Source organism: Eptesicus fuscus, chromosome 20 (genome assembly GCF_027574615.1).
Source record: "Eptesicus fuscus isolate TK198812 chromosome 20, DD_ASM_mEF_20220401, whole genome shotgun sequence".
NCBI lineage: Eukaryota > Metazoa > Chordata > Mammalia > Chiroptera > Vespertilionidae > Eptesicus > Eptesicus fuscus.
In genome coordinates, this window is record NC_072492.1 from 43417876 (window position 1) to 43487450 (window position 69575).

Sequence of the window (69575 nt, forward strand, 5' to 3'; positions counted from 1 at the left end):
AGATAGATTAGAACTAGTTCCAGAGAGAGAGAGGTGTAACTGAAGGTGACTGCAGTGGGGCATCAAACTGGCCTGAGAGAGAGAGAAAGCCAGCAATGTCCCTTAATGTGGTGTGAGGAATGGGGTTACCAGGACCTGTCACTTTCTCCCCAGCTCTCAAATGGGAAGAAATCCCAGATAAGCTCCTTGGGCGTTGTGATGTTGGGATTTATAATAAGAAACATATTTGGTGTTCTTCCACATTCCTGGCACAGCGCTCCTAAAACCCTTGGAATTTCCTAAGTGGTGAATGCAATGGCCACTTAGTGGTGTCTTTTGTTATGTTAATGAGGTGAGTTTTGGAAAGCCCTTAGGTAATTAAGGATGGGGGCTGGTTGCCAAGGGAACCCATCAAGAGATTAGTCGGTTGGAATTTTGGCCTTACCCATCGATTTCCGATCTCCAGGAAGGTCTGGAGATTGAGTTTAATCACCAAGAGCCAATGATTTAATCAATCATGCCTATGTACTGAAGGCCCATAAAAATGCAAAAGGACAGGTTTGGAGAGCTCCTGGGTTGGAGGTGCAGGGAGAGTGGCTCACTGGGAGAGGGCAGGGAAGCTCTGTGCCCTTTCCCCGTATCTTGTCGTATAGCACTCTTCCACCTGGCTGCTCCTGAGTTATATCCTTTTATGATAAACCAATAATCTAGTAAATAAAATGTTTCTCCGAGCCACTCTAGCAAATTAATAGAACCCAAGGAAGGGGTCATTGGAACCTCCCAATGATAGCAGGTCAGTCAGACTGGCATCTGAAGGGTGTGTGTGTGGGGGGAGGGGCAGTCTTGTAGGACTGAGCCCTAAACCTGTGGAATCTGATGGCAACTCCAGGGAGTTAGTGTCAGAACGGAGTTAAATTGTAGGACACCAGCTGGTGTTGGAGAATCACATGATAGTGTTGGGAAACCCACACATCAGAATTGGCGTCGGAATTGAAGGAAGCGTTAGGGTGGGTTCCAGAAACAAAGGAATTGGCTGGAGTGGGATGCTGTGTGCCTCTAGCTGCATCCATCTGTTTCCCTGGTGATCTCATCTCTGGGCTCTAGCCCCTCCCCTTCCTCACTCTACATTTGCTTACTTATTTGCTGGTGGAGAGAACCTGAGTGGAGGCTCAGGTGTCTGTGTGATCTGCCAGAGCCTGGGGAGAGCTCCCATTCCTTAATGAGAGTCCTGGTGGGAGTAGGGGAGGGGACTGGCGTTCCTGGTAGCTAGCTGCTTCCCCAGCTCTGACCTTGGCCTGTGAACCCAGGGGTCTGATCTGGGGAAGAGGATATCTGGAGCTGCAGAGACCCATCCTCCAATCCACTGCCTTCAGAGGGCCCTTGGATGCTGCTGGGAGCAGGCCTGGTGGGTAGATGCAGGCTCCGGGACCTGGTCCAGCTTGGCAGTTACTGCCTCATTTCTTCCTCTAACAGGGAGATTGGACGGGAGCTTTGGTTTCATGTTCCGTCTGTAAATCTCTCCTGTCTTTCCAAGTTCTTTATTTCATATCTATCCATCTTCTCTTCCTCTCCATCTCTCTGCGTGTTCCATGTTTCGTCTCTTCCACTCTTGACCTTCGCTTTGCTAGTACCCTCTCCTCTTCTTTCTTTCCTTCCACCTCAAATTATTGCAGAATTTTAGAGTCAGGAAAGGTTACAATTTGTAACCTGCTTTCTGGGCTATATGTCCTTCCACTTATATGGCTCATTGGATCCTCCTTATCAGAGTGAAGTAGATACTGGCAACCCCAATTTAGAGATGAAGAAACTGAGGTCCATCATGGTGAATATACAAGCCCACAGTGCACCATTAATCAGGGCAGAGCTTGGATTTGAATCCTTGGCTCTGAAAGTAAGAGCCCCAACCTGAGGGCAAAGCTCTTCCCAATTGAGGCTGCTGGCTCTCCCCTGGCTTGGGGCCAGCCTCTGCTGCTCTTTAGATGATCACGAGGGGGTCGGGGTGAGGAACAGACTGCACACAGATCTTGAGCATTCCTGGCTCCAAGCATCAAGCCTCTGGAAACCAAAAGGGCTGAGGGGGTGAGGATGGGAAGAATCCAGGCTTCAGGAGAGAAGAGGATGGGGGCTATGTGGATTAGGGGCTCCCGGGATGGGCCTTGTTCCTGGGCCCACTCAGCCCTGTCCCTTTGCCTTCAAATTCCCCCCAGCCCTCACCAGCTATCGTTAGGACGGCCCCTATTCCTTTAAGAGAGCAACACAAGAGGCCCCTGGCATGGAAAGCTGGGGGCACTGTGGCTTCTCTCTTTGACCTTCTCTTCCCACAACTAGAGCTGGGCAGGCAGGGAGGGTACAATAGCCTCTTGGTGCACAGAATCCTGACAAGGGCAGCTGGCGGGAGGAAGAGGCACTGTCTGCGTTTGGGCAAACCTCCCAGGATGAGACCCTTCTGGGTTGGTAGGTGTGCCAGTTGGGGCCTGGGCACAGGCTCTGTGTCTTCCCACAAATGGGTTTAAATCACAGTTGCTTGTGACCTGAAGCCAGTCTTTTTACTACCTGGAGTCCCACCTAAAATGTATTTATAGAGTTACCATGGTGATCAGTAATCATAATGACTAATGTGTCTTGAGCCTTACTCTGTGCCAGGCCCTGTGCTGAGTGCTTTACACACATTGTCTCTGTAGTTTCTCAAACAGCCCTATCAGACTGAGCTGGCATTATCCCTCTTTTATTTATTATTTATTTATTTTAAACCCTCACCAGAGGATATTTTTTCCATTGATTTTTTTCTTTTTTAAAAAAAATATTTTATTGATTTTTTACAAAGAGGAATAGAGTTAGAAACATCAATGAGAGAGAAACATCAATCAGCTGCCTCCTGCACACCTCCTACTGGGGATGTGCCTGCAACCAAGGTACATGCCCCTGACCGGAATCGAACCTGGGACCCTTCAGTCCACAGGCTGATGCTCTATCCACTGAGCCAAACTGGCTAGGACAATTTTTTTTTTCTTTTTTAGAGAGTGTGGAGAGGAGGGGGAGGGGCGGGGAGAGACACACACATTTATGTGAGAGAGACACATCAATTGGTTGCCTCCTGCACTCGCCCCAACGGGGCCAGGGATCAAGCCTGCAACTGAGGTAGATGCCCTTGACTGGGAATTGAGCCCGAGACCCTTCGGTCTGTGGGCCGACACTCTAACCACAGAGTAAACTGGCCAGGGCGGCATTACCCCTCTTTTACAACCAAGGGCATGTAAGGATAAGAGGGAGGATGTCACTTGGCTAAAGTCACAGAGCTAGTAAATGGCAAATCCAGAATTCAGTACAGGCATTTTGGCTCCAGGCTCTTAATCTCACTTTTCTGATTATGGCTAGTAACTAACACTTATTGGGCACTTAATGTAGCAGGGATCATCGTAAGCATTTTATACAGATTCATTCATTTAATCATTACAGGCATCCTATATAATAGTCACTTAAATGGAAGAGGAGGATACTCAGGCACAGGGAGTGTGCTAACCTGTCCTAAATCTACTGCCAGGAGTCCAGTCCAGGCAGGCTGACTTGAGAGCAAGCATGAGAGCCAGGACTCGTTAAAAAAAAAATAAACCAAAAAGTTTTTTCTTTAAAAAATTAAAGTATAACATACAGAAAAGTGCAGAAATAAGTAATATTTAACTTAATAAATGTTCACTTAGTGAATATGCTATGTAACTAAATACTAAACATTACCTGTACCATATAAGACCCCTTTCAGTAATGACTCCCACCCTTTTCCTCAAGAGTAACCTTTATACTGATTTCTAAAATCATAAATTAGTTTTGCCTGTTTTTAAACACACACACACACACACACACACACACACACACACACACACACACATTTCTACTGGGTGTATACCTGGGGGTGGAATTGTTGGTTGTTTCCAAGTAGTTGTACAAATTTGTTTTCTGTATCACAGTCTCCTTACTCCACATCTTGGTTTTGGGCCTGGGACCATGCAGAAGGACTCCAGAAGACCTAGCTTCCTAAACTGCCCAAGCTGGAAGGATCTTCACAAGTCAGTGAGTGCCCCTCCCCTATTTTACAGATGGTGAGATGGAAGCTCAGGAAGGGGAAGTGGCCACAAAGCTGGCAAGGAGCAGAGCTGGCGGGCCTGGAGATATGAAACTGGATCCTGGCCAACCCAACTGCAGATGGGCTCTCCTCTCCCCACCCTTCCCCGGCCTGGGTGTCCACTTCTTGAGCTCAATGTCCTAAGGCAGGGGTGGGCAAACCGCGGCTCGCGAGCCACATGCGGCTCTTCGGCCCCTTGAGTGTGGCTCTTCCACAAAATACCACGTGCGGGCGCGCACGTACAGTGCGATCGAAACTTCGTGGCCCATGCGCAGAAGTCGGTTTTCGGCCTGGGCGAGTCTATTTTGAAGAAGTGGCGTTAGAACACTCAAGGGGCCAAAGAGCCGCATGTGGCTCGCAAGCCGTGGTTTGCCGACCACTGTCCTAAGGGAAGGACTCAGGCTCTGTCCTCTGGACCAGACCTCTTCTATGGGTCTCTGTGGAAATCCTCACTCTCCTGATATGGTCTCTCCAAGAGTGGGGCCCTGCTGGCCAAGGAGGCAGCCGTACTAATGTGTCACTGTCCAGCCCACACACCTGGAGTGACTGTGGAGGATGCCATACCTGGGGCCTACACATCAGCTGACATGGAGGGAAGCTGAGGTCCCTACTCAGTGTGGGCTCAGGGGGCAGTCCAGGGAAGCCAAGGGAGGGGCTGGGAAGCCAAAGTTATGGGGAGGCCTGGAACCCAGTCCTCACGCTAATGCTACCTCGGCTCTGACCCCGAGCCAGCTTGCACTCCGTACCATAGTCTTTCATCCTTGGCATTTGTTTGGAATGCTTATGACAGCTATTTTGGAAGGCAGTAAAACACAGAGGTTAATCATACAGACTCTGCCTGGGTTCATATCTCTGCTCTTCCACTTACTTGCTGTGTGACCTTGAGTTAACTTACATACCTCTCTGTGTCTCAGTTTCTCTATCTTAAAAAGCACTTACTCCACGAGGTTGTTGTGAAATGCATATGAGTGAAGCACTCAGACCATGTCCGGCATATGCACCTTGAACCTAGGTCCTGTGACTCCAAATCCCATGGCCCTTGTATACAATATGTCCCAGACACCAGCAGGCCTGGGGGGCTGGGGCGGGGAGAGGGGGCACTAAACCAGTCCTCAAGGAGCTTTCAGTCCAGTGGGGGAGACACAAGTCCTGCTACCACGGGATCTCCAGCCTGTGGAGAAGTTGGAGTTTCCAGAAGAGAGGGGTAGGAGGGAATAAACACTCAGTACCTACTGTGTGCTGGGTACTTTGCACAGACCACTATTTCTCTCCCCTCGCCACCCTTCTTTCTTTCTTATTGCAAAGTCCCATCTTCCAGGTTAGGATGGTGATGCTCAGAGAGCTTAAGAAACTTGTTTTAGGTTCCCCAGTGAGTCCAGTGGCAAAGCTGGGATTAGAATCCAGGTCACCTTATGCTAACATGGAAGACCATGTAACCTTGGCTCCAGTTCACCTCCTCCATGAAGTCTTTCCATGTCCTGGATGTAGAACTAACCACTTGTGCCTCTGGGTCCCCATTGTGCCCCACAGAAATGCCCCCAGGGCACCTGCATACTTCTTAGACTTATTTTACTTATATACCTGTCTCCCTTCACTAGGCAGTGAGCTCCTTGAGAGCAAAGAGTGATCTCGGCCATCTCTGAATCCCCTGTACATCCTGAATATAGCACAAAGTCCGTGCACAATAGCTGTTTCATAAATATGTGTTGCATGAACGATGGGAGGTGATTGGAAGGTCTCATGTCCATTTTCCTGCCTCCTTGGAATTATCCCAGACAGTGATAGGGGGGCATCAGAGGATGGACTGAGGGGTGGTGCTGGGGTAGAGGTGTGAACATCTGTCTCACCTGAAACCTTTCCAGTTCCCCACACTCGTCTACACTCATGCTTCATCCCCAGGCATTTCTCTTGGCTCACTCCAGTCTCTCCTGCACGCCTTCCTCCATGTTCTACAACGCTATCTTTCCCAGCACCTTTGCTGTCTAGAGGACAAGTCTGGCATTGAGATCAGAACCATCCCTTCCGGTCCCATTTTATTCTCATAAGAGCTTAAGAGGTAAGATAAGTGGAAGTGGCCGATCTTCATTTTACAGGACTTTCAAACTCCATGAGGCTGCTGTCCAAGTTCATACAATAAGTTGATGGCAGAACTGGGCCCAGTATGATGTAGGAAGGGAACAGGGCTTAGGGCAGTTTTCTGAATCAGGGACCGGCTGGGCTTCCCCCCAGGACTTGGGGGACCTGGCTCTGGGACACAAGAGACCCCAGTTGGTCTGTGAAATGGCATGGAGAGAATCCTAGAACCTTTTTATAAAAAATATATTTTTATTGATTTCAGAGAGGAAGGGAGAGGGAGGGAGAGATAGAAACATCAGTGATGGGAGAGAATCATTGATTGGCTGCATCCTACACACCCCCAAGTGGGGATTCAGCCTGCAACCCAGGCATGTGCCCTTGACCGAAATTAAACCTGGGACCCTTCAATTCATAGACCGACGCTCTATCCACTGAGCCAAACCAGCCAGGGCTTTTTTTTTTTTTTAATTCTTATTTAAAATTTTTATTTTCCTGTTACAATCGAGAATCCTAGCCTCTTGTCGCTGGCCAGAAGGCGCCAGGCCTTCTGCAGTCTTGATGGTTGCCAGTAGGTGCCGTCAGTTTGCAACTTTTGGTTCTGTCCCTCCAGTTCCAGCTTCCAGTCCCTCTCTCCCTCCTATCACCGGTACAGTCTGCACTTGCACAAAGTAGGAGAGGGCGCAATCCCCGCGAGACTGAAAGACCCCTGTTCTGGGAGAGGAAGCAGGAAGAGGGTCTTTGATTTGCATTTCAGCTTGGCTGCCCTGCAGCTTTCTAGGCAAAGAAAAATAAAACCCACAGTGGGTCACCAATTATGCCTGGACAGGAGCCTTATCCTGAAGCCAGCTCCAGGAGAGCAGAAGCGTTTGCGGGGGAGGATGGGGGAAGTACTAGGGGACCTGAGAGAGAACCTAGGAGATGGGTCCCTGCTCCAAATGTTACCTTGGCGGACCTCCAATCAGGAGGATTGAGGCAAGGGTGAAGGACACAGGCATCAGCAGGATCTCACAAAGGGCCTAGCCAACCCCAAAGAGCAACACCGGAATGAGAAAAAGGCACCCCTTCCTCAAAACCCTACACACATCTACAAAGCCTACAAGAGAAATGGCGCCCTCTGGAGTTGTGCATTGCACAATTTGTATGCACACAGCGTGGCAATCTCCCAAGCCACTCCGTCCTCTACCCCCCAGGAGTGGGTCTGGGCAGTAAAAGCAAATATCCGGGAGGGAGGAAGAGGCTGGGCACCTCCCTCCCCAGTTCAGAGATTCCACTGGGGAAGGCAGAGGGGACCAGGGCCCACATGGACCTTGGGAGACTGGGAGAGGAAGGGGGCTGGAAGGGGCAAGTGTGAAGAGAGCCTTAGGGCCATGAGGCCCTCCTGGGCCCCTCGTTGTGTACCTGTACTTCTCCCCCCACCTCACCCGACTGGTTGAGACTGGCAGCACTGGGGTAGGGTGGAAAGGACTGGCCAGGGAGACTGAATCCGCGGAGCCCACCCGGAGTCGGAGTCCAAGGTTGTGCTCTCAGTGGGGGGCCTGGGGCCCCCTTTGTGGGTCGGGATGAACCCTCCAAGGTTGGGGGAGGGGGCCAAGGAGTAGCCTCTTCGCTTCTCCAACTCCCTCCCCTCCCCTCCCCTCCCGGGCTCTGGTTCTGCAGCGCTCTCGGCGGCGCCTATCAGGGCCTCCACACTGCGCTGCTTCCTTCTTGGGCAGAAAAGGACTCTCAGCTGTAGCCGAGGCGGCGGCGGGGACGCAGGAGAGCGCCCCCTCCCCCTCCCGGCGGCGTCTCCCGCTCCCCCTCTCCCTCCCTCCCTAGCCTGATCCCCCACCTCTGGGAAGGCGCTGGGGGTGTGGCCAGAGGCTGCTATAAAGTCCGGGGTAGCCGTCCCGGGCCGCCGCTCTGTCCCTTACCCCCCCGCCTTCTGGACCCGGCCGAGGATGCGGCGCAGCGCCTCGGTGGCCAGGATCGCTCCTCTCCAGCCCGCTTGCTAACTTCCCTGCCTCCTCCTCTGTCCGCTAGCGGGGCCGCCCCGTCTCCCCACGCTCTCCCGATCCGGTCCTTCAGGCGCGCCGGGCGCTGCTTCCGTGGGCCTCCTGCTGCCAGCCCGCGCTCCCCGCCCGCACCTGGCGCCAGCGCCCCGTCCTCGCCCGATCATGCTGCCCCTCTGCCTCGTGGCCGCGCTGCTGCTGGCCGCCTGGCCCGGGCCGAGCCTGGGAGACGAAGCCATCCACTGCCCGCCCTGCTCCGAGGAGAAGCTGGCTCGCTGCCGCCCCCCCGTGGGCTGCGAGGAGCTGGTGCGTGAGCCCGGCTGCGGCTGCTGTGCCACTTGCGCCCTGGGCAAGGGGATGCCCTGCGGGGTGTACACCCCCCGCTGCGGCTCGGGCCTGCGCTGCTACCCTCCCCGGGGAGTGGAGAAGCCCCTGCACACACTGATGCACGGGCAAGGCGTGTGCATGGAACTGGCGGAGATCGAGGCCATCCAGGAAAGCGTGCAGCCCACGGGTAAGGTTCCATCAGCCCTTGCACGTCCTCCCTGGTGTGCGGCCCTCCCAGAAGCCCCTTTCCCCATAGGGCTGGCCCCGGAGGCCCTTGAAAATCCCCTGTGAGTTGAGGAGAAGGCAGGTACGTGGCAGGGCCCTCCTGGCATGGGACAGGCTCAGCCGAGCCAACTGCTACCCAGTCTCTAACAGCCTGTTGCCACTGTCAAGGAGGACTCTGTCCCATCCCTCCATCTCAAACCTCCCGAGGATGCCTACTTGGGAAGAGTAGTCTTGGCTGCTGGTGCAAGAGTGGAAAATTAAGTGACCTGGGCCAGCCCACAGCCTGCAAGTGAGCCAGATGACTGGAGGATGGGGGTGGGGGAGGGAGAGGGGGGAGGGGGAGGGGAGCTTCCTGTTGCTGATCCCCTCACCACAGGTGAAAACCCCAGGGGTCTGAAAAGCCAGAGCTTGGACTTTTGACATTGGGGTGGGAGGACTGGGACATGCATCTGAGAGGGGCTTTGGTGGTGAGGGGCAGCAGAGTTGCCCTTCCCCAAAGCCCCAGGCCAGCTCACCTAGCCGTTTGGGGGGTTCTGGGAAGTCAGGGGTCTCTCTACTGGACCTGGGCACCTTCTCTTGCCCTGGTACACAGGCATCCCTCTTTTTTCTCTTGGCAGGTGCCATTTGAGGTGGCAGAAAGAAGCAAGTCTGGGCTCCCAGCCCAGAGCTGCAGAAACCTAACGGGTGTGGGCTAGAGAGTAAAGAAGAGAGAGAGAGGGAGACAGACTTAGAAGGCCCTTTGCCTTAAACTCTTTCTTATCCTTTCTCTTTTCCATTTCTCAGTGAGCCTCTCAGTTGCTCCTTCTAATCTTTCTCAGTCTCTTTCCTTCTTTCTCTTTGTTCTTTCAGCCTCTAGTTTCACAAGCAACGTTCTGGAGTCCTCCTTTCCCCAATACCTTCTGCCCACCATCAGTTTCTTTCTCTTTCTCTGTCTTATTACCTTTCTCTGTTTCTGTTGCCCTGCTTCTCTCACTCTCATCTCAGTCTCTTTCTGTGTCACTGTTTCTCTTTCTTTGTTCCTGTCTTTCTGTTACTTTTGGAATCTCTCTCTCTCTGCCTGCCTTTCCTTGTGTCTGCTTTTGTACCTTGTTCCCTCTCTCTGTTTTGCTTTCCCTGTGCCCCTCTGCCTGTCTCTTTTCCTGGTGCTTGAAGCTTCCATTGTTCCAGTCCGGATGCTGGGACTCTGGCCCCAAGCTTCCTGCCCTGGGTCCCAGACCGCCCCACTTCCTCAATCCTCTGCAGCTTGTTAGCTGGAGGAGAGCAGGATGCAGGGAAAACAGGAAGGAGGTGGACCCCAGGGGTCTGGGCTTCAGGCCTCGCTGCCCTTCCTGCCCCTGGGCAACAAGAGATGGGTCAGCAGAAAACATTCTAGGAGAAATGCCAGCCTGGCACCCAGCACATCTGGGAAGGGGGGCAGTCCTCGGGGAATAAGTCGCTGATCATGGGGGCAGAGATGCCGGTGCCAGTGGGAGAGGAGGGGTACTGGTACCAGACCAGACTGGGAGTGAGGGCTGAGCCCTTGGGCACCCTGAGTATAACAGGACCACATTCTCTTTCTACCTCCCTCCTCCACCAGCCAGCGGGTATCTGGCAACTGATTAGGATGGTTGGTAGCCTCTTCCTCTCTCACCAACTTGAACATGGGGCAGAAGAACCCTCAGAGGGTCTTGGGCACCCATTTTCCTTGGCTGGGAACGAACACCCCATCCTGTAGTGGAGAAAAATCCATTTCCCTGGGAGCTTTGGGGAGGCATGAACAGTGTAATTGTCCTGTGGGTATCATGCAAACCCGCCTCCAAGGGTGGCTTTAGGTCCCCTTTGGATTACAGGGCCTGGGTCTCTAACACCCCTCACCCCTCCTTCCTCGCCTGTCCTCCACCCATGCAGTGCATGCACTCTCTGGAGAGGGAAAGGCTACGTCAGGGGGACCCCGGGGAAACTAGGCACCTTCTTGGCAAGCTGTGTCCCTGCCCTCTTACCTCCCAGCCATCACAGAAGAACCCTCTGCCACAGCCTGGGCCGCACAGCACCACGTGAAAGGCGCCCCCTAGAGTTGTGCAGTAGCCCTGCAAGGTCTCTGGTGAGACAAAGTGTCCAGGGCTTGGCCCCTGTCGCTACTATCCTCTTTAGCTTCCCACTGACAATAGGCCACTGTCCCTCCTAGGTCCCAAGGCTTGGGGACCTAAGCCTCTTCTCTCTGCCTTTTCCTCTTGGGGCTGAGCTTCAGCAAGTGACTGAGGGAACGCAGCCACTTGGCCTGCCCCCTCCCCTGAACTGCTGTGGCCCAGTTGCCTACTATTTGCCCCAGGGGCAGGCGCGCCCCCCCCCCCATCTCCAGGGTCCCCCACCTTCCTGTCCTAGCTTTTTGAGCCACAACAGGTTGTGGACTAATACCACTCAGGCCACCAGAAGTGCGGATGGGGTGGACATGTGCGTCAGAAATCCACAATTCTGCATAAGTGCGCTGACCCTGGATTCATGGAATCTGGGGGAGTGGACAGTGGCATCGACGTTTGGACTGGGGAGTTCCTCTGGGACAGGGTTAGGGAACATGCAGGCCAGGTTAATTTTTAGTCAGCACAGCAAATACTGTCCCCCACTACTTCAGTACTGGGAATCCAGTCGTGTCATGGGAACAGGGCCTTCCCAGAATTTCTGTGCCTCTGTGGGAGGGAGGAAGGAGGGGCATAGCTGCTAAATATGATTACTTTTTTCTAGTATTGGGAAAGTGAGAATTATTGGTGCCTTGGGTACCAGGAGTCTTTCTGTTTAAAGGCATAGGAGCTGTAGAGAGAAATCTCTCCTCCTTCCCTTCCACCCAGTCTACAATAGGACCTGCCTCACAGGGTGGGATGTCTAGTGTGGAGGAAGAGCTCAATAAAGTGGAGCAGTGATGAAGATGGTGATGAAGAGGACGCTGGATGGATTTAACATGAAGCTTAAATCCCCCTCTGATGTTGGGATTTTGGGGGACAGTAGGCAACGGAATAAAGCTGGGGGACATGCAGAGGAGTCGAGAGGTGGGGCAGACTTTGATGCCTTTTCCTGCTGTAAACTCGGGAGGAACAGGCCAGCTGTCCTTGTCTCTGACTCTTGAGGCCAGCAGTGTGTCACAACAGTGAGGGAGACACCCCTTGAGCCAGAACTCCAAGAAAGGGTCTGGTACCCACCACGGTGGCCTTGACTTCTCCAGCCAGAGCCCAGGGGAAGAAGGAAAAGGCCTTCCAGGGCAGGTGGGCGGCCTTCCAGGTCATGCCTGGAACCCACCCACCTCACAGTCTCACGCTGGGTGTCTTGAGTAGGGCAGGGGCTGGCGTTGAGGAGGAATCATGGGGATGAAATCAGGCAGCAAGAAAGCGGAAATCCTCTAGCTTTGGCCACGAACTGTGCGGCCAGCAGTGCCAAAGCTGTGAAGCCTCTTCTTTCTCCGGGTGCCTTCCCTTCCGCTGTTGCTGGAGCAAAAACCAAGGTTTCCCCCGTGGCTGCGTGTCCTTGGCCTCGCTCCAAGCAGGGGCTGGAGCAGACGACGTGGTCTACCTTGGAAGCCCCATCTCCCAAACAAGCCTTTTGGGATTCAGGAGGTCAGATCTCTCAGGGGGCTAGGTCTGACTCCAGCCCCTGCTCGGAGGGGAGCCCACCAGGACTGGGGTTTTCCAGAAGGCAAACCAGGTGGCCAGTTTTTGTAGGTGGGACGGTTCGGTTCACGTTTTCTCAGAGACTCAATGCTGTGACACTCACCCTCCCAAGCCAGGTGCCTTGGGGTGGGTACTTGGTGTGCTGGACAAGGAAAAGTTACAGATTAAATGGAAAGTCAACAAGCTAGGGTATAGCCAGGGTGCCCTGCCCTAGGTCTGTGTCTGCCCAGGCTGGGTCAGAGTGCCTGAGTGCATGTAGGTGTGCACACGTGGACAAGTGTGTGTCTGGACACGTCATTGTTTGTATATGTTTGTAATTCTTGAGTCCCGGCCTCTCGGTGTCTGAGTGGGCAGATATGGACATAGTCCAGGTACCTATGTCCCCATGAGAGACACGAAGGAGCTACTCTCCCTGTCTTGGTGTGTTCTTCTCTAAGCTTACACACAAGCTAGGCACACGTGTGCTGGTGGTGGTGGGGAAACAAAAAATGGGGAGACCAGGCATGCTGCCTGCTCATCTTCCCCAGGTAACCTCTATGTGACATGGGCCCCCCCCAACACAAGAACATAAGCGCAGCCCCAGATTTCAGTGAGTAGACCCAGTTGTCCTGAATGATACCGCTCAAGTTAAGGTATACACATTTTCAAATACCCACTAATAATCCCTCAAGCATTGGTCATTTGTGGACTTAGAATCATAGAACTTCAACATTGGAAAGCCTGGTTGCAGTTGAACTTCTACTCCAGATGTCTCTAGATTCTTGAGGCCTCAACCCCTCGGACGCTCCACACCTTAGTACCGTGGGGCTCTCTACCTCCTGAGACAGCCCCATTCGTAGAAAACCCTTACTCCTTGAACCCAAGAACATTCTGCCCATTTACCAAGCAGAATAAGTGTCACTGCAAAGTAGCCCTTTCCTTTATGGCCATGAAAACACACTCAAAGGAAAGACAGTAAAACCTTTCCAGGTTTGAAGGGCACTCGAGTTGGTGTTACAAGTGAGTCCCCTCTGGGCTGTCCTTGGGATGTTAGGTATGCTGAAGGACGGGGTATATCTCTGCTCTATTTATTTCTTCCCTTCGATTCCTCTTTCTAAGCCAGCCTGCTACTCGTGACAGAGCCTTCTTTCCATCCTTGATGACTCAATTTTATAAATAACCGTTGGGGTGGAATCTTGACAAAGACTTTCTGAGGGTCTCGATTCTTCCTGGCTTGGTTTTCCTTTATCTGCATGTTTCTCCCCACACTCCCAGGTCTAGGAGAATAAAAAGAGAGCTAACCTCCCCCTTCTACCCCCAACTCACTCTGGCCAGGCAGAAAAATACCATTTGACCCAGAGGCAGCTCTGGGACCACTGCCACACTTGGAGGAACCTGCTAATTCCTCAGGAAAAAAGAAATCCTGACACAAACCAGATGTAACCTTCTGTCTGGCCGCCAACATCTGGAATGCTGGCAGTGAGCTGCTAAGCCGAGCATTTCAGAGGAGGCTCTGATCTGCAACCCCTTCCCTCCAGCTCAGGCCTGTAGTCTGGATTCAGCTGCCCGGAGGGAGAAGCAGCAGTTACAATTGGGTTTTTCTTGAGTTCAGATAGTCTTCAGGACATCCCAGGGAGGGGGTGCAGGCCCAGCCTTTCCACCCCCATCTCCAGATCCCCAGTGCCCTGACGCTGGGCAACAGACATGGACTTTGGAAGGGGTCTGAAGTCTAAGGGTAGGGGACTGAAGGGATGTGGAAGGTATTCTCTTGGTCCTAGGGCCACACAGAGCATTACACAAGTATACACACACTTACTTGCACATGCAGGCATACACACCCACTCCCACTTTTCTCCTGTCCAGCCAATGGGGAGGGCTTGTTGGGTTGGATTTCTCATCACTCATGGAAACTTTGATTCTGGCCATTTGGAAGAGGGTCAGCAGGGCTGACAGCCCTGGGGATCCTGTGGCTGGCTCAGCCAGACGCTGAAAAGAGCAGGAAAGGAGACAGGAAGAGAGAGCAGATGGAGAAGGGGGGTGGTAGGAGGAGCTGACTAGGAGAAAAGATCCGGTGGGGGGCCCCCCTGCCTGCCTCAGACCTCTCAGCAGAGCCCAGGGGAACCTCCCGTCTGGGCAGCTGCAGCTGGTGACTCATCTGAGGGCCGGACTGGGTGGGGTGAGGGGCAAGTCAAGGACTTCAAGAATAGTCTCCTGAGGAGTTCCAGGGGAGTGGGAAGGAGACGGGGGTGAGGGGGGGGGTGTGCTGTTTTGACTTTTTCCTACTCCTAGACCCCCCTCCCCATGCTTCCCGTGTCAGGCTGGAGAGCCCCCAAGAAGCAGAAAGCAGGTGGGAGGCTGGGTTGGTGTGCTGCTCTGTCTTTTGTCCATGCTGACCTCTCCCCATCTTGGCCTGATTGCAGACAAGGATGAAGGTGACCACCCCAACAACAGCTTCAGCCCCTGCAGTGCCCATGACCGCAAGTGCCTGCAGAAGCACTTCGCCAAGATTCGAGACCGGAACACCAATGGGGGCAAGATGAAGGTCATCGGGGCGCCCCGGGAAGAAGCCCGGCCTATGGTGAGGACCTCTGACCTCAAATGCACATGTTTACAGGCACACACACCACCACCATCACACCACCACCACCACCACCTATGCCTATGTTCATCCAGTAAACGTTCTTTGGATGCCTACGGTGTACAGTATACGTCGTCAGGATCCAGAGAGTCCTCATTCCTTTCCTTAAAATTCCATTCCTGCTTGGTAGTTCTCTATATTGGCACAGCCAAAGTGATTTTTAAATACTGAAATACTTCATCCTGGTTGGTAACTCATGGTTGCCCCAAGCTTCCTGATATATCTTGGCCTTTCTCTTGGATTCCCCACCCCAGACCCTCTCAATCTCTAAAGGGTTAATGCTGGCCATAGCAAGGGGTCTTGGGACCCTGTTCCGGAGTCCGGCAAATGTCCTTTCTGACGGATGGTTCTGATGGCTCCGTGCTGGATCTTACAAGTTGTTGATTGCATGTTTTCATTCATCCCTCCTGCTTAGACATCACCCCCTTCCAGTCCTTCTCCATAGGTTTCTACAGCTCCTTTCCCACAGGGTTCCTTCACCTCACACCTCTCCTTTTTAGAAGCTCTTTGGCCCAAGATCCTGTCTTCAATGTCCCTCTGCTCTTCCCACCAGTGTCTTCAGAACCCAAGCCACGCCCTTCACCTCACTGGGCCCTGACCCTGACCTCTGGGCTTTGACCCTCCTTTCAAGGCCTTCAGTCCTGAGATGACCCCCATCCCTGGTTCTCCTGCCCCTCTTCTCTTCTGCTGAGCAGTTTCATCTTCTCTCTCTCCTCCAGCCCCAGGGCGCCTGCCAGAGTGAGCTGCACCGGGCCCTGGAGCGGCTGGCCGCCTCCCAGAGCCGCACCCACGAGGACCTCTACATCATCCCCATCCCCAACTGCGACCGCAACGGCAACTTCCACCCCAAGCAGGTGGGTCACCCTCTGTCTCCTGCTGGGCCCTGGCCTCAGCTCCAGGGGCATTAGACAGGGTCATCCAGGATAGATGCCTCAGGAAGGGGGAGGCTCCCCAACCCCTAGGATCCTTCCCAAACCTTCCCCCCAGCTTTAGGACCTCAGCTCATTTTGCCCACATCACTCATTTTTGGGATGAGGAGACTGAGGCCCAAAGTCACAGAGCAAGTTAACGGCAGACGAACTATCCTGCTTCCCCATCCAGGACTATTTTCACCTCTTGATTCACAATCTGAGACGTTTACCTGGTACACCTGCCAACCTCTGCCTCCTGTCACTTTCTCACTCACCCTACTTCCTTCCTATGAGTAGTTCTCCTTCGTCATCGAATGTCTGTCTGCCCTGGAAATGGAGGGACTAAGTCACGAGGGGTTAAGGGGGAAACAGCCTGACCCTTACCCCAAGCCGAGCAGCCAAACCACTTGGGGTACAGCCAGGATGGAGGTGATGCCAGATCTGACAGCTGGAGTTAGGGGCTTCGGGTGGAAGCAGAGGAAGGAGGTAGGCAGAAGAGAAGCCGTGAGTGTAGAAACCTCTGTGCCCCTCATACCCTTGGGACATGGGTTCCTCTGACCAGCCACCAGGAAGCTGGGATGTCCAAGAAGGCTGGCCTGCTCCAGCCCCATCTCTGGGCTGTCAGAGTTGGGCCCACATGGAAGGGTGGCATAGCTGGGCAGAGCACTGGGGTGCCTCGTGTTGGGTGTTCCCTGGGGAGCCCTGGCCTGGATCTCCTTCTCCAGCTCCTTGTGGGCATAGACACACACATTCTCACACTTCACGCTCTATGATAAATCCTCAGAGTGGGTTGCCATGCAGCCAGCAGAGGCCTAGCTAGGAGAAAGGCTGCCCCTGAGTCTACACATCCCAGCATGGCCCGAGGATGTGACGAGAGGTGTGCAATGAGTTGGGAATCAATGAGGCCCCCCCTTTAGGCCAATGCCAAACCTATCTCCAACCTTTTTCCCAACACCAATTATTTTGGTCCCAATTTTTAAAACTTTTTTTGCCCTAACTAAAAAACAAAACAAAAACGGTCATAAACTCTGTTAGAGAAGGTTTAGGTTTACAGAAAATTGAGCAGCAAGTGCAGAGTTCGCATCTACTCCCCCGTACCCAGTTTCCCCGGTTACTATCTAACATTAGTGTGGTGCATTGGTTATGATTGAGGAACTAATACTGATACATTATTAGTAACTAAAGTCCATAGTTTACATTAGGTTTCATTCTTCGTGTTGACAGTTCTATGGGTTTTCCTCCCCCAACTATTTTTCCTACTGAAAGGTCTGACCCTTGACCCTTGATCCCCCAGACTAAATCTGACCCTTAAGACGACCTTCACTTCAACTTTAATCCTGACTCTTAAATATACCTTTGCTCCCTGCCTTCCCTATCCATCCCCCCTTCCTGTTCTAATTCCGACCCAAACTTGGGCCCAACTGCTTTAGTTGTTCTAACTTTGACCTCTATCTTTATCCCAACTCTATTTCTGACCTGGACTCTGAGTCTCACCCAACTCAAGTGTTAGTCATAATTCCCAATTCAACTGCAATTCTTTATCCTGACGGTACTGTAACTTCAACTTGGATCCCACTATTACCCATAATCCCATTCTTTTTTTTAAAAAAACACACACATTTTTATTGATTTCAGAAAGGAAGGAGAGGAGAGATAGAAACATCAATGATGAGAGAGATTCATTGATCGGCTGCCTCCCGCATGCCCCCACCAGGGATGGAGCCCGCAACCTGGGCTTGTGCCCTGACCGGGAATTGAACCCCGTGACCTCCGGGTTCATAGGTTGATGCTCAACCACTGAACCACGCCAGCTGGGCTATAATCCCATTCTTAAAAGTCCCAACCTAATGAGAACACTCAAAACATCTCTGACCTGTACCTTAGTCTTTCAAATCCAGCTTCATCTCTAAATCCTGTGGATACAATTCCCCCCTAGGAAGGCTAGAGAACTTCCTCAGGGCCCTGCCTTTTAAAACTCTCTGGACCTTTCCTTCTTAGCCAAGTTCTCGCTCTACTTCATCGAGCTCAGAAGATTTGTGCTCATGAGAGAGCCTCTGGCCTCAGGGGCCGTCATGGAGCGATTGTCTGATTTGGGGACTGTGCTGGGATTAGGGTTCACCCGACTGACCTCTCATGCCCTTGTCTTGACAGTGCCACCCCGCCCTGGATGGGCAGCGTGGCAAGTGCTGGTGTGTGGACCGGAAGACAGGAGTGAAGCTTCCGGGGGGCCTGGAGCCGAAGGAGGAGCTGGACTGCCACCAGTTGGCTGACAGCTTCCGCGAGTGAGCCCTACCAGCAGGCGGGGGGCTCCCTGCCCCCTGCTCCCCCTCCCCCTGGAGGCTGCAGAGCTGACCTGGAGCCTGGATCTGAGTCCTGGCTCTGCCTCTGGCCCAGAAGTTTTCCTCGGCATGTGTGGTGTGTGTGTGTGCGTTGATGAGCATGGATGTACCCTTGGGGTGAGCCGGAGCCTAGGGGTGTCCTCTTGGGGCTTAGATAGCCTAAGAGGTCAGAGTGGCAATGGGGAGCCCTGGTGTGTTTCCAAATTGACCCTGGATTCATTCATTCTTTTATTCACTCAAGTCATCTAAAAACATTTACTGGCTACATATTACATGCCAGCTCTAGTTCTCAGCCCGGGGTGGGGGGCGCTCTGATTCTGACTTCCTCTGATTTGGACATTGGGGCCACCTCCTACAAGGTGGACACAAGTCTGTGGGAGAAGAGAAGTTCCATGCCCATAATCCGAGGAGGAAAGTAGACATGTCCCTTGACCATTGTCCCTCCCTCAATCTAGTGGTAGAGTGGAGGCCACAGGGAAGGTGTGGGGTAGCAGATGGCCCAATGGTCAGGAGACCAGGCCCACTCCCAAAGCTAAGGGCTGCCAGGCTCCTCTTCTCTTCGTCCCCAGGCCCTCCAAGGGCAAGGACCTGCAGAGACAAGCCGACTTTGGGGTTGGGGGAATGGCATCTGCTTGATTGCCTGGCAGCGGAATCCCTGCTGTGGAGTAGGGGAGAGGGTCCTAGGAAGGCCTGCAAGGCAGAGGGCTGGGGCGGTGGGGCCCCTGTCGGAGCAGTCAGGGAGGGAGGGAAGAATGTGTAATTGGAATGTGTGTGCCTGATGGGGGAAAGGACCAGCGTAATGGGATTGGGCGGGAGTGAGGGACTTGCCTGGGGTCCTGCTTCCTTCCATTTGTAGTCAGAGCCACGAGATCAGCAGGGTGACTCCATCTGGCTCACAGCCAGCGCCTCTGCCTCCTGCTCCACACCTCCTTCCCTACAGCTCCCGCGGCGCGCCCGTACCCTGCCCCCTGGGCATTTTCTGGCTTCACTGGATGGAAGGAGACTTACCCGGACCTACCAGTTGGCCATGATGTCTTTTTTTTTTTTTTAACAAAACAAAAAAAAAACAATACAATTGTGTTTTGCTTATTTATTTAAATTAGAGACAGGGGTGTACCAGGGATGGGAGGCCTATCCTACATGGTAGAAGGACTCTAAGACTCAGCCAATTCACCATCCTCTCCCTGCAGCCTCTTCCGGAGGGGCCTCCCTGTCCCCCAAGTCTGTGCTGTTGGTGTTCAGACTCCTGGTGGGGAAATACTGGCTTCCAAACGGAGGGAGGGAGCCGGTCAGCCCTGCTGGGCCAGAGCTATTCCTGGGAGCAGCTGGTGTGTGAGGCTGGGGCATTTCCTAGGGCATCAGGCAGGTTGGGTTTGCATCTGAATTTGATTTATTAATTTGGGGGCGGGGGAGGCACTGCCCTGAAGCTTGGGAAAGGGGTAAACTTTCCACCACATTCCACAGCTCTGCGTGCTTGGATTCCTGGTTGGGGGTTGTGCTGAGATTTGATTCTGATGGGTCGAGGGGTCAAGAGTGGGGGCATCTTTGATCTTGCTGTCCTGGGCACACTGGGCTGTGGGCTTTTGGTGGCAGCCCCCAAATTTGTGCCCACATGGTACTATTGGATTCCTGGTCATTTCCTAATGTCCCTCTCCTCCCGGACCTCTGTGCCAGGCACTGATTTCTTGGGTGGAGGTCCCTTTCTGGGAGTTCACAGGCAGCCTGGGGACCCTGTGCACCGAGCTGCTGCACTCTGGGGGTGCCCCCTCCTGTCTGGTCTGGCCTCTGGGGGCGCACCCTCCTGTCTGGTCTGGCCTCTGGGGGAGCACCCTCCTGTCTGGTCTGGCCTCTGGGGGCGCATCCTCCTGTCTGGTCTGGCCTCTGGGGGAGCACCCTCCTGTCTGGTCTGGCCTCTGGGGGCGCACCCTCCTGTCTGACCTGGCCTCTGGGGGAGCACCCTCCTGTCTGGTCTGGCCTCTGGGGGCGCACCCTCCTGTCTGGTCTGGCCTCTGGGGGAGCACCCTCCTGTCTGACCTGGCCTCTGGGGGAGCACCCTCCTGTCTGGCCAGCTCCTGGATTCCTAGGCCCTCCCCAGTTCCAGAGGTGCTGCCAGGCTCTCGACTTCACTGGCCTCTGATGTGCGGGCACCTGTGCTGTCTGCATTTTGAGTCTGGGGCTGCAGTCCTCCCTCATCTCTAGCTCAGCCATCTAGTCTCCCTGAGGCACCATGGGCCCCTGGCAGCAGGAGATAACGAACCAAGTGACAGACGCGGAGGGTTGATCTCTCAGCCCCTGACCACTCTTCAGAGAGCCCCCTACTTGTGGGGCCAAGGCCAAGGCATGTTGGAGTAGGAGGTGGGTATAGGCTGCCGATTAAGTTTTAGGTCCCTAAACCAAATGCAGGAAAAGTTTCTCTTTTGATCCCTAACGTATCTCTTTAAATGCTCCAGCCTCGCACCCTTGGCCATGGGTGGCAGGGGGTCCTTTTCCTTTCATGGGCCTCCGGAAAAAGCAGGGTCTGCTTTTAGCTGCACACATGGCCTGGGATGTGCCTCTGTGCTACATGTATATTGATGGTGTGTGTGCGCGTGTGCGTGCGCACATGTGTGTGAATATAGCAAAGTGATACCTGACATGTGAGAGTGTGGGCTTTTACAGGGCACATATACCAGGTCTGGGTGTGTATGGATGAGTGCATTTGTGCGGTGTGTCCCTATGTGGGCTGCTCCATGAATCTGAATGAATGTGTATGAGGTGAGGAGAGAGGGAATGAGAAATTCAGACATGTACCCCCCTCCTGGCTGTGAAGGAGTGACCCTCGTTCATTAGGTGTCCCCTGCAGGGCTTGGGAGGGAGCTGTCTAGCATCAGAGAACAGAGAATGTACACCCCACCCCAACCCCGGGCGCTCGCCCCCATGATCCAGGAGCCAGGTCGTAGGTGTTAAAAAAGAAGAAAATAAGGGCAGCTCAGTGTCCATGTGGACACTCCCCTGGGCAAGGTGAGCGGTTGGGGCAGTGTCGCCGTGGGAGAACGGGCTCCAGGGAGGACTTGCCGGCCTAGTTTGCACCAGGCCCTCCCACCCTCGATTCCAAAAACCCTTGAAATGGCCACTCTAGTTGCCACAAGGGCATCAGCATCGCTGGCATAGGTAGAAAGGAGGAGATGGCAAGGACCAAACTATTACGTCCTGGTGGGCCACCATACCTGGATAAACTTAAAACCACAGCCCTCAGTGCTCTGTCCTGCTCCCCCTCCACCCTCCCCGAAATGTTGTCCCGACCCCCCCACCGTGGCTTGGAGCAGGAGTATGGGGGACATCTTGCCAGAATCTTCTAGGCCCGTGGTCGGCAAACTCATTAGTCAACAGAGCCAAATATCAACAGGACAACGATTGAAATTTCTTTGGAGAGCCAACTTTTTTAAACTTAAACTTCTTCCAACGCCACTTCTTCAAAATAGACTTGCCCAGGCCGTGGTATTTTGTGGAAGAGCCACACTCCAGGGAGCCAAAGAGCCGCATGTGGCTCTTTTTTGGTTTCCATTTCCCAGCTCATTAGTGGCGATCCAGCCCTGATGTCGGCTGGAGGTTGGGGGCTGGGTTTTCCATTGGCAAGAAGGCAGGGTGGGGGTAGAAAGAAAAAAAACGGAGCCTTGGACTGACTCTGATATTGGATTCAGGTGGGGAAATCTCTGGAGCGCTGGCCAAGCCTCCCAGCCCCTCCTCCCATCAGGGCCCCAAGGTTCCAGCCACGGCCAACGCTCCAACTCCTTCCAGGAAAAGGCTGCTCCGATCCGACCGGCCTCTCCTCTCACTCCTGGGGCCAGATTCCCCCAAGCAGCTCCAGGAATGTTCTGAAGCATGAAGGACAGGACTCGGGGCGCCTGCTTGCCCCCGCCCCGTCCTGAGGGAGTGGGGGAGACGGGGAGAGGGGGATACGGCTGTGTGGTAAAGGACCCTGGAACATTCCCAGCCAGAGAAACGCCCCCTGCATTCTAGACCCCTATGTCAATGTCACCTCTGACCTAAAGAAAGTCAAGATGATGTGGTTGGATGGAGCTGGGAGGCGGGCTGGCGGCTGGAATGTTGGGTGGTCCCAGGGAAGAGGGGAGGAGAGGGGCCCCGCTTGTGAGTCAGGGGGAAGGGTCAAGGGGGAGGGGGAGTTAATGGAAACAGTAAGTAGAGGAGAGACAATGGGGCACTTTTGGGCACACCCCCGGGGAGCAGACACCACTCCAGCCAGCCAAGGGTCTAATTAGATCTTCACTGTCAGGGTGACCTATCCCTTCTCTGTCTGAGGCCCCAGGGTTGGGGAGGGTTGGGGTCAGGGAGTAGGGGTGTGTGTGCGCCACAGATAATTAGAAACATGCTCTACTGAGCCAGCAGGCACCACCAGGACTGCCTCTGTCCTCACTGCCCCCCTGTCTCCCCCAGATCTCTAATCCCCTTCCCCACAACCTAGACAATTCCAGCCAGGCTAGGGGAGGGGCTGGAGGGGCCTGGGAGTAGAAACCCGTTGGGGTTGGCTTCCCAGGCCCTTACACACACTCTGAAGTGCAAACAACATATTTTCACCATGCAATGGTATTTAATTACACATAAAAACAGAGCCATTAAACTGAAATTAAACCCGTTTTGGAACCACTTAATTCAGGGCATGACAAATTGCTTTCAGCAGAGGCGGCAGTGAAGTCCCCTCAGGCAGAAACGGAGATCAGCCGCTTCCACAGCTGGCGGGGGGGTGGGGGGGGCAGTTAGGGGGAGCTGTTCTCTTGGCCCCCTTGCCAGCTCTAAATTCTGAAATTGGGGTCAGAACTTTCTTTGTAAAGACCACCCAGGCCAAAGGGAAGTCTCTAGGTTTGTTTAGGATAAGAATGGGGGTTGAGGCCCTAGCCGGTTTGGCTCAGTGGATAGAGCGTCGGCCTGTGGCCTTCGGACTGAAGGGTCCCAGGTTCGATTCTGCTCAAGGGCATGTACCTTGGTTGCGGGCATATCCCCAGTAGGGGGTGTGCAGGAGGCAGCTGATTGATGTTTCTCTCTCATCGATGTTTCTGACTCTATCCCTCTCCCTTCCTCTCTGTAAAAATCCAATAAAATATATTTAAAAAAAGAGAAAAGAATGGGGGTTGGGTAATCACAGATTCACTGAAAAACCCACTTTTATTTAAAAATATTTTTATTGATTTGAGAGGAAGGGAGAGGGGAGAGAGATAGAAACATCAACGATGAGAGAGAATCACGGATTGGCTGCCTCCTGCATGCCCCACACGGGACTGAGCCGGAAACCCAGGGTACATTGACCTTGGTCTTGCTGTCGCCCACTGGGTTACTTAAAAAAAAAAAAAAATGGGCTGGGGCCTTCTCTAGTTGCCTCCACTTCCCTTTGTCTAGGCTGCCTAGGGGATAGGGGAATCTTCCTAGGACATACGGACATGGTTCATAGGTTGCCGCCTAACCACCAAGCCACGCCCACACCAGCTGGGCTGTTCAACCCACTTTTAGACAACTCAGTCCATCTTATCCATGGGGAGGTTGAGGCCCAGATGCCAAGGTCATTGAGAGCCAGGATTCGAACTCTGGCGCTAAGCCAGGACCAGGGAGGCTTTTCTTTCCAGGTGTGTATCCTTTTCCCTGGGCCTGGAGACAGAGCGAGGGCTGGGGAATCAGAGCAGGGCCTGGTCAGGGAGGGTAGATTTCTCCAGAACTGGGCTCCCACCTGGTCCAAGCCTGGAGACAGCAGAGAAGGCAAGATGGGGGCCCTGGGACATGGGGCTGCGGAGGCACCTGGAGGGCAGCCTGGTGCTCAGACTCTGGAATCACACCTGCTGGGTGAGGTTGGGCAGGTAAGACTTTCACCGAGGCCAGAGCCTCAGTTTTCCCAGCTGTCCAGTGGGGATGGTCGTTCCTATGTAGAGAGTGAAGACCAGTGGGCAGAGCGTGTGACCAGGGCCTGGGCAGAGGTCAGGAAGTGGGGGGTTAGGACCCCGTTCACAACAAGGTGCTGCTGGGATCTGGTGGTTTCCAGGACCTGCGCTTGCCCGGACGCCCTGTTTGCAGCCCTTCTTCTCCCTCCGCGTTCCTTCAGCTTCCCTTTTCTCCTCTGTGGTCTGGACATCTAACTACCGACAGAGGTCTGGGGTCTGTGCTTAGACGTAGGGACAAAAAAGGGGCGACATACTAACCCTGACTATCTCAGGGGAGGCCCGCATGGCAGCCTTACAAACTGAGACCGCAAGTCACCACAGAGGATGGTCCGAAATGAAAACGTCCTAACTAAAAGCCGTTCATGGCGGGGAGTCATGTCCTAGGCCAGTATTTTTCCCGAAGGAAGATCGATCTTTACCCTAACTGAGCCTGTTGTCTTTTGTGAATCTATGTATTTTGTGTCTACATACTTTGTATAACATACCTGATAACATGCCTTTGGACTATCACAGTAATTTCCTTTTCTCCCGACCCCTCAATGCACAACCTTGGCACCTGAGTGGAGAGCACCAGTCCCCTCGTTGTTATCATTATTGTGAGAAACATGCCTCTGATTTATCTTCATAGGAAAGAAGCAGCACGTGGCCAGGCCATTACTGAATTTCCCCAGAGCAAGCAGGATGTGGGGTGGGGAGGGTATGAGCAAGATTCCCCTAGACCAGTGGTCGGCAAACTGTGGCTCACGAGCCACATGCAGCTCTTTGGCCCCTTGAGTTTTTAGCAAAGGCCAGCTTAGGAGTACCCTAATTGAGTTAATAACAATGTACCTACCTATATAGTTTTAAAAATTTGGCTCTCAAAAGAAATTTCAATCGTTGTACTGTTGATATTTGGCTCTGTTGACTCATGAGTTTGCCGACCACTGCCCAAGACAAAGGGAGGTGGAGGCAACTAGAGAAGGCCCCAGCCCATTTTTTTTTAAAGTGAACCAATGGGAGACAGCAAGACCAAGGAAATAGATGACCAAATAGTCCTCAGCCAATGAGGAACCGGAGGCGGGTCTAAATAAAGAGGCTGCGCTCCTTGCCCTCGTGTGTTCCTGTGAAATGGGCGCCCGCTCTGGAGAGTGTGATAAAAGCCTCATTTTCACCATGCTTCTGTTTCCTAGTCCGTCATTTGAAATTTGGACAGGTGAGCCATTTCTCCCATTATCACGTTAATTGCCAGTGTTAACTGTCCTATACCCGCCTATGTAAAAGGAGTGTCTATTTGTTTTATTTTTAATCCAATCCCGGAGATTCCACACCCGGTCCCCCTTGCTTTGCTTTTGCTTCTCGGCAGTTGCCATCAGTTTGGCTCAAATACACTAAAAAGAAAACCCCCACAAACAAACAAACAAACAAACACCTCTCAAAAATTCTTACAGCTTTGGATGTTTCTTATGTTAACCGACTATTGGGCAGGAAAAGGCAGGCCCACGCTGGTGGCTGTGTATGAGGCCCAGGTGTGTGAGGCCCACCTGAGAGGTGAAAGGTGACCAAATGGGAGGGGGTCGCACTCGGGGGAGGGCTCTGGGGGTGCCCATGAGGCTGTGGCCTCCCCCCCCCCCCACCGCCAATGTGCCCTCCATGATCTGGGAACCTGCTCTCTTGATTGGAACCAGATGGGCCTGGTGTGGTCGGAGGTCTGTCTCTGCAGTCCGCTCCTTCCGAGTCCTTCGCCGGGAGGGTGGCGGGGTACAGACTACGGGGAAGTGGAGGTGGTGAGGCGCTCTTCACCAGGGAGGGTGGCAGTGGTGTGGGGACCAGCCTTGGACAAGCCTTTCCCGGGGGCTTGGGTGGGCAGTCCTGGAGCCTAGGACAATCTCCCCACCCCCACCATGACGCTCAGAGGCAGGGTGCCAAGTGGGGGCTGACGGTGCCAGCCCCCAGGCTCCTGGAGTGGCCCCCAGGTCATTCTCCTCACCCCTGGCCTCCTTGGCCTTGGCAGACAGGGGTTCTTGCGCTGGGGGTTGGGGTGGAAGGGCTGGGGCCTGGCTGGAGCTGGGCTGAGGCCCAAGGTTCCCGTCATTTCAGGCCTGGCAGCTACCCCGCTGCAGATGGCTCCCCCGCCAGCCTGGCGGCCAGCGCAAATGCTTTACAGCTGTACTTCTCTCTATCGGCTCGCCCTGGAGCCCTGGAGGGCAGAGACAGAGATGGGGAGCCTGGGGGACTCAGAGGGGCCCGCACGGAAAGCTGGAGTGTGTGGGAGACAGGCCAAGACAGCTGGTTGCTGAGTGAGAAGGACAAGGAAACTTGAAGCTCCTGAGAAAGTTTCCCCCACATGCAGGGAGCGCTTCCTGAGGGAGGATCGTATTGGGGGTGGGGTGCTGCCTGGCTGGGCCGGGGCTCAGGGTCTAGTCTCTGAGTAGAGCCAGAAGCTTCTAGTTGGAGCAGCAGGGAGGGGAGCCCAACCTCCTCCCTACCCAGGGGAAATTGGATCAGACTGCTCAGGGAATAAATTCAATTTTCCAGCATCGTGGAAGGTTAGTCGGACAATAGAGCCGCGGCCCGCCCCCACCCCCCCCCCCCCCCCCCGCCCCCGCCACGAAAGCCTAAGAAAAAAAGCCCAATTGCCTTTGGCTGAGCTGTTTCCCAACTTCATTTCTCAGCCTCAGTTCAAGGCTTCTCATTCAAAGCGACATGTGACTGCTCTGTGACCCCTGGCCTGATCGCGGCCTGGAGGGTCAGGCCAGGCCAGCCTGAACTGTGCTCCCAGGACCTGTGATCACCCCCACTTCCAAAAGCCCTGGATGAGGGAGAGGCTGTGGTAAAAACAAAAACCTTCCCCAGAAGAGATTTCTTCGAATTTAGGGTGGGTGAGTCCCAAGTCCCAGGCAAAAGGCCCAGAAGGGTTTATATGTAAGTGGACCTTAAAAATTTTTGAAACTTTTTCTTTTGGGTGTGGGGAGGGTTGCCTTTAAATTCAAATGGCCTTGTAAACCCCTGCAGCGGATGTTCTTGGGGCTCTAATGAGGGGAGATAGCCCTGCAAACTGGGGGTCAGCCTCCAGTTGTGCTATTTGCAGATGGTGGCCTTGTGGGGGCACTCTGGTGGCCTGTGGGGGACTCCGGGCACTGGTAGAGGAAGAGAGGGTCAGCATAAGCCAAAGTAGAGGGAAGGCCCAGAGTGGGGGAAGAGCAGAGGCTGCCAGGAGGCAGATCCTGAATTTCTGGGGTGGGAGGTAGGAGGGAGGAGAGACCACACAGGAAGCTTTGGGGAGAGCAGGGCAGTATCTTGGCTGGAGAGGGTGTGTGTGTGTGTGTGTGTGTGTGTGTGTGTGTGGGTGTGGAGGGGGGGGGCGGGGATGGGAGGTGGAGTGGAGGTGGGGTGGAGAGAGAGGGAGATGGCTCTAGCCTGAAAGCCGGGAAAGGTCACTTCCGGGAAGACCAGGGCTCACCCATTACACAGATGGGAAACTGAGGCCTATATGAGTCTGTGACTTGCTTGCCTGAAGGCATAAACAAACTGGTGGTAGAAGCAGATTGGAACTCAGGGCAGTGTTCTTTTTGTACTGTCTCCCAGTGGGGCAAGAGGGGGTCTTCAGGCAGCCAAGTGGAACAGGATTCTTTCGGCACCAGAAAGGGGAAACTAAGGAATAAGGCCTATCGTTTGGGAGGAAGGAAGGAGGTCCTGATGGAAGATTCTAGGTGGAAAGGGGGTGGAGGTGGGGCGGTGATTTTGTCAGCAGCCTGAGGTGGGCACCAGGGTGGGCTGGGGAACCTGATCCCTGAGGGGAGAAAAGGGGTTTGGTGCATATGGAGGAGGCAGGGGACTAAACCTCTGGCTTAATGAGCTCCAAATGTCATCATTCTTATCACCATCACCATGGGTTTGGGTCCAGATTGCTTGGTTTCAAATCTCACTTCACCGCTTATTATGGTTGGAAACTGGGACATTGACTTAATTACCCAATCCACAGGTCCATAGCCATCAGATGAGGAGGAATAACAGTACTTATGTCGTGCTGTCAAGATTAAATGAGATAACATCTGGCAAAGCTCCCAACAAATACTTACTGTAGGAGGCCTGAGGTGTGCCAGGCACTGTTTCAGGGGAGTCAGGGGTGAACAAGGTGAGTCGTTTTTCCCATGGAGCTCCCGTTCCAGGGGCATGGTCCTTGGCATATACCTCAGGTGCTTAATGAAAGCTAGCAGTGCTCTCTTTCGCGTAACAAACATTGGTTCTGTGTAGGCCACCAAGTGCATTCATGTCCAGTGTATGTTTAGGCTTCCCATAACCTTAATTTGTTTTATTTTTTATTTATTACTTTGAGAGAAAGAGAGAGACAGAGACATTGATTTGTTGTTCCAATTAGTTATGCATTCATTGGTTGGTTTTTGTATGTGCCATGACTGGGGATCAAACCCTCAACCTTGGAGTATTGGGACAACACTCTAACCAACTGAGCTACCTTGGCCAGGGCCCATAACCATAATGTTATGGGGTGGGTATTGCAAATGGGAAAATGGAGGCTCAATGTCCAGAGGAGTGACTTGCCCTTAAGTCAGGCAGCTAGTCAATGGCACAGGTTCCTGCTTCCAGATCTGGCTGACTTTAGAGGCTTCTCACTCTTGATGCAGAAGATGGAAGGTGTGTGTGTGTGTGTGCACATGCGTGCGTGCACAGTGGGAGTGAGGTGAACTAGGAATACGTCCCGCCTCAGTGTTCACCGGGTGTCAAATCGGATGCTGTGGAGGACAGAGCATCTCTCCTGGGGCACATGCAGGCTCTCCCCCACCTCCTGGTCCACCCTGGGGTGCCTCATCCACTGTTCAGCTGGGAGCTCAGCACATAGTTGGTGAATGAATGAATGATATGTGACTGACACTCTCTCCCCCCCACCCCCATTTTCTATCTCTGGTTCCCTCCTCCTGGCTTGTCTCCTTTTCCCAGAGGCCTGCTCAAAGCCAAGCTCCACTTGCCCTCCTTGGCAAGATCCGGCTGGAGAGGGGTAAAGGCTGAGCCGCCTTCCAGAAAACAGAGTTATAATACAATCCCTGTCTGGCTCCAAGGGCCCAGAGTCAGGAAGAAGGTCTGTCTTGCTGTGGGCTGAGGGCCAAGCCTGGTCAGCACTGGGACTGTCGGGGTGGAAACAAGGCTGGGAAAGGAGTAGGGGTGCTATGGATTGAGCTGTGTCCCCCAGATTCACATGTTGAAGCCCTAACCCACAGTATGACTGTATTTGGAGCTAGGACTTTAAGAGGTAATTAAGGGTAACCTAGGTCCTAAGGTGTGTTCCTAATCTGATAGGATTGGTGACTTTACAAGAAGAAGGGAGAGATCTCTCTCTCCAGGACACACACTGAGGAAATGCTGTGTGAACAGTGAGAAGGTGGCCATCTACAAGCCAAGAAGAGAGCTCTCACCAGAACCCAACCATGCTGGCTTCTTGGACTTCAGGTCCCAGAAGTGAGAAAACAAATATCTGTTGTTTAAGCCACCCAGTCAATGGCATTTCGTTATGATAGCCTGAGTAGACTAATACCGGGGGGAATGGGTAGAGTAATCTTGGTTATAGGTCTTTGCTATTCATCACTTTGAATATTTCTTGTCACTCCCTTCTGGCCTGCATAATTTCTGTTGAGAAATCAGCTGATAGTTGTATGGGCATTCCCTTGTAGGTAACTAACTGCTTTTCTCTTGCTGCTTTTAAGATTCTCTCTCTGTCTTTAGCTCTTGGCATTTTAATTATGATGTGTCTTGGTGTGGTCCTTTTTGGGTTCCTCTTGTTTGGGACTCTCTGTGCTTCCTGGACTTGTAAGTCTATTTCTTTCACCAGGTAGGGGAAGTTTTCTGTCATTATTTCTTCAAATAGGTTTTCTATATCTTGCTCTCTTTCTCTCTTCTGGCACCCCCATAATGCAAATGTTGGTACGCTTAAAGTTGTCCCAGTGGTTCCTTCCACTATCTTCATATTTTTGGATTATTTTTTCTTTTTGCTCTTCTGGTTGGGTGTTTTTTGCTTTCTCATATTTCAAATCATTGATTTGATTCTCAGAATCCTCTACTGTCGAATCCCTGCATATTCTTTATTTTAGTCAGTGTATGCTTACTTTCTAACTGGTCCTTTTCCATTTTTTTTTTGAGGTTTCTAGAAGATTCTTGAGTAACCTTATAACCATTGTTTTGAACTCTATATCCAGTAGTTTGCTTTCTTCTATTTCCTTCATATGTTTCTTTGTCTCCGCATTTTGGATGCTTCCCTGTGTTTGTTTCTATGTATTGGGTAGAGCTGCTATGTCTCCTTGAGTTGGTAGAGTGGCCTTGTGTAGTAGGTGTTCTATAGGGCCCAGTGGCTCAGCCTCCCCAGTCACCTGATCTGGGAGCTCTAGGTCCACCCCTTTGTGGGCTGTGAGCACAGTCTTGTTGTAGTTGAGACTTGATGGCTGTTGGTGTCACTGGGAGAAATTGATCTCCAGGCCAATTGGCTGTGAGGACCAGCTGTGGCTATAGTGGGAGAGCTGCTGTGCAGGGAACACTCCTATGGAGCAGGATTTGCTTCAGTGGGGCTTTGGTGCTCACTGAGTCTGCCCCTTGAGTGTGTCGCTTATGGATGTGTAGAGTTGTAATCTGGTATGGTCTGACACTGACCACTGGGTACACTGGCTCTTGGGTCTCCAGGGAGGTGCAAAGTCAGCCACTGCCTGGGGCCACCTTGCGGGAGCTACAGAGAGATCTGCAGACTCCTCCTCTTTGTATCGGGTTTGGAAGTGCCCAGATGAGGCCCAGCTATGAAGCAAGGCAGGCTGGTGCTGGTGCCAGGTCTTGGGCCTTTTATTGATAGGTTTGGGACTCCCTGACCCAGCTGCAGCTTGTTTGAGAGATTTTACCCTGAGCAAGAAAAGGCCATTCATATGCAAAAGCTGCTGCATGCAGCTTGGGTGGGGTTATAAATTGGATGAGGTGGGGGTCTTAGGGAATCACCAGGGTGGAGCAAACAGAAATGGCTACCAGTCAGCCCTGCAACTGGGGAGATCCCAGCATAGGAACAATGATCCCTGTGAGCACCTCTGTTTGGGAGAAAGCTGCCCTGGAGTTCCTGCCCTGATGCCAGACAATCCAGTTCCTCCTCGTATGTGTCTGTGTTTCCCAGAGCCTCGCCCTGGTGCTGGAGCTCAGAGGAAGCGGGACCTTGTAAGTTCAGTCCGTGGTGCGGCCTTTTAAGAGAAACAGCTGGGTCTCCAGCAGCCTCTGTGTCGCTGAGCCTCAATCCGCACTGGTTTTTACAGCTCCTAGTTCTTACTGCCCATAGGGACTTCTATTCCCAGCTCTGGGACCCTGGGCTGGGGGTCTGGTGTGGGGCTGGGACTCCTTGCTCTTCTGAGCGGCCTCTGCAGGGACGATTTCCCTCCCAATTAAAAAAGTGGCACACGTGGATGCTGGACCAGCCTGTTCAGTACCTCCGAATCTCCTACCAGTCTCAGTGTGCTTTCTTCTTTACTTCTCTATTTGTAGGATTTCCATTCAGCTAGCTTTCCAGTGGTTCTGGATGATGGTTGTTCTGTATTTTAGTTGTAATATTGATGTGGTTGTGGGAGATGGCGAGTACTGGCATTTACCTACGCTGCCATCTTCCAATCAATACCCGGGGCTCTTGATGAGGCAGCTCCTGCCTCTTTCTTCTGAATCCTTTGGGTACCATGTACTTTAGCTCCACTAAACGTGATACCCTTTCATACCCGTGGGCTTCACACACAAGTTCATCTACCTGCTTGTCTGAGAATGCTGAGACAGTAGAGTGGGCACAGATTTGGAATCCTCTTTCTCTGCCATTTCCTAGCCAGGTGAATGTGGGCAAGTTAACCCTAGGGATCTGTTTTCTAATCTGTAAAATGGAATTAAACATATATGATGTGTCTCACATTGTACTTAGTACACAGGACTCCCCTCCCCAACCCCCCCCCCCCCCAATAAAAGTTGATTTCTCCCCTTCTTTGCATGCTAAACTCCTATTCATCCTTAAAGACCCAACTGAAATGTTGTCTACTTGGTAACATGGCCCTCATTCTTTCCAAATGGGTAAAGTCTGTTTTCCCTGTTTCTACCCTTCCGGCCCCGGGACACAGGGGAAATCCCAGCTCTGTCTTCTTGGCGGAGTGACAGGAAAGGGGTCATGAAGAACAGATGGGTTGGGCATGTGCGGGACACGACATGGTTTGAGTGATGGTTTATGTAGTGGAGACTGTACTGCTGTGGTCAGGGGTGTGGGAGGGAGTGTGGCACAGGTGGTCTTCTCCAAACACAGCTACCACCTGCCAGCTCAGGCTCCCTTCTCTGTTCGGGTCTCCATCTCCGGGGGAACAGTCCTGAATGCCTCGGAACCAACTGTTGTGCAAAAACAGACCCTTTATTTTCAGTGATGGGAGCTACACAGGCACCCATGGGTATATGGAGGGCTCTCTGCCAGCCCCCAGGCTTTGACCTTGAGAACTTGAGCACTGTGACCTTGAGAACCTTGCCTAGCATCCTGCGGTCTCCGGGGGTGGGGCAGTGCCCGACCACAGGCTGGGTGGGCTGGTCTCAGCCGGTTCCGCCAGCCCAGGGCCGCTTCAGTCCAGTTTGGTTTCTTGGGTTGAAATCATAATCCCTCAGGCCCAACTTTGGCCAAAGATAATGATGCTCTGGCAAGGTCCACAGCTGGGAGGGGGCAGGTACTTGTTCCTCATAGAGCAAAAGTGGGCTTCTCTGAGCCTCCCTTTCCATCCTCATGGCGTGGCTTCCTTAGGACCCCAGGCCTGCTAGGAAAACTACCCCAGCTTCTGGAGAATTCGGTGGGAGGGGGGTTGGGATTGGGGTGGGAAAGACTGCCCAGTTTCTCCAAGCCTCTTGGAGTGGCTGCCTGTTTGCATTCCTGACTCTCTGCTGCCTCTTTGTGGCTGTAGGCCTAGTTGACGCTACACCACTATAGAGGGCACCCGCGTGCGTGCATGCATGTGTGTATGTGTGTGTGTGTGTGTGTGTGTGTGTGTGTGTGTGTGTAGGCAAGGGACTCAGAAAGAGTGGAGCTGACCCTTGTGTCTGCCTTGGAGAGCAGGGATCTCGCTGTGTCCACGACAGGTGTGGGTTACACAAGCAACACCAGGGCAGCTGTGACACCAGGGAGAGGGCACTTGCTTACCAAAAATTAAAAGAAAAGATGGGGCTTTGACATTCATTTGCCTTGGAGGGGATTAGACATCAAGAGCGTGAGGAGGCTGGGTCAGCTCTGCCCACAGGGGTAAGTTCTTCTTGCTAAGCTGCTCTAACAGCCATGGCCACTTGGCCTGGAGAATCCTGGGAACAGCTGCCCAACAAGCCTTTAGGGAAATGGGGGAAGGAACAGCTATGGAGGGAAAGAGAGTCAGTCCATCGCTCCTTTGGCCCTGAATCCTTGCATCCATCTGCTCCCAGCCCAGCCCTGGCCAGGCCCCCTTGGTCCGACCCAGCACCTGCTGTTTGCCATGAAACAGGGGCACGGGTCTCTAACTCAGGCTGCTGTGTCGGTAGCATCCAGGCTGATGGAGTCAGGTGTCCTCAGAGGTTGTTTTCATGTGGGGGTCCTCAGATGAGGGTGTGCTTCAGAATCACAGGGAGCTTGTTTGGATCCCTCCCCCCTGCAAAAGTCTGAGAAGAACAGCTGGCCCTGTCTATTGGCCTCCTTTCATGGATGAGGAAACTGAGGCCTGGGAGGGGGGGGGTCTGGATGAAGGTCACTGATGAAGGTCACAGTGGTTTAAGGGTTTCGACGTAGTATCCTTCTCCTTCAGTTCAATGCATTGGTCCATCAGTGTGGCTACGGCCGCTTGTTCAGGGGGTGGAGGGGATTTCTGAGCAATTCCCTTGGGATATCTGGGAGCACGTGCAGGGACGATCCCCCCTACATCCTTTCTGTGTCCTGCAGCAGAGCACCCACCAGGCTGATGACCTGTGAGGCTGGCTGGACCGTGTCATACTCCGCGAAGAGGTGGCACATATTCTCCTGTGCGTTGGTCTGGCTCTTGGCCACAAACCCAAAGATCCTGGTGGGAAAGGGCAGCCTGAGTGAGGAGGGGGCTTCAGGGAGGAACCAGGCGGGGAGGGGGAACTCGGCCCACAGTGCTCCACCCTGGCCCTTCCCTAGCCAAGTGGCCCAGCACCTCACTACAATGGGAGCTCTCTGGGAGGGGGTGGGCGGGTCTCCCTTGCCAGACTGGGAGATCTCTGCGTTCAAAATCTGGGTTTTCCTCATTTTGTAATGGGGCTCCCTGGGCACAGACAGGACCTGTGTATTACCCAGCAGCGTGGGGAGAGCAAGGACATGTTTTGGCCACCAGACAGGAGCCTCCCTACAGATGAAGGGTCCCTGAAGTCAGAGCCGTGCCTCCCCCATCAGACTGGAGACTCCCTGAGGGCCAGGGCCACCCCCATCAAAACCATGGGCTCCTAAGGGAAGGCGGGGCCTCCCTCCTTCTCTAACTCCCTCCCCTTGTCGGGGTGGGGGCCCTGACTCAGGGAGATGACTGAGCAGACAGGAAGGCCTTACCAGGAGGGCTTGCAGTACTTCTGCCACCTGTGGGAGGGAACGCGGACAGTAGTGAGTACTGAGGCTTTGCTTCATGCCATGGACTCCAGCTGAGCAGGGGGAGAATGGCCAGCTGTGTCCCCACCCCCACCATACCCCGCCTTCCCCTCCTTCTGTTGCTCCTGGCCCCTGAGGTCACAGGCTCTGTCTGGGATCCCAATCCAAAGCCAGACAGAAGGTTCAGCGGGCACCTAGGCCCTGTACAGCCTTCTCCATTGGGTCCAACCTTGAACTTACTTCCGTTGCTCGGGGTCCATGCCACAGAAGCGGAGGGTGCTGAGGGGGTAATGGCGCCGGAAAAACACCCTGGGAGGAGGCAGGAGAGAAGCGGAACTGGTAAGAGCCCATCCCAGGGTGGTCTAGCCCCTTTCTGCTCCCCACCCACTATGTCTGAGGATAGGAATTAGGTCTTGGTCTATAAATCCCTGAGCCCAGGGAAGGCAGGACTGCATCCCACTGGGAAGTGGTCAGCCAGAGTGGCTGGCGGATGTTCTATCCGCGGGGACAGACTTAGTCGATGACCAATGAATGCTGGTTGATTCCATCTGCATCCGTCACAGTGAAAGGACACTTTGGTGGCAGGAGGTCATGGGAGGGAGGCTCAGTGAAGGCAGAGGACTTGCCTGGAGTCACTCAGCATGTCATGGACCCCGCTGCGTCCCGGACACTGAACTCTGCCTTCCTCACTGACCCATAACCACCTTGGCCATCCCCTCCCGCTCACCCTGCCCAGCCCTGCCACCCCAGGGGAAGGGAAGTCCCTTACTTCCTCTGGACGTCGGTCAGGGTGATGCCCTGCTCCGTGACTTTGAAGTGGACCACAGTGGGCGTGGGGAGGACGTCCCTCTCCAAGATGGTGGAGATGGCCTTCTGCACAGCCAGGGCTCCGGTCAGGGTCTCCACACTCACAGAACTCAGGTACAGAACATGGCAGCCTGTGGGATGCAGATATTCACTGGGGCCCTGCCAGGGTCCATGGGATGGGCGAGGTCACCCAGGCCCTGGTCCTTCCTCTGCCCAGAGCCAGGGGGCGGGGTGGCCTTTCTTCTTCGGAAACCCAGGAGGTCTCCTCTTTGAGCCGCCAGGCAGGACAGAGACTGTGTGGGTGACTGTGATTTGCGGCCAACCCCGGAGGACTCTGGGATCATTTGTTGCTTAGCACTGCCTTCCAGATTAGGGGGTGGGTAAGGGAGGGAATGTTGCCCTGTGTATAGGGACGTCCAGGCAAACCTTCCTTCTGTCCTGGCCCATGGCTGGTGCTGCTTCCTCCCCTCCCCCACCCCCCCTTGCCCTTGGAGCCCAGGTTCATTGTTGAGAGAAGCAAGAGAAGACAAGAATGGGGAGGGGACCATTGTGCTCAGGGGCGCAGAGTAGGAGCTGTCACTCAGACCAGTGCTGATCTGTGATTGGCCCCTGGATGTGAGGAGGCGGGACCTTCCCCTGTGGAAACCCCAGGACCCCACAGAGGGTGGCAGACCCAGCAACAACCCCCAGAGCGGCACTGCAGAGACCCCAGAACGTGTGCATGTGCCCAAGCGTGTGGAGGATGGGGTGTCAGCCTCGCCAACCCCCTCGTCTCGGGCCCCTCTTCCCCTTGGCCCACTCCCTGCAGCCTCTGATCTCCTGGTTTACGGAGAAGGGAAGGAATGTGACACCTTGTTAAAGATGAAGAAATACAGCTGTGATGGGAAACACGTGTGGACATGCGTGTGCGTGCGTGCAGGGCTGGGAGGCGCCCTCCGGGGGTACAGCCAAGCCTGGAGCCTCCCACACACCACTCACCCGCAGATCGCTTCAGGCAGGAGGCCCTGCTGTCTGCAGCGGGGTCTGAGGCTCCGTCTCCGCCTCCCAATTCTGAGCCAAAGTAAAGGAACAGGCCCCGAGGGGCCCGGGGTGGGGTGAATGGACCCCTCTCAGAAGAACAGGCCTCATTAATCCCTTTGAACATACTTCCCACCCCCACCCACGCCTCCAGGAAGTGACTGGATGAGAAACCAGGTGCGATTACCGTAATCAGGCAAACGGGGGCCACTTTGGGCTCCCCAGCCAGCGCCCTGCTTGCAAGTCCTTTGATCTTCCTTCCCCTCCTCACTCCTCACTCCTCCCTCCTCCCTGGACAGCTGCAGTGACCCGGTCCTCAGAGGTCCCCAGAGGCCCCCCACCCCGCCCACTTCTTTCCAGTCCACACCAACCCCAGGCCTTTCTTTGCTGAAAGTAGGGAGACTGTCGCCCTCACTCCACCAGAGGCTCCCCCATTCTTGCTTCCTCTCCCAGAAGCCCCCTTGCTGCTCCCCCTGCACACCCGAGAGGAGATGGCCCGCTCCATCTGGGGGTGCAGCTGGGCTCTAAACTCTGGAGGGGGCTTCCTGATCTGGGCGTGACGTCTGACTCTGTGTGCCTTTGAGTGGGTTACTTAACGCCTACCACCCGGCTTTTCTCATCTGTGAAATGGGGTAACAGCAACATCTACTGCACAGGGTTGCAGGGAGCTATGGATGAATGAGGGAGTGCTCAATAAATGTTAGACTTGGAAGGAAAAAAACCCCCACAAATCTCCCCAAACCGGCTGATGTGTGTGCTTCTTTCATCCTCTCAAAGAAAGCTACTATTTCTCAAACATCCACTCGGTGCCCGGCATCGTGCTAAGAGCCTGGCCTGAATGATCTCCTTTTATCCTCTCACCAGTCCAATAAGTAGCTATGATGACGGCTGTCCCCATTTCATAGATGAGAAAACTGAGGCTCAGAGAGAGAAACATTCTCACGTTCTCACAGCTAGGACGTGGAGCACGCGCCGTTAACTGTGACACTAACATACGCCACACGTAAGGAGAGACGTGGCCACTAGTGAGCCTTTCTAGTGAGAACAAACAGAGCCGGTGCCCTGATGTGGCCTCCGTGGGGCCCAGACCCACCTTTGTGCGGGATGGTGAGTTTGCAGGGCAGGGCCAGGGGCATGATGGAGTGCTGGCACACAAAGGCCGAGAGGCTCCCTGCGAGGAAACAGGCGGCCCTGCGTGAGAAGGCCACTCCCACCACCCTCCCGGCCCGGGGCGGCCGGTCCCCCCCAGGGGCCTGCGGGCTCACCGAAGTAGGGCTCCTCGTCTGCTCCTTTGAGGTGCACCCCTTTGGCGGAAGACTCGATGAGGAAGTGGCGGATAAGGTCACTGCTGTCCTCTCCTGGACAGAGAGAGAAGAGAGCGTGTCGGTGGGTGAGAGCCCAGAGCCCGGTGTTAGCCCTCCGGACCCGCCTGCTCCGGGCCCATCCGGGGGGTTCATGGCCCATCCCCCAGCCTCTGGGAATCCCATCTCTGAGGCCTCCCGCAAAGGAGGCGCCAACCCTTGTGCTCAGGGGCTTCCGCATCCGGTACTGGTCCCTTCAGCAGACCTTGCTCTGGGTCTGAAGAGCTCTCAGGGATGCTTTCCGATGACTGGTGAGGTCAAATCTCTCCGGCCTGGGTTCTCTCTCCCCATCCTCGCTCCCTCCCAGGCCCTATATTCTCCACCAGATGGTCCCTGCCCGAGCCCAGCTGGCCTGGGAGGCTGAGCAATGGCCCCTGCTGGGACTAGAACCCACCTCGCCCCCTGGCCTCTTCTCTTTGGCTCCTGGGCAAGAGTTCCTGGATAACCAACACCACCCCGGGGGGCACTTACAGGGTAGAGCAATCCCGGCTGGTTTTCATCCTTGGTTTTTCACTGTATCACTTACTGGTTCTGGGGGAGAGGGGTCACCCACTAACCCTTGGTGCCTCAGTTACCTCATCTGTTTGCTCCCCCATCAGTCTGGAGACTCCCTGAGGGCCAGGGCTGCGATCTTGGGGTTTAGGGAGGGGCTGCCACCCAGGTGCCTCACACTGTGATGGCCTGTTTGTAATCTCCTTCCCCAGGGCGGTACCCCGGTGCCTTCCACAGTGCCTGGGGCGGGTGGGTGCCCGTCGGTGTGTGTTGCGCGTGTGAGACCGGGGGACAGTAGGCCACAAGCTGTTTTACATTAGGTCACACACACGTTTTACATTAGGTCCCCTCGTGATATATCTGGTCTGGGAGGAGGTGGGTTCCCAGAGGAGAGCAGCCGGGAGAGGGCCTGGATCTTCCTCCTCCTCTTCCCGCCATGAGATGATGGGGAGGTGGAGGCAGCTCAGGCCGCTGTGAGAGGAGCTGCTCCCAGAGCCTTGGGCGCTGGAGGGCAGCTGGGAGGACCGAGGCGGACCCTCCTGCAGGAGTCACTGTCGGCCTGGCCCAAGGACGCCCGGCAAGCTAGCAGCCGAGCTGGGACTAGAACCCACCACACGCCCTTCCCTTGAGTGAGGACAGAGACGGGTGCATACCTGATCGGTTCTGGGCAGGTGCGTGGGCCTCCTGCACCTTCAAGGCAAGGCCGAAGGAGCCTCGGAATGAAGAACTGTCCCTCACCACGAAAGCCCCCGGCTCCTCCTTCCTCAGCAGCTCGATTGCTGGAACAATCCTTGGGTCAGAGACAGTTCCCGCCCCACATGCACAGCCCCTGTCCCCTAGCCCCAGAGGGTCACCAGACAGCAGATGTGACAGGATCTTTTGTTCCCAGGAAGTCCCTTCTATTGTCTAACCTCCACCATTGCTGCTGCAGTCCCTATTTCCTCAGGTCATGAGGTCTGCAGGACACTGCCCTTCCCTGGACCTGCCACTGGCCACCCCCTCTTCTGGCCCAACCCAGGGCCCCGACCTGATTCCCGAGCCTCGTCCCCTGAAACACTGTTTCCCTTTACCTTGCTCTCGGGTGATGCTTGGCTTAAACCAGTACTTAGAGGTGTCCATCACAAATTTCATGGTGGGCTGCATGTCCCTGGCGGGACCTGGAGACAAACAGAGAAGGGGAACCCTGTAGGCTGGACAGAGGGGAGCTGAGAGACCTGCCCATTGGCCCCATTCAACCCACCCTCTCCTACCCCGACCCCATGGTATCTCCAACTGCCTAACGAGGCAAAATCCAACAGAGGAATTTCAGGGCTTGGCGCATCTAGGATTTAGGAGTCTTCCCTTTATCCTTGGTATCAAAAGCAAATAGATAAAAAATCTCAATTTAATGAGCAATAGTTTCTCACATCTGGTGTTGCCTGCTGGGGACTGAAGTAAGGGATAAATAAGTGAATCTGAGATGCATCATTTGCTTGATTTCACACTGTCTTCCCCCTTACTCACCCTACAGCTTGCTTAGGGACATATTCAGTTTGGGAAAGAAAATGAAAGGAAAGGAGAAGAAAAGGAAAACAGCAGGTCTGGGCAGACGAGCATGTGCTCAGAAGCCAGGAGGTGGATTCCTGACTCTGATTTGGGACACATGTTTCTCTCCTAAAGCCCAGAGGGGACTGAGTGGACCCCTCTGTGGCCCGGCCTGCGTGGCTCAGTGGTTGAGCGGCAACCTATGAACTAGGAGGTTATGGTTTGATTCCTGGTCAGGGCACGTGCCCAGGTTGCGGGCTCGATCCCCAGTGTGGGGTGTGCAAAAGGCAGCTGATGAATGATTCTCTCTCATCATTAATGTTTCTAGCTCTCTCTCCCTGTTCCTTCCTTTTTTGAAATAAATATATATATAAAAAAAAAACACCCCAAAAACAAACAAAAAAACCCCTCGGAGGGTCTTTTATGCTCCAATGCCCTATGAAGTTACAATGGATTTTGTTGTGAGAATATTGCAGAATCTGATAAGATCCCAGGGTACAATTAGTGATATCCTGGGGCATCACCAAACCGGGATGGGACCATCACCACGCTGAGTACATGTGCTCTTTGAGATGCCAAAATGCCCATTTTCTGGGTCCCCAGGGCAGAGAGCCGTGGTTCTTAATTTCAGCATCTTGAAAAGGTGTGTTGTGGCCAGTTGAGTGTAACTCACAAACATGGTACTAAAATCTGCGAATGATTTGTCCTAGGAAAATGGTCAGAGCAGATTCAAGGGCGTATGTGCCGCGTAATTTGCTTGCACTGACATGGCTTCGTGAGTGGGGCTGAGCAGCCCACGAGTCAGCTTCCCCCCTGCCCCGCCCCCGCCCCCTCCTGCCCGGAGTCACCTTGACACCCATCCTGTGGCCGAGGGAGGGCTGAGAAGCAAGCCCTGGGAAGGTGATGGCTGAGTGAGGAGGGACAGTGTCCCCGGGGCTTGGCGGGGGGAGGGGCGGAGGGGGCTCTGTTCACGGGAGAGGAGCCCCAGGGTGCTAAGGCTCAGCCTGTGTTTACTGCTTTGGGTTCTGGTTGGTTTTGCTCTCTTGGACGCCTGCAGTCACAGACTCCGGGAAGTGGGGTGTTTGCTGGTTTGTGGTTTTCGCTGTCTGAACGGAATGCATTGTCTCCGTTACCCTGTCCCCCCCTCGGTCTGCTCTGCTCGTCACCCACCGACGTCAGTGTTACGACTGACTGACTCTCCCCCTCTCTCTCATGCGTTAGTCATGGAGCCTGCTGCTTCCCTATCCCGAGGGTCTCCTGGCTCTGTCCCCTCTCCTCCACCCCCTGCCCCGCCCTGCTTCAGGCTCCGTTTCAGCTTGTCTGGATCACTTCATCATAAAAGCCCAAACAGAACCAAATAGAAACTGCTCTCCCTGCCCAGGCCAGGCCCGTAATTCATCTACCACGCAGCTGCCAGCGCGATCCATTGACCCGAGCCTCTGACCCCATCACTCTCCTGTTCGAGACCCTCCGATGGTCTCCCATAGCCTAAAGGGTAAAATCTACTCATGGCTCAGTGGTTGAGCATCGACCTATGACCCAGGAGGTCATGGTTCAATTCCTGGTCAGGGCACATGTCCAGGTTTCAGGCTCAGTCCCCAGTGTGGGGCGTGCAGGAGGCAGCGGATCAATGATTCTCTCTCATCATTGATGTTTCTATGTCTTTCTCCTTCTCCCTTCCTCTCTGAAATCAATAAAAATATATTTTTTAAAAAACCGACTCTTAAGCTTGGTGTTCAAGGCCTTTTGCAACCTGGCCCCAAATTACTCTCAATGGCCTCACCTTGCACCCCGAATCCCAGTCATTTCCTTACAGTGCTCGAGGCATTGGCTCACTACGTACCATGGGGGGATGCGGAGGGAGAGGCCTCTGGCAGGGTCTGGCTGTGGCTCCTGGTGGCTGGACAAGGGTTGCCGGCAGAAGCAGCCCCAGGTCGCACACAGTCCTGGGGTCCTGGGGTCCGCTGGGGTGGAGAGGACCCTGGTTCTGGGCAGCCGTTGATCAGCACGATGGGTATGTCCACCATGGAGTTGGCGATGGATGGGGGGCAGCTGCTGGCATGCTCCTTGGCCAGTGGCGGGGAACAGGCTGCTCGGGGCTGGCCCCTGCTTGGGGTGGTGTTGCTGGGGACCTGGTTGTCACTGGCTCTCGTGCACAGGGACACTGGGCCGAGGCTGTGGAGGCTGGAGGAAGAGCTGGCTGGGCTTTCCAAGGACCTAGAGGATGACTGCGGGCTGGAGATGCTGGAGCGGAGGAGGGACTGGCTGCTGCAGGGGGAGAGAGCACCAGAGGGGCAGAGTGTTAGGGTGGGGAGGTGGACACGCGGGGGCCAGAGCCAGGCCCTGTCATTTAGTGACCTGGGTGCCTATGGCTTTGGTCAAACAAAATACTATAGACTCCACTCCCTCCAGCCCAGAGCAAAAGGCATGCCTATCCGATCCCCAAGGGGTGCTGAGAGATACAGAAATGTCCCTGCACTGTAGTCTTCGGTCAATGAAAGTAGCCAAGTGAGCTGACCCTCCACAGGTCATGTGGGCTGGAGGGATTCCCTCTGCTTTCCCAGCAAGGCAGGTCTGACTTGAGTTGTCACACCAGCCTCTCCATCATCCCATCACCCCCGGGAGGCCTGCACACAGGCTGGACCTGGATCGGACCCTGTCCGCGCTAATGCAGAAGGAATTCCCCAGCTGGAGAAGGGGAGGAGGCCAGCGCTGCAGCCAGCCAGCCCTCTCCCTGAGCTTAGAGGCCGGTGCCAGTGGGCATGGCCGTGGGATCCCAGTCTCCTTGCCAGGGACTGCCTTGGCGCAGTGGCTTTGGAATCGGTGTGGGGGGCAGAGGTCCTGCAGAGAACTGGGTGGTGATGGCATAAAAGAGAAAAGCTACTTTTATTTTTGGTGCATGCCCAGATTTTGCTGACAGAGCAGGCTACCTCTCTATGATGTGTGTGTGTGTGTGTGTGTGTGTGTGTGTGTGTGTGTGTGTGTTGTGGAGGCAACATCAGGAGTTATAGTGAGAATGGCCTACCTTCCAAATACGTAGCTGACATCAGTCGCTGGGCGGGCCGACACCACAGAGACCCCGTTGCCTCCGAGTGTGGCTGGGCCTCCCAGACCCTTCTCCACGCCTGGAGAAGCCATCAGGGGGGAGCCAAAGCCATGGGGGCCCGAGGCCTGGCTCCTCGTGCAAGGGATGGAGATGCTGGGAGAGGGTGGGGGATGAGAGGACAGAGCCCCAGACGGGGGAGGAGGGCGCTGGTGCCCAATGCCTTGGCTCCCAGAGAAGATGAGGCTTTCACTGCTGCTCCGAGTCTCTCGGGGGATGTCTCTGGAAAGGAGGAGGCCACCATTGCGTGGGGAGCCGAAAGGCGGGGTGACAGATGGGCTGGAGCAGCGCTGGGGACCCTCGTGGCACCTTGATCTGGTGGAGGTCACCTCGATGTACTTTATATCTTTGGGGAGAGAAGCAGAGCGTGGGTGAAATCCGGGAGCCTGGACTCACAGGACAGGAATGCTGGGAGCGTCCTGAAGACCGTCTGGGCCCCCCTCTTTTCTGCCGACGAGGAAACAGGGTCAGAGAGGAGGCACGCACTGGACTCAGAGTTAGCATCCGGCTCCATCTCAGGGCCCAGTGCCAACGTCACCCTCTTTGTGGCATCTTCCCTGGGTGGGGAGATGCAGTGGAATAAGCAGGCCTCGGAGGCAGACAGACCTGGGTTTCAGATGTGGCTCTGAGAGAGCTTGGCCAACGACTTCACCTAGAGAGGCTCAGTTTTCACACCTGGAAAGTGGGGGTGGCCATGCCAAGCCCCTTGCTGTTACAGCGAGGATGAAATGAGAGGAATGTAGGGGCCCAGCACCACGCCGGGCACATAGTAAGCCCTTTAAACGGACACAGAGGAAGGCTTGGTGTATGCCCCGCACTCCAGGCTGAAATGACCGCTTACCCGAGTGTGCCAGTCACATCGCCTGATGCCTCTCTTCCTCAGGGTGTGTGAAAGCTCTCTCTACGTCTGTACCTACGGCCAAGGCTCGGCTGCACCCTAGGGCCACCCAGTGAGCATTCAAAGTCCTAATGCCCAGGCTCCACCCCCCACCGATGGGACCAGCCCCTCCCCGGTGGGCTCAGGCCTCAGGTTGTTTGTTTCGTTCCCCAGGTGATTCCAGCGCGCATGGAGTGTCACCACTGTGTTCCCGGCCAGCAGCACACTACCCCTGGGAGGGGTCTGATGAACAGAATCTCAGGCTCCCCCCGCAGGCCTCCTGGACCTGAATCTGCAATTTTAGCAAGAATCCCAGGGGGCTGATCCACCTTAGAGTTTGGGAACTTTGCTTTGGAGCAGGAGCTCGCTGAGGGCAGGGGTTGCGGCGTTGCTGAGCCTTGGAGCTCCATAGCCAGGGCCACGCTGGTGGCTGGGGCACAGTGATTGGCTATCACTTGGCCCAGGCTGCTGACTCACTGCAAAGCTCTCTCCATTCCCCAGTGGGGGCACCCAGGACCCTTGTCTCCAGACCATGTCCCTCCCTGAAGTAGGGTGCCCTGTGGTTCTCCCCATGGTGAGGATGGACACTCAGCAAGGGTGGTGGAAGGTGGGGGTTCCCCAGCCGCTTGTTTCTGGAGGGCTGTCCTGCCCCTGCCTTCCCAGGTTGGAAACTGGGACAGAGTCAGCGGGAAACTGCACCCTCAGCTCCTGTCTTCCGGCCTCCCACCCACTTGGGTTCTGGCACACGCACCTCGCGGGCTGTGACTATGGAGTCCCGGCCTGCCCCAGCCGGCTCTGGGGCAGGGCTTCTGGCTGTGCTCACCATTACGGCTTCTGTCTGAGCCTGCTTGGGCCAGGGTTGGGGTGCAGGATTGCATCAGGTGAGGGGCTGGCAGGCTGACCTGGGCTTGCTGTTCCAGGGGTGGAGGCACAGGCCTGGCTTTGTCATCAGATAGGCCTGGGTGTGAGTCCTGGCTTTGCCACTTTCCCGCCAAGAGGCACTGGGTAACTTTCCTAACCACGCGGAACCTCAGTTTCCTCATCTGCAAAGTGGGGGATCTAAAACCAGCCTCCCCCGGTGGTGGTGAGGATAAAACACAGGGATGAATGGAGCCTGGAGTCCGGCCCAGGGTGGGCTTCTGGGAACATCTCCTCCCTGCCTGCTTTTGGGGGCAGATGGCTCATACTCGCTGGCGAAGGTGTGGGTCCCACTGTGGAGGACAGTAGGAGACTATCTGGCACCATGCACTGTGGGCTCTGAAAGAAATGAGGTCTTGGAATGGGGTGGATTCTTCTGGAAGGTTGGCAAGCACAACTTGTATTTTTATAGGACTTTATAGTGCTTACACCCATAATCCTTTCAAGCTTCACAACAGCCGTTATGCCCAATGTCAGAAGATACTGCTTTTAAAGAGGAGGAAACTGAGGCTCAGAGAAAGGTGGGAGTGGAGCTAACATTTATGGCACAATCTTTAGTAAAGGCGGGTATTCATTAAGTGCTTTGGGCCAGCACTGTTACCTGTATTAGTTTATTCAGCCCTCACGATAACTCGGTTGCAGTAGGAAATATTATTAATTCCATATAGCAGATGAGAAACCAAGGCTCAGAAAGGGTAAGTGAGTTATCCAGTGCCACACAGCCAGGGAGTAGAGGAACCCTCCCTCCTGCTCCTTTGCTCTGATTGGGGGCCTTTTCCGGGAGGAGGGGTTCCTTGGGACCCTTTCTGTGAGAAGGGCCTTGCCCTGTGAGAAGGTGCTTGGCTGCTTTGGGGAGGGCCTGTTGGTCTGGGGAAGCTGTGGGCCCCTTCCTTACTGGGTCCCCCAAACACTTACGAAAGGCCTTGCTGGCGGGTGGAACAAGCAGCGGGGAGAGTGCAGGAGGAGTCTGGAGCCTGAGTCACCTCCTGCTGCTGCCCTGAGGTGGATGTGGCTAGGGGAGGTGGCTGCCCCCACCCATCACCTGGTGCAGTCACTGTTTACAGCCCATGGGGCAAGTCTGAGCAGTGCTCAGTGGGTGCACTGGGTGGGTGGGTGGGGTCACGTGGTTGGGGAGAGGAGAGACAATTATTAGACACTTTCCACTTGGGATTGGCAAACAGCCTTGCTTGGCAGAAATTGCTGGAAAATGAAATGTGGGGGCCTGTTCCAAAGATGGGGAGGGGTGGCAGAGAGGATAAAGAAAGGAATCTATATGGTGGTGGCTTCTAGGAGCCACATCCTCTGTGGGATGGGAACCTGTCCCTCCGCCCCCTTCCTCCCAGGGTAAGCCTGAAGGAAGGTAAGCAAGAGGCTGGGGCAGGGAAGCTGGGGGAGGTTTGGAGCACTGGGGAGATGGGGCCTCAGAAGAGGGCCCCCCGTGCCTCCAAAGGGATTTATTCTGTGCAGCCCTGCAGGGTGGGAAACTAGCTCCAAGGAGGAGAGAAAGGCAAGGACATGACCTTGAAGCCCAGAAGCCTGGGCTTTTAGGCCTGACCTATAGCATCACCAGCAGTGTGACCGTGGGCCATTGCTTCCCCCCAGTGTTCTCAGCTGTAAAATGAGGTTATCACTCTTTCCTTTGCAGGGTAGATGCTGGGATCATGCATTACCAAAACCTTCTGCATACACAGGGGTGGACAAAAATAGCTTTATAGTTGTTTGTATGGAAAACAATACAATAATTCTATATAATAAAGAGCTAATATGCTAATTAGACCGAACAGACATCCTTCTGGACGACTGTCCGGACGACCTTCCGGACGAAGGCGGGGCTGCGAGGACTGAGCCCCTTGCATGAATTTCATGCATCAGGCCTCTAGTTAATAAATAATAATACAAGAGTAAACTGTGTTTCACGTACTCACAACTGTAACTCTACTTTTGCCCCAGCCTGTATTTAGGGGAGGGATCACCAATGTTTAATTTTAATTTTTAAACATATTTTTATTTTTTCAGTGAGGAAGGGAGAGAGAGAGAGAGAGAGAGAGAGAGAGAGAGAGAGAGAGAGAGAGAGAGAGAAACATCAATGATGAGAGAATCACTGACCGGCTGCCTCCTGCACACCCCACTCTGGGGATCCAGCCCACAACCCGGGCATGTGCCCTGACCTATACTGTGACCTGCTGGTTCATAGGTTGGATGCTCAACCACTGATCCATGCCGGCCAGGCCCAATGTTTAATTTTCAATTTTGCCAAATTAGGAAAGAGAAACAGTGAACATCGGCTGGCACTGCAGTTTTAGAACGTCTTCCCTTCAACACCCCGAAAGCTGGAAGGATGAGCGCAGAGGAAAGGGGTCCCCTGCATGGCATCCATGTGGCCGCATGAAACTCCCCCTGGTGCCCAGAACTAGTACACTGCCCTGAGGGGAGCGGGGTGGGGGTGGGGAGGGGCGGAGCTGGCTCTGTCCCCAGTAGTGGTGGTCTGAGGGGAAGGATTCAGGAGGTCAAGATGCAGGAGGAAGTGCAGCTCAGCAGTGATCGCACAGCGGAACCTTCTAACAGGGAGCTGACCAGGCTGGGCCGAATCAGGAGGTAGTGAGTGCGCAGACATTGCAGCTATCCAAGTGCAGGTTGGAGGAGAGGATTTAAAAAACAAAATGCCATCCGAAGGGGCTGGGACAGAGCTAGGCAGCTCCTTTAGGACTGCCTGACCACTGCTGCCTTCCTAGTGCCTGAGCCCTGTGGACACATCCTCGGAACGGCAGGCCGTGCCCAGGGCATCTGAGAATATAGACCACTCACTGCCCATCGCCCCGTGGAGGAAGAGCCTGGTCGTCAACACCCGCACCCACATGCATGTGGCTGCTCCCCAGAGACGTGTCTCACCCGCACCGGCCTTGAGTGTGTGGAACCCCTGCCCTGGGGCATGAACATGGAAGCCCAGGGCTTGCTCCTGCCAATAGCAATTAGGCCCAAACCACCTTCCTGCAGGGGCATGCCCAGCAATGGCCTTAGGAAGCAGGAAGACTCCTGAGGGCTGGAGGCAGTTCTTTTAAGAGGCCTGGCAGGCAGTGCTCGGTGGGAGGAACAGAAGGCGGGTCAGGAACCCGGGCGCCAGAGGACCTGGGTGCTGGGCCCACTTTCACCCCAGAGCCTGAACCTGCCCTGGGGCTGGTGCTAAACGCAACCCTGGTGTTTAATGAAGCAACCACCATTTACAATGACTCACAGTGTGCCGGGATTTGCGATAAACACCCAACCAGTGTGATTTCTTTTAATCCCTGCAACACCCTTTGAGGTAAGAACTCATTTATGTTTTACAGATGAGGAATCTGAGACATGAAGAAGGGGAGTGAACAGCTTGTGTAAGGTTTGCCCGGCCCCAGTGACTAGGCTAGATTGGCTCCTTACTCAAGTCTATGAGCCTCGGTGTTCTCATCTGTAAAATGAGGCTAAAACGGTCATCTCCTGGGGATCAGTTGGGAGGATGAAAGGTTCTGCTATCAAATGCTGAGAACAGTGCCCGGATAGAGTAAGTGCTCATGGGTCCTGTCTCTAATCCTAACCACACCCCTTGACCCACGTTGATGGTTTAAATCCCTGGAAGCCTCAGTCTTCCAGCCTGTCTAATGGGGCTGCTGCTCCTTGACCTTCATCTTCAGACTATACTGAAAAGTCTGTTTGGGTAACTGAAGCCAGATGCAGGGATTTCTAGATGCCCGAGGTTCAGTGGTGTACTGGAGGAGGTAGCTTGTACCAGCTCAGGGGAGCTGGTTGTTAAATTTTCAGGATTTTGTCCAGCTGGTTGCTAAACTCAGGCATTATTAAAAATTAAAGTATAGCCCTGACTGGTTTGGCTCAGTGGATAGAGCATCGGCCTGGGGACTGAAGGGTTCCAGGTTTGATTCCGGTCAAGGGCATGTACCTTGGTTGCGGGCACATCCCCAGTAGGGGGTATGCAGGAGGCAGCTGATCGATGTTTCTCTCTCATCGATGTTTCTAACTCTCTATTCCTCTCCCTTCCTCTCTGTAAAAAATCAATAAAATATATTAAAAAAATTAAAGTATATAAAGTTACAATGAAACAACTTATATGAAAAACAGAAGTGATAAATACTCCAAATTCATCACATCCCAGTGATTTCACTATTTTTTTTAAACTATTATCCATACTCTTGAGGTTATTTACATCTGTTGTATTGGTGAGGTGTAAATACTGTACTATACAGTGGTCCGCTGCTGTGTGTCTCTTTCTAATGCCACATTCAGTGACATCACGTTGGTAGCCTGAACCTGGGAGTGGGAGCATTTACACGGTGGAAATTGGTACAAGCTTCATATCAGGGCTCTCCCCCACCCCACCAGGAAGCCGGCTGTTAAACATTTACTCGCACCCTACTGCTTAAACACAACGGGGCTACCACCCTAACTAGACTGAAATCTGTGTCTCTCCAACCCTACTCCTTCCAGCCTGGGCCTCCCCAGAGTAATACTCCCCTGAACGGGGACAGGGGTTCAAATAGAAATCCTACAAAAAATGTAAGGGGCCCAGGTTAGGACCCAAGGAGAGACACCATATAGAGTAGCAAGGTTCAGGGACCCCACATGTATCGTATTTATAATGCATGGAGTTGTAGAAAAAAAATATTATTAGCTTATTTACATTCTCTGAAAAATCCCACAAAACAGGTATCCATCACTTTCCAAACTCAGGAGCCAAAAAGAAGGGGAGAGTGAGGGACACCTGTATGTTTCCCTTTTGTGTGGCAGAGAAAGCAGAGAAGCTCAGTAAGTAGTTAAGGCTGCATGTCACCTCTCCACAGGACACGGCCTCCTGCTCCTCTGAGTCTACAGGAAGTTCCTTCTCCACCAGGTCTGGTCCCCAAGCCCCCTTCCTGGCGCTGCGCCCCTGGTCCTTACCCAAGGCTTCAGGCTCTTCTTTCTTTCTCTGCGAGGTAGTGCTCTGGGTGGGCTCGGCCCACGGGCCACCGGCCGCTGTGGGGAGCAGCTGGAAGGTGGGGTCCAGTTCCAGAATCATCTGGTTGAGGCTCTCCAGTGAGAAGCCGATGTAGGAGTCCAGGTCCTCCAGGGCCCCGGAGGGCTGCTCACCAGGGGCCCGCAGGAGGCAGCTGGCGTTGGCTCCAGCCTGGGGGGCCTGCTGGAGCCTGTTGGGGGGCTCCTTGCAGGGCATGGAGGCCATCAGGGCCTGGGCTCCCCAGCCTTCTGTGGTGTAGTAAGGACACTGGGGCGGCAGGTTGGGGCTGGGTGCTGGGTGCAGGACCCTCCTGGGTTCCTCGCAGGGAGGCAAGCGGACGGCGTGGCCTCCTGCCAGCAGGGGACTGGGCATCACCTGCGACATGGTGGGGGCAGCGACCCGGCGGTGCAGCTGTGGCTTCTCACCAGCCTCACCTCACAGCTTCTCACCAGGTCTCAGAGGTGTCACTTGCCAACCAGGAGCTCCCAGGACCTGAGAGAGGACAGGGTGGCAGCTGAGTGTCTTTTGTGGATGAAGCCCCTGCCTTCTCCCTCCAGAACAAAGGCATATCGATGCATTCATTTCATGGATGCGGGAGCCCGCCTGCCTGGGTTTGCATCCTGGCTCCACCACTGGGCAGGTTAATTCACTCTCTGTGCCTCAGTTTCCTTATCTACAAAATGAGTTAATATTTGTAACATGCGCAGAATAGTGCCTGGCACACACTAAGCATTATGCAAGTTATTGTTAAATAAAACAACGTCATAGAAGTTTATTAAATATCCTCTATGTCCCAGCCTTATTTGTTAAATAAATACTAGCTAATGTTTACCGAGCAATTTCTGTGTGCATAGCCTCTGCTGTCTTTTAAAATCCTCCTAACAACCCTCTGAGGTAACACTGTAATTACCCCATGTTACAATGTGAGCATGGGAACACAGAGAGGGAAGTAACTTGCCCAGGGGTGCGTGGCCAACAAGTGTCAGAGCAGGCCTGGACCCCAGGCTGCCTGATGTCTGGGCCCCTGCCTTTAGCTGCTACTTCCCAGGGGCCAGGGTGTGAAACCAAGTGAGCAGGTGAGCAATCATAAGCTGTGCCCCGAGGGAGGAGGGGAAGCAGAGGGGACTCAGTAGGCACGGGTGGGGAGGTCAGGGAGGACTTCCTGGAGGAAGAAACATGTAAAGGGAGGCAAGAAGAAAAAGCAGGAGCTAGCTGGCCAGGTAGGTGGGGATGAGGCAGGTGTTTTCAGAAGCCTGACAGACAGGGGGGATCAGGAGGCATTCTTGAGCACCCGGGAAACAGGAAACTCCTAGGGTAGATGGAGGAAAAGATGGGGGGGCGGTGTTGGGGTGAGGGGACCAGGCTGGCCAGACCCTGCAGAGCCTTGCAGGCTGGGCTCCGTAGTGGTGTCTCAACCCTGAGGGGAAGGGCGAGCTATAGAACCGTTTTGAGCTGGGGAGTGACATCATCAGATAATATTCACTCCCTGGGGGCCCATCCAGGAAAGAGATGTCTCAACTTCCTCAGTTCCCTTCCTGTGGAAAGTTCTTCCTGTTGTCTAACCTTAATACCACCTGTTAGTACTTTCCTACAGGTGGGGCTGGGTAGGAGGCCAGAGGTGGTAGGACTGAGGCTGCCAAGAAAACTGTAAGCAGCTGGGACACGCTGGTCACACTGCCACTGCAGGCCCCGAGCCTCCCCACTTGCCCCCCAATACTCCTCAACTCTGCTTCTCCCTTTTTCCAAGACGCTGTCATCACATCCTGCTTTAGAGTCGGAACCCCAGCCTGGGCCAATGAAATGAGTACGGACTCTGGAGCCTGAAGATTCAGATTCGATGTCCAGCTCAAACCGTTCCTTAATTAAGGATTCATTCCTTAATGAAGGAAGAATTCCTGCCCTGCAACCACCCTCCCACCCCCGGCCCCCGCCAGAGAGCGACACAGAACCAATGGGGTGCTGCTTATGGAAGCAGTTGGATCACCCTAAATGCTACTTAGAAATGAGGGCTTGTCTAGAGCAGAACAACTTCATAAGAAAAAAAAAATAATAGCTCCCACTTATCGAGCACTCCCCACGTGCCAGGAGCTCATCTTTGTGTGTTACACGTGCTGACTCTCATCTCGCACTCCGAGGAAGTTCTGCACCCCTAGCACCAGCCCATTTTACAGATGAAGACACCGAGACTCAGAGAGGTGAAGAAAAGTGATAGAGCTGGGCTTCGAACCCAGGCCCTGGGGCTTCGGGCTCTTAACTCCTTGTACCACATTGAGTTCACATGCAGAGGGACCACTGAGGTCCAGAGAGGGGATGTCATTTGCCCAAGTCACACAGTGAGTGAAGGAGAAAAGCCAGCCCCTGCCAGACTTCTCCTTGGCCGGGTCCTGGAGGGGGTGGCACCCCCCAGGCTCCTGCAGCGTGTCTATAAATGGCAGTGGACGGGAACTGGCCTCTGAGCTCCTTCCTGGGGCAGCTGAGGACACGGAGCTGTGGCTTTTCCCTCACGTGCTCCCAGAGGCCTGGCTTTGCTGGGGGCAGGATCTCGGCGTACCCTGCAGGGTTTTTGTCTGGGCCCCGCAGAGGAGGCTGGGGTGTTGACTTTATGGAGTACATTGGGGGCCTGGGTCTCCCCCCAGGATGAGGACCCAGGATGTCTGCCTACTGATTTGGAAACTGTTTTTGTGCCGCCCTGGGCAAGGGTCCTCTCCTCTCTGGACTTCACTTGTCCCATCTCTATAATGGGGATAATATAACGACAGATACGTACTTAAAACGTACTCATTTCGTTTTCTCAACGGTTCTCTGAGGCGGGGACTCTTCCTGTGGGGCTGGAGGGGCTCAGGGATTTGCCCGAGGTTACACAGCCCACAGGGCCCGGTGGAGGGATTGGGTCGAGGCTCCCACGCCCTATGCCTCTGCTTCATAGATTTAGGACCCCTTTCGCCTCTTTCCATCCTGGGATTCTGGAACCCGAGGGGCAAGCGTGGGAGCCTCTTTTTCACACTCTTCTCACTTCGAACAGTCCCTGAATCAGCCTGGACCTCCCCAGGCAGGGCCTGGGCTCTGTGTTTTATTCCTGGACATCCTGCCCCACCAGTGCACTTTGCTCACTTTCTTCCCTGCTCTGAGGGGGCAGGGGAGGGTCCCTGGGGCTCCGGACTGTGTGTGTGTGTGTGTGTGTGTGTGTGTGTGTAGGGGGTGGGTGGGGGTATATGGGTGGGGGTATATGGTGGGCAGGGAGGGCTCCAGCCAGCTCAGTCCTATTTATAGGTCCCTCCCACCCACTCCCCCTTCAGGTTTTGACTCAGATCTCTTTCTTTGTTCCCCAGGGCTGGGGAGGCGGGGGAGCCTGCCACCTTGGCACATCTCCTCTGCTTCATAGCCAACCTCCCGCAAGCCCAGGCCAGCGAAGGGAGAGGGTAGAAGAGCGTGAAGCCCGAGGCTCCCCAAAAGCCCCATTGCCTCACCAGTCCAACCCCTACTCAACCCCATCCTGGTAGAGTGGCTTCTGGCTGTCCCATCCCCTCCACCCAGACCCGGGGACCGCAGGACCAGAGAAGGCCCTGGTCCCCCACCTCTGGGTGCCCAGCAGCCCGAGGGGCCCAGCACCGGGGCTCAGGACCAGGCTGGGAGGCAGGAGGCCTGGTTCTGTGCCCGACCCTTCCCCCAAGTCTCCGTGACCTTGGGCAAACCTCTTCCCCTCCCTGCACCTTGGTTCTCTCATCTGTACTCAGAAGGGTACAGATTGGCTCCCTCAAAGCGTTCAACTCCCGGGCCTGTGGTCCTGAGACCGTGTCTCTCTCGTCCACAGCCTCTTCCCCGTTTCTCCCCACCTGCGCTCTGAGCCCGGGCCCCAGAAGCCGAGAAGCAGAGGACACGGGTTAAACGAGTCAGCTGGGAAGGTGCTGCCTAAAGCTCCTGGCAGAAGAAAGGCACCTACCTGGTGTCCAGGGCAGGCAGCGGCTGCGTTCACTCCTGGCTCCTGGGATCAGACAGCGCAGAGAGCAGGTGAGGAGTGAGGGAAGGCGCAGTTCACCTCAGACTTAAGAGCACCCACTATTCTGCCCTCCCTCCTCCCCTCAGGGCCCTACTCGTGGCTGACAGCCGCCAGGCCCCACCCCTCTCCTGTCTGTGGGCTCAGGACTCAGGTGGGGTTGGCCCCAGCACAAGGAAGGGGGGCATCGGGTGGGGGCCTGGCCTGGCCTGGCCTGAGGGGGGCTGGGGCTGGGCTGGGCTTGTGTGAGGGGCTCCCAAACTCCCTGCCTCCCCGGTCCTCGGCTCCCCGCCTTGCCCCCACAGGCATCACATGATCAGGGGAGCTCTGCTTGGTTGGGCAGGGACTTGTTAAGACCAAGGTGCGCTGGCTCTGGGCATTCCTCTGACCACGTGCCACCCGGGGGAGGGGCCGTGGGTTGGCAGAGCTTGCAGAGAGTGAAGTCCTTGACCTTGGGAAGGCGGGAAGGCCGTGGGCAGGAGACCCTTCCCAGAGCCGCCTCCCGGGCCGTCCGGGCTGGGCCCTCCTGGGCAGCACAGGGGCTCATGGGAATGGAGGCTGCGCACAGGTTTTGTCTGTTCTTTTTCTTTTTGGTCTGGGAACGGAGCTTTGAGCTCAGGCTGGAGCTAGGCTGGAGGACCTTCTCCGGGGGACCCCCTACCCAATCCCTGCCGCTCCTGTCAATCACGGAGCACACAGCCTTTGCTTTCACACTCTTTCCTAATGTGTCTCCATCACGGACTCTGTAACTTGACCTCAACGGACGGCCTTAAACAATCTGTTGAAACTCTGCCATCCCACTCCTCTGAAGTGAGATGCTGTGATAGGAGTAAGATGCAAATCAGATTTCAAAAACTTAGCATGGAAAAAGGGAACGTAAGCGATCTCATTCGTCATTTTTATATTAATTACACGTTGAAATGATAGCATGATGTTGATACTGGGTTCGATGAAATATAACCAGGGAAGAATCTGGTCCTTGCCTCTCCCACCTCCTGTGGCTGCCCCAGAATCCCCATCGCTCTAGTCTCTGCCTCCTCTTTGCGTTACCTTCTCCTCTATTCCCTCATTTTGCTTCTCCCTTGTCGGGGCACTTGTGATGGCATCTAGGACCCACCTGGATAATCCAGGGCAATCTCATCTTGAAATCCTTCACGACAGCTGCAAATCAGGTAAGAGTGACAGGGGCTAAGATTTGATATTTTGGGGCGGCCACTATTCAACCTACTACATGTAGGTAGCTACTAGAAAATTTGGATTTACCTCTGTGGTTTGCATTATGTTTTTTGGGACAACTTTGGGCTGCAGTGACCCCTGCCTGAGGGAGTCAGAGAAAGTATCTCAGGTGCTGGAAGGACATTTCGGAGTGGAGGGGGCGGGTGACCAGCCTGGGGGTGGTCAGAGAGGTGAGAAAGAGCCTGGGGTGTTCCGGGGACCCTTGGAGAGATCTATGTGGCTGGGATTCAGGGTGAGTGTGGGAAGAGCGTTGGACGAAGAATTTGGAAAGACAATGTGTGTAGAGCTTCGCCTCTATTCTGTCTTCCCCTGGTGAGCCTTCCTGACGGCTGTCCTTCTCACCCTCCCTTGCCGCTGGAACCCTGGCTGGGCAGCAGGCTCTGTCGACCACATGGGCTGGGGAGTGGCTTGTTGCTGCCGGTCTGCACGGTTATGGAGACACTGGGTTTTTGGGCAGCTGCCTTCCAGCACCCAGCACACAGGTGTGGGTTGTTGCTGAAGTGACTTCCTGACCCTGGTATTCGGTAAGTGATGGTTCTTGCAGGCAGCAGAGTCTGGGTGGCTCCTGATTCCTTATCTTCTTGATGATGCCAGAGGGGGCAGTTCCAAGGTGGGTCCTGCGTGTGTCTCTGGGAGACACTCCTGCAGGTGCAGCCTGCTGGGCTAACCCTCCCAGTGATTTAGTAAGTGCTGAATTACCTGCACGAAATTCCTTTCCGCTGAAATTAGCTGGTGCGGTTTCTGCTTCCTGCCGGTGACTGATGCAGGTGGGCTGGGTCGGGGGGAGAAGGACCTGTGGGTTGGCCTAAGCAACCTGGCTTTTCTGTTGTGAGCAATGGAGATACAGAGGACGCTGAAGCATTGTTTTTTTTTTTAAAAAATTATTTTCATTTATTTATTTAAAAATTGTTTTAAAATTTCCCATTACAGTGGACATGCAATAAATATTAGTTTCAGGTGTACAACATAGTGATTAGACATATATATATAACTTACGGAGTGGCCGCCCCCATAAGGCTAGCACCCATCTGACACCATACATAGTTATTACAGTATTATTGATCATATTCCCTGTGCGGAATACCTCCCCATGACTATTTTATAACTGGCAATTTGCACATCTTAATGCTTTCCTCTTTTTCATCCATCCCTCTCCCAAGCCCCTCCCACCTGGCAACCATCAAAATGTTCTCTGTATCTATGAGTTTGTTTCTGTTTCGTTTGTTTCTTTTGTTTTTTTTAGATTCTGCATATAAGTGAAATCATATGTTATTTGCCTTTCTCTGCCTGGCTTATTTCACTTAGCACATACTCTCCAGAGGAAGTTTCCAAGCAGAGCAGGGAGGGAATGGCATGAACATATTTGTGCCAAAGAACAATCATTTTGCTCCAGGCAGGTGATGAGCCCCCTGTGAGGGTAGCAGCGATGCAGGCCTGACTTTTTCTGGGATTCTCTCTTCTTTGGGGTTGGGACAGATGCACAAGATTGGGGAAGGGAAGCTCTTTGCTACGATGGGGCAGAGAACTGACATGGGTGGTTAGGCTCCTGAACATCCTTGGCTCTATCTGTAGTATGTGAGGCAGCGATTCCCAACGGAGAAGATAGTGAGAATTCTGGTGACTAAAAACCAGGCTCTGCATCACGGTGCAGAGAGAGCAGAGCAGGTAAAAGGCCAGACTGCACTCTGGATGCCTGAATTTACACTTATTCTCCACGGCCAATTGGCTGGGCCTACCAGGAAAGACCCTCTCAGGGCCATCGATTCCCACTGAGCAGGAGGGAAGCCTCGTTTTCCCTCTCCTGTGGCAGTGGAAGGGGTGGGGAGGAGAGTGAGGGGATTACTCCAGGGGAGGAGATTCTGGTCTTTATGATGGGGATGCCACGGGAGGTGGAACACGTCTCAGATTTTACTCTTCTGCACCTCTGACGTCTTAGCTGTGAAATGTGCATGCCTGGCCCTGGCCAGTGGGTTGGGTGTAGTGGGCGTCCCATGCACGAGGTTGCTGGTTCGATTCCCAGTCAGGGCACAGGCCCAGGCTGCAGGTTCATTCCCTGCATGCAAGAGGCAGCCAATTGTTTCTCTCTCACATGGATGTTTTTCTCTCTCTCCTTCTCTCTCTAAAAAATCAATTAAAAAAAAAACTTTTTAAAAATGTGCATGCCTGAAACTCTACCTGCGTGCTAGGTGAGGCCCAATCCAGGAATGTCTTTCTTATGAATGCCCTACCTATGCAGGGTGGGTCCCCTGCAGTCTCTAATACCAGAGCTGGAGGGGCCCTGAGGTGCCCAGACGCCCTTGAACTCAAACTTGATTGTTCATACATCATCGGTAAAAAATGTTAAGCAGGCACCCCTGGCATCTATTTATTTATAAATTACATACATAGAGTTTTATACATTATGTACATGAACTAGATACATGAATATACATTAAATGCACATTTAAAAAATATATGTACATGATCAAATACATTATATACATTTTACTTATATAAATTAATTATCCATTATGTATATTATGTACATTATAAAACTATATAAACAAAAATGAAAAATGTAACAAACACAGTTTTAAAGTAATTTTTATGGCATTTCACTTAATAATGGCATAAAATCCCTTTTTGTTCTTACAATGAGAGCAATGCCATTAAATGTGCTTCTTTATTTTTGAAAATCCTGGTTTGACACTTTGTGGAAGAGCGACGTGAAGGTCTGGGACTAAATTTGGTTTATTTCAGTATTCAGTGTTAAAGGCTGTCACAGCTGAAGAGGGGGCCTCATGAAGATACCTACCCCCAGACGGATGCAATGCATTGTGGGCCTGGCTCATTAAATCATGACATTCAGTTGTTAATTTTCAATGCCATCCACCCATTATGCAAAAGTTTTGTTCAGAATTGACTTTCAAATTTCTGTCTTCTCTCATGTCAGTCAGTTGTCCTCACCACGAAATTGGAATATGTTGCATTTTAATGCTTTTAGCAAATGGGTTTAAAACCCACTCAAACACTTCATTTGGAAGAGTTTTATAAGCGAGTTAAAAAATTCCTTTTTGTTCTGTGTGTGTGTGTGTGTGTGTGTGTGTGTGTGTGTGTAAGGGTAGCTATAAAAGATTTGGGAACACACAAGGTTTTCAACAACAAAATCATATAACGATGAGAACATTTTGAAACTTTACTTCCAAATCATCCTATTTTCCTCCCAAAAAAAGGTCCTCCCCCAACAGCTGTTTAAATGTCACCTTTACCCTGATGAAAAGATGTCATTTCTGGAATGACATCTACTGTAGCTCTCCACAGACAGCCCTGTCTCCCCTCCCTGGAACATCAGGTGAAATCATGTCCTAGGATTAAGGTGAAGTGCTATTTTCTTGCTGTTTCTTTACAGAGATCATTTTAGGCCACTTGTCCTTCTTAAAGGTGGATTTATTTAGTGTGAATCACACTACAATCTGCAAATTCCACTGACCTGGGCCTATGTAAATGGCAGTATGTCACCATGTGTTGAAAATTGAGCAGTAGAGTGAGGAGGCTGCCCCCACGTTCTCTGCTCTTCCCCCTCGACGCTGACTAATGTGGGGGGACACAATTGGCCAAAAACACACCACGCACCCAGGTCAGTCTGGATGTTAGCTATTGGTAGAGCTGAACTTCCCCACTTTAGACAGAAATACACGTAAATGTGTACGTTGGTTTTTAACATTTTCTTTCCACATGCCAGCGGGTCCTTCTGTTGCCTTAGGGCACTGGTCGGCAAACCGCGGCTCACGAGCCACATGCGGCTCTTTGGCCCCTTGAGTTTTTAGCAAAGGCCAGCTTAGGAGTACCCTAATTAAGTTAATAACAATGTACCTACCTATATAGTTTAAGTTTAAAAAATTTGGCTCTCAAAAGAAATTTCCATCGTTGTACTGTTGCTATTTGGCTCTGTTGACTAATGAGTTTGCCGACCACTGCCTTAGGGTATGTGAACTTCACGCTGGAGGTCAGATCTCCCTGGACCAATGGGGTCAGCTGAGGCACAGAGAGGGAGGGGCCGTTGCTTGGGGACCATTGCAAGTGGTGACAGTGCTCAACTGAAACTCAGGTCCTTGCCTTCAGGGCCTCCCCTGACCCTGACAGAGGCGTGTGGAGGCCGTGCAGGCTGGTCAGTGCAGCCCCCAAGAGGACAGGTGTCCTGTGGTCCCAAGACCCGGTGCTCTCTGGGGAAGCCGGTCCACGCCTAGGGCCGGCGTGAACATGCTTCTTTCCGTTAATTTTTGTTAATCCTCACCCGCATTGATTTTTAGAGAGAGTGGTAGGGAGGAGGAGAGACACAGAGAGAGGAACATCCATGTGAGAGAGACACAGAGATTGGTTGCCTCCCGCCGGCACCCTGACCAGGCCCGGGGATCGAGCCTACAATCGAGGTACGTGCCCTTGACCAGAATCGAACCCACAACCCTTCGGTCTGAGGGCTGGCGCTCTAACCACTGAACCAAACCGGCTAGGGTGAACATGTTTCTTATTAGTGTCCCGTTCCTTCCTGGCCCCTTCCTCCCTTATGACAGGCAGTCTGGATCACTCTGCTCAGGGGTATGTCGGGTGTCCTCTCTGGACAAAATAACTTGTCTTTGGCTTTGGGCATGGTTCACTGATTCGTACACCTCAGAGTTAAATCTGAAAAGAAAATCAGCCACCTGCGTCCAAAACCAGACAGGCTGGGGCTCAGCACTGTCACCCTCAGCCTGCCCTGCTTGGGCCCTCACTTTCCCTGAGAGAGGGAAGGTATAGGGGCACACCCAGGGGCATCAGCGCCTGTGCTCTACCCCTAACCAGGAGCAGCCATAGCCTCCGCTGCTGGGCCATCTGCCCAGGGCCTGGCCTGGAGAAGGGGGTCCCTGGCCAGGGAGAGGAGGGGAGGACTGTGTGTGATCCCGAGCAGCCCTGGGCTCGAGTTGAACTCCTTGGATACTCAAGGCCTCCTGCTAAGCCCGGCAGGTGAGTAAGAGCACACTCAGTGCTCTCACACCTTTCTGGCCCCGCCTGCGCCCACACCCTTGTTTTCATGTCTCGAGCTTAGCTCTGAGGTCATTGATTGCACCTGCAGCTCTTCACACACAGCCGGCCTGGAGCCATGTGGTCAAAGGGTGTGGCATCCATGCCTGTGCATATGCTGTCTTTTCCCCAGATGCAGATCTCTTCCTTCTGGGCACAAAGTGAGACTATATCTCCCAGCTTCCCCTGTAGTTAGATGGGGCTGCGGACGGAGTTCTGGACAGTGCAATGTGGCCAAAGAGATGTAAACCATGCCACGTCCTAGTCTGACCCTTAAAAACCCCACTTTGGCCCTAGCTGGTTTGGCTCACCGGATAGAGCGTCGGCCTGGGGACTGAAGAGTCCCAGGTTCGATTCTGGTCAAGGGCATGTACCTTGGTTGCAGGCACATCCCCAGTAGGGGGTGTGCAGGAGGCAGCGGATCGATGCTTCTCTCTCATCGATGTTTCTAACTCTCTATCCCTCTCCCTTCCTCTCTGTAAAAAACCAATAAAATATATTTTTTAAAAAACCTCACTCTGGCTCACTATCTTCTCTGTCTGATGGCCTGATGCGAAGGGCTCAGGGGAGGATGTCAGGGCCCTCTCTACAGTACTGGTAAGTGGAAGGGGCCTGGGCCACGGCCATTGCATCCGTGTAAGAAAGAAGTCTTTATATGCGAAGTCACCAACATGGAGTGGGCACACAGTGGCAGCCTGGTGAACACGGTGTCTGACCCCCGATGAGGAGTCGGGGACTTGAATTCTTTAAGATTTTGTGAGGCAACATAGTGTAAGAGCTAAAAGTTTAGACTCTGTCTCTAACCGAGGTGGCTCAGTTGGTTGGAGCATCGTCTCATGAACCAAAGTGTCCCAGGTTCGATTCCCGGTCAGGCTACATACCCAGGTTGTGGGGTCGATCCCCAGTCGGAGCATGTATGGGAGGCAATCAATTGATGTTTCTCTCTCACATTGATGTTTCTCTCTCTCTCTCTCTCTTGCTCTCTCATCAATGAAAAACATCTTCAGGTGGGGATAAAAAAAAAAGTCTAGACTCTGGAGTTGGACTCCCGGGAAATTGGTTAATGCAGTGGTCGGCAAACTGTGGCTCTTGAGCCATGGTTTGCCGCTCTGTTGACTAATGAGTTTGCCGACCACTGGGATAGGGGCTTAATCACAAGGAACAACAACAGCCTGTAATTATTGGAATCGAGAGTCTAGGTTAGTGGTCGGCAAACGTCAGTGGTCGGCAAACTCATTAGTCAACAGAGCAGCAAACTGTGGCTCTCGAGCCGCAGTTTGCCAACCACTGGGTTAATGATTTGCCTATTCTGGATATTTGATACAAATAGAATCATACGATATGTGATTTTTTGTGATTGGCTTCTTCCACTCAGCTTAGTGATTTCGAAGCTCACCTGTGTTCGGCATGTATCAGTACTTCATGCTTTTTCATGGCTGAATAATATTCCACTGTGTGGAGACTCTACATGTGCAGGGCCCTTTCTTGACTGGCTCTAAGCTGGTGTTGGGCTGGGAAAGTCAGCGGGTGGCTTTCTCTGTGCCTCTTGGGGTCTGTCACTCTAGGATATACTGCTGGGACCTGGGGACTCAGGGTGACAGCCAGTCTCACCACATCCCCTAGTCTTTGCCACCTGATCCTGAAATCCGCTCCCCCAACCCCCCACCCAGCGGCGGTGGCAGCACCACCTACAGCTGGTGCGGACCGGTCCCAGGGGGATGCTCCTGTTTCGGGGTTCCCAGCTGTCTCTGGTCAGGGTCTGGAAAAACTTGGAGCCCTTCTCTGGTGACAGTTCTGAGGTCACACAGGGTGGGGAGGTGGGGGGAAGGGGCGCATGGCCTCAGGACCTGGGATTGCTCAACCACGGAGCCTGGAAGGCAGTGGGAGTCCAGCCTGGCACCAGTGACGTGGGCCCTGCGCCCGGAGAGATGCTTAGGCCTTCACTTGTGGAGCCTTTTTTCCAGAGAAATTTAATTCCACGTTTGTTTTTCCAGAGAGATTTTAATTCCACATTGTTTGTTCTCTGCCCCACAGACGCCTCGGCCGAGGAAACCACGGGAATCTCATTTGAAGAAGAATCTGGCCCCGGGAGCCCCCTCCCCATTAGCTGGTGGGAGGGTGCCAAGATTTCAGTCGCAGCCGCCACCGCACCAGCAAGCCCCAAACCACAGGAATGCGCGGGGTCACCTGGGGACAGAGGGAGGGTGCCTGGACAGGGAGTGAGCCCATGGGCCTGTGCCTCATGGGGGTTTGCTGTTTGGCCACACGAGCACTGGACTCGGAGCCCCCAGACCTCAGTGTGACTCTGGACTCTGCCACTCTGGCCTGGGATCTTGGTGGTCACATCTGTGGCTAGCCACGCTCACCCACGCCTGCCCTCAGCCAGACCCAGGCAGGGGGCCGAGCTTGGCAGAGAGGGAAGCCACGGACGGGGGTGGGGAGCGAGGAGGCCAGGTGAGTGAGGGTAGAATTTTCTAGCCTCCAGGCCCTGCAGGCTGAGCTGGAGAGGCACCCAGCACTCACAGGTGCCTTCCAGCACCCGGGGGAGGGAACCACAGGCTGATGGCATCGGTTATGGTAAAGCACTGCGCCAGGCATTTTTCATAAGCCGCCGCCTTTCTTCTCACGGCTGTTTTATGGTGGGGCTGCCATTACACATTCTCTTTTACAGATGAGGAAACCGAGGAAGGCAAAGGGACTCAGCCAGCGTCACAAGGTACCAAGGGCAGAGGCTGGGCAGAGGCAGCCTCCCCCAACACCGTGTTCTTTCCGCACCGCGCCCCTGGCCCCTGGCCTGGCCCGCAGACCTGTTTCTTGGTGGGATCATAGTTGAAATCACACATGTAAGTGTTTCTGAGCTGGAACGGACCTGGTGCAAGTTGCCATTTCGCAGGTGGGGACATTGAAGCCCAGAGGAAGACGGCGACGTGTCCCGAGTCACCCAGGGAGAGGGCAGACCTGCCCCCTGATGTCACGGGCCACTGGGCTCACATGGGTAGAGCCAGATGCCCCTGAAGCCAAGGCTGTCTGCAGCGGCTAGTGCGACAGACACTCGCGGCTCTGCAGGTTCCAAGCCTGGCTGTGGATCTGATCCTGCCTCTGGTCCTGAGAGTGTGGGCGGCTCAGCGCACCTGTCCCCATGACGGTGACGACAGCCCAGGCCCTGTTCACAGGGTTCAGGAGCATCGGGCTGGTAGGAGAAGGGCTAGTCCACGCTGGCTCTCATCTTAACAGGATGTGTCCCCTACATGGACCTGAGGGTGGGAAAGGGTCCAGCTTCCCATCTCAGCTCAGTCACCGTCCATCCTGTCACCAATGAGGTCCCCTGAGCCCAGTCACTTCGTTGGTTGGCCATTACTTATTGAGGATGTTCTGGGAGCCGTCTGGCTGTCTACGTGCTCGGTGCCAGGGAGATGAAGATGAAATCATGTCCCTGCCTTCAAGAAGTTCACGGGCTAGTTGGGGAGGCAGATCTTCAGTGAAACCATGACTATTTCATGGAGTCTTCGCTCTAAAGGAGGATGGGTAAGGTACGGTGGACATGTGGGGGAAATCAAGGTGGGCTTTCCAGCGGAGGCAGAGCTGAGCTGGAACTAGAAGGGGGTAGGCCAGGTGAACAAAGCAGAGGTTATTGAGTTTCAAAAGTGGGTCCAGCAAGTACAAAGGAATAGGTGTGTGTAAGGGGACCGAGGACTAAGAGTAGCTGGAGCATAGGAGGTGGGGTGGAGGTAATGATGGCGAGGGGAAATTAAGTGGGCTAGGGGGTGACTCCGGATGTGAAATCCTTTATACCACGCAGAGGGGTTTGGACTTCATCCTCAGGGAGGGAGGAGGCATGAAGGATCATGGGACTGACACAACCAGATCTGTGTTTCAGAAGGTTCTCTGGGCTGCATCAGAGATGGCCTGATGGGGCTGGGGAGGGCAGCCAGGGAGCCAATGTAGTGACGTGGGTGCAGGGGGGTGAGGCACCCTCAGGCTGGGCAACGATGGAGAGGAAGGGGGAGCAACAGGATTGGTGGACTGTGATGGACAGCTTGTGAGTGATGGGGAGAAGGGAGTTGGTTTCTGGCTTGGGTGACTGGGCGATGGTGGTGCCATTCATCCCAAGCGTAAACTGGATTTGTAGACTTGGTGGTGGGGGTCGGGATTCATATGAGGTAAGTTTAGGGCTTGATGATTTGAGGTGCTCATGGGACATCCAAAAGGAGACATCTGGGTGATGGTTGGTTGTTATAAGGATCTGGAGACCAGAAGAAAAGTTAGGACTGAAGTTAGAGATCTTGGGTTATCACTCTAAATCAATTGCAGATGAGTCAGGGGACGGCGGAATGTTCTGGAAACGGTGTAGGATGATTTTGGCAGAAAGGGTCAGTGCCCTGTCCATGTCCCCTTGGCACTGCAACCCTGCAACTCTGCCAGAGGACTTTCTCCGAAGCAGGAATGTGCCCTAAAACGAATCCCACACATTTTTTGGTTCCCGCTGCATATAAAATTTATGTCGACGCTACACTGTGGTCTATTAAGTGTGCAATCGCATGATGTCTAAACGATATGCATACCGTAACTGACAAATACTTCATTGCTAAAAAATGCTGACCGTCCTCCGAACCTCCAGCAAGCCATAATCTCTTTGCCGGGGGAGGGTTTTGCCTTCAAGGTGTAAAAATCACAGTCTGTGAAGCCCGATAACATGACCTATGCCTGTGTATGACTGAAGCAACGCTTATCCTTACTCTGTGGGACACACCCACTGGTGTTTTCCATGCCATTCCATTGCACTTCATCCCACCATGCATTTCACTTCTTAAAATTCTGGCTGTGATTCACTAAATGGGTTGGTTTGAACACTGGCCTGGACCCTAAGCAGGCTGCCTGTAACCTCAGGAGAGGTTTACTCCCCACGGAGTCCCCAGGCAGCGCACAGACAGGTGCTCCCTCCATATTTGTTGGTATTTGTTGAATGGCCAGCAAATAAGTGAATGAATGGCCTACCCCACCCCGACAGGAAAGTGTGGCTTTGATCAGATTCTTCCGTTGCTGAAACAAACAGCCCACTTCCTGTGGCTTTGATCTCAGCTTTCTTTTTAAACTGCCCCGCCTCAGCCAACAGCTGCCCGGAGCTCATTTCCTGCTCTTCGGCCACCTTATCTCTCTCTCCAAATACTCCCGCGCTTTCTCTTTCAGGGTGCGTAGGCACACCCCAGGTCCTCCTCCCCACACCTTTGGGCAACAGGGCGGGGCTGACCTCTTGACTTGGTCAAGTACTTCCCAAATCTCAGCCCCCTGGGGTGCAGGGCATTTCTGGGCCAGGTGTGTCCTTTTGCGGGACACCGGCCCACATCCTGCTGATGGTCTTTGGGGCCGGAGAACGGGGATGGGGGAGAGACATGAATGAAATAACCATGCGAAGTCTAATGATCAACTGTAGAAGATGTGACAGAGGAAAATTCGAGGCTACCTGGAGAATGTGTGCCCCTGGGGACCAGGGCGGGCTTCCCCAAGACCAAGACAACCTGAGACCCGAAGATGATGGGAGTTAAAGCGGCAGAGAGGGTAAAAGAGAAAGAGCTGACAGGTGGTGAGAACTGCAATTCAAAGGCCCTGAGGTAGGAACAATAGCATCCACTGAACCAAAGAGAACTAAGCGAGCCTGGCTGGTGTGGCTCAGAGGCTGAGCATCACGGGTTCAATTGCCGGTCAGGGCACATGCCCGGATTGCGGGTTCGGTCCCCAGTGGAGGAGGCAGCCATTCAGTGTTTTGCTCTCATCATTGATGCTTCTCTCTCTCTCTCCCTCTCCCTCTTTGAAATCAATAAAAAATCTGTAAAAAAAAGAAAACTAAGCACTTCTGGTGCCCAAAGAATGAGGGGCTTACAACCGCCGAGGCTGGAGATTTTGGATTTATCCCAAGAGCAGTGGGAAGCAGCAGTGTTTGAAGAATGGTGATGGCACACTTTGGAAAGCTCATGTGGCTGCAGGATGGCTGAAGGATGGGGTGGTGGTCAAGTGAGGAAGCTGGGAGACCAGTCTCGAGGCTGTGGCAGCTCCAAGAGGCAGCCCCTTTAGGGGGGTGGTGGTGGAGGTGCATCACGTGATTGGCCTGAAGTAATACAGTATTTCCTCTGTCATTTGTTCATTCAATGCTTTCAAACCCCCACCGGGAGTATGCTCTGCCTAAGTGCCCTGGGGAGCCAGAGTCAGGCTGGGCTCTGCCTTGAGGCAGCCCGCATCTCTCTGGGAGGACAAACGACGGCCAGGTAGGCCAGAATGTAAGTGCAAAGCACTCTGGGAGGTTCAAATGGCACGTGCCCCAAGGCTCAGGCCCAGAGGGAGTGTGGGCACCTGTAGCGGGTGCTCTCCTGCAAACGCTGTTTGCGCTCTGGGAGAAGGCAGGAACCATCATTTGCAGGATTCAGGCCCCCCCCCCCCCGCGCCCCCCTGCCCGCCAATCTCCCCTGAGCCCTGAGGGCCTGTCTCCCTTTGCAAAGGCTCTTTTCCTGGACGCAGTGGGGTATGAGAGGGCACAGGGGTCTCCCCAGTGCCGCTAGGCCAGGTGAGGGCGTGTCCGACCCCGGGGGTGTCTCTTTCCTCTTCCTGCCTGAGTCACCTTCCTTGGAAGCACAGTGACCCCGCTTACTCAGGCATCCACCCCCCACAGCCCTGCCCTTCGCTGGGGGCGGGATCGTGGAGGAGCCCTGAGATGTGTCAGTGAGCAAGCCCAGTCCCCGCCTCTCGCCCCCCAGGTAGGGCCTGGGTCTCCCCCCTGGAGTGGGGATGGGAATGTTTCTTTTCCTTGAAACGGGCTCCTGAACAGCTGTGAGGAGTGCTCCCTCCCAGAGACCTTGTTGACAGTAACCTCCCTGCCCCCCATGCCCCTCAAAAGGCTCTGAGGGCCCCTCCGGATGTAGGGGATGGTGCATGGTGGGGCTGGTTTTCTTGGGCTGCCTCCCCATGTTCCTCCTGGTGCCCAGGGCTGTGGGTGGTTCTAGCAGGACCCCCGTCTGTGGGGCGTGTTCTCACTTCAAGGTGCTTCCCCATTAAGCCCCGGGACCCAGGCCTTGCTGTGCCTGGGGACACGGGCAGGATGTGTGGGGCTCCTAGGGACGCATGGAGTGCAGGCCTCTGATCTCGGGGCTGGTTTTCCTGTCCGCCCGGGTGCTGACAGCATGGCTCCCTCCCTGCCTCCTGCCTGGCCTCAAGGTCAGCTTCACAGACCAGGGGACAGGAGGAGGAGCTGCCCCGGGCGGGGGGCGGGGGGGCAGGGGGAGAAGGGGCTCTGCTGGCCAGCACCAGGGGCTCTGGGCAGCCCCACCATTGGCCCCCGCCTAGGGACCTCCTCCTAAATTCCAACTTAAACACGCACAACGGAAAAGGATCACAAAGAAACCCCGTACAAAGATATTCCCAAGAAATTCCTAGGATGCCAGGCCCTTTCCGCAAACAGAAGTTTGCCAATGCGTGTAGATTAATAAAACAGATAAGTAGAGGCTAATCCAGTTGAAGGGGTTGGGCAATGAGGAAAGGGATAGGCACCCCAACGGTTCAGCCCCTCCATCCTCCTGCCCCTCCCCCCTCCCCCCCAAAGGTTCTATCTGGTGAGCTAGATTCTCACCTCCTCCGGGGACTTGGGGAAGGACTCCAGTTGTTGGTGATGGGGTGTGGCAGGGAAAAGTCCCTGAGGGACACCTGCCCGGGGGCTGTCATCGCCCGAATCCCCCCACTCACTGAGTTCCCTGTCCTACCAAACCCCGAGGAAGGAGCCAGCAGCACCAGTTCCCTGGGGTCCATCCCAAGGAGCCCAGGTCCAGAGTCGCTTGGCGGCCCCAGAAAGAAAGGAGAGAAGTGTCAAGGGCATGTCTGAGGTGTCATTTTTGGGTGGGGTGGGGGCATGGGAGTGGGATACAGCGCTGTCTCCTCCTCTCGGGGCAGCCTGGGCTGACTGCAGGGGGTGCTGGGGTCAGGAGGTCCGGGTGGGAGCCTGGCTCTGACGTCTCCGGGCCTCAGTCTTCTCACCTGTAATAGGGGGGCACACTTTCTGCAGCCTCGAAGACAGAGCCTTCAGGTCTCGTGACAAGATGCCCTGAGTGAGTGATACTCTCATCCCGGCCCCTGGGGGTCCCTGGCCCAGTCGGACCCTCGGCGGGAGGCCCTGGGTGTCTTCCTCAGGCTGGGGGGCATCTTCACAGTCGCTCCTGAGCCTCTTCAGAGGAGTGGCTCCTCCTGGAATGCCCTCCCGCACTGTGAGCTGTAGGCAGTGGACCAAGGCCGAGAGGAACTCCCTGTGGTCGCCTCACCTACATCCCAGACACAAACACAAAAATGTCCTGAGGTCCCGAGGCGCGGCCACACCCTGGAAAGTGTTTTCCGCAGAGCATTCCCTCAGAGTCCTGAGTCACCAGCCCCTTCACTCCGGGCACCCTGCGAACTGGCATTTGTCTTTTCAATGAACAGTCTCCCCAGGGACGGAAGTCAGAGTCATGGGTTCAAGTCCCTTTCACATCACCCACAGCCTGCCCTGGGTCACGTGTTACTTGCTAAACTCTGTTTTGTTGTTGTTTATGGACTAAGGAAAATAGCATCAACCCTATGAAGAGGCTGTGAGGCTTCAATGAGATAACATGTGTGTGAAAGGAAGGACATTACTTGTGTGTGAATGTTCCTTTCCGATTGCTCCCTGCTCCCTGCCTTTTGGAGCAAATTCGGGCTGGGCTTACTCAGTTTCACGGCGTCCCTCAGCCTCTGAGGAGGGTGCCGATTGTCAGAATAATCCTTAGGCGAATGGGATGCAGAATTAGGAGGAAAGAGAAGAAAAAGGACCAGGGGCAAGACAAAAAGAGGAGGGAGGCTTGAGAGCAGCCATGATGTGTGAGCGAGGAGAGGGAGCGAGAGAAAGATGTAAGGAGCATCACTGTGATCTACAAATCCCTTTGTTGGGGTTAAGGAACTCAAGTACATGGAGTTATTTTGAAATGATTATTTATTGGTTGCCATCTTGGATGGTAGCCCAGCCTGGAGACTGGACCACTGGGTGATGACCTTGTGAGTGGCAGATGCTTGGCACACAGCAGGGACACACAGTAGGCACCATGGCTGGTGCTGTGTCTGCTCAATGATGGGTGATGCTTGTGTGTCGGCCTCCATATCAGACTGGGTGTGGGTGTGATCACATCGGCCTGGGAGCTACTGGAGGGCTGGAACTGAACTTTGCCTCCCCACCCCACCCCACCCCCATTAGACTGGGGGCTCCTTGAGGACAGGCACTTTGCATGCTTCCTTAGACCAGTGACTCCCCGTGTGGGCGGTGTGCTTCCACCCCGAGGCCCCAGGACAGGGTCCTGGTCACACAGTGTGTCATACCTCTCTGTAGCCTGACTAATGGCCGGACTCTGTCTGGGTGGGAGGTGAAGGTGGAGGGAGGGAGAGGGGAGAGGTCAGTGCCCAAGATGTTTTCTCCTGCCACGTGCTACCTAAGCAGCGAAAGAAAAGAATAACAGAAATAACAGAGAAAGCA

General features: G+C 54.1%; 2 protein-coding genes across 2 annotated transcripts; one reads left to right on the forward strand and one right to left on the reverse strand.

The window, feature by feature from the left end:
- The first annotated feature begins 8040 nt into the window (after positions 1-8040).
- IGFBP4 (insulin like growth factor binding protein 4) lies at positions 8041-19260 on the forward strand. Its single transcript, XM_008144895.3, has 4 exons — positions 8041-8674; positions 14747-14904; positions 15684-15818; positions 18027-19260. Exons 1-4 carry the CDS (start codon positions 8326-8328, stop codon positions 18159-18161), a joined length of 777 nt encoding a protein of 258 aa, XP_008143117.1. The 5' UTR covers positions 8041-8325; the 3' UTR covers positions 18162-19260.
- A 13246-nt stretch (positions 19261-32506) lies between these two features.
- TNS4 (tensin 4) lies at positions 32507-53950 on the reverse strand. Its single transcript, XM_008144903.3, has 13 exons — positions 53735-53950; positions 49740-50286; positions 42944-43367; positions 41762-42186; positions 39465-39551; positions 39048-39173; positions 37807-37899; positions 37635-37712; positions 36503-36574; positions 35487-35655; positions 34958-35026; positions 34682-34708; positions 32507-34178 (listed from the first exon to the last, which is right to left on the reverse strand). Exons 2-13 carry the CDS (start codon positions 50176-50178, stop codon positions 34037-34039), a joined length of 2151 nt encoding a protein of 716 aa, XP_008143125.2. The 5' UTR covers positions 50179-50286; positions 53735-53950; the 3' UTR covers positions 32507-34036.
- Between the last annotated feature and the right edge of the window lie 15625 nt (positions 53951-69575).

Coding starts and splice junctions, on each gene's coding strand:
- IGFBP4 (XM_008144895.3), top strand. CDS start 8,326: ATGCTGCCCCTCTGCCTCGTGGCCGCGCTGCTGCTGGCCGCCTGGCCC. Junction 8,675..14,746: donor GGAAAGCGTGCAGCCCACGG/GTAAGGTTCCAT, acceptor GCCTGATTGCAG/ACAAGGATGAAGGTGACCAC. Junction 15,819..18,026: donor GCAACTTCCACCCCAAGCAG/GTGGGTCACCCT, acceptor TTGTCTTGACAG/TGCCACCCCGCCCTGGATGG.
- TNS4 (XM_008144903.3), bottom strand. CDS start 50,178: ATGTCGCAGGTGATGCCCAGTCCCCTGCTGGCAGGAGGCCACGCCGTC. Junction 43,368..49,739: donor AGAAGAGCCTGAAGCCTTGG/GTAAGGACCAGG, acceptor CTCTCCCCAAAG/ATATAAAGTACATCGAGGTG. Junction 39,552..41,761: donor TCCCTCCGCATCCCCCCATG/GTACGTAGTGAG, acceptor GTTTGTCTCCAG/GTCCCGCCAGGGACATGCAG.